Here is a 72,089-nt window from a genome sequence, read left to right as displayed (position 1 = left end):
GGTCGTCTTGAAAGTGCTAGCTGTCCATTTCCAGAACTGCAGTGTTTCTCAGCACCTCGGAGAGCTGAACAAGAGCAACGGTAGCCGGGGACCACTTTCACCCTTTGGCTTTGGTTAGTTGAAGGAGGCCATCGGCAGCAAACTCATCCCTGCTTTGATGAAACATCATCTGAATGATGTGGACATGGATTTGGTCTACTAATACTACACGGAGCTGCGGGACTCTGCGCTGGTCGTCTATCCGTGTGGAGGCAAAGCAAACGCGGGCAACATTCTGCTGAAGCGAGCGTGGATCTGAAGCTGGATTGGTGACTGACGTACCTGCTTACTCCACAACACCGGCGCATAATGATGTACAAGACTTTGTGAGTATTCAACTAAAATTCGTGTTCCGTCAGCGTCAGTATCAGCAAGTACATGTAGTACAATTTGTTCCCAAAATAACTTCGGGACAGTCTGTTCATGGTTTTCATTTGTATTGGACTCGTTCTCTACACTTGCGATAATTTAGCAGCAATTCTAACGTTGTAGCGTTGTTCTCTTGTAATTATTTAGTGGAACCTGTATTGAGTAACTGAGTTTTATGTTTCGTTACATTGTCGACAGATCTCCTGTGTACCGGTTTTGTGGCACAATGATTATAGCCATTATATTTTGTCGTCTCCATTCTTGTGCAATCATGCATATGTAGGTTGGTTCTCTTCATGTTATTGTGACCAATTTCATAGATGTTGGTTGCCTTGTTGCTTTCTCTCCCCTCTCCTCTCACCCAAGCCATTCTGCATAAGCGAAGCTGTGGACGCAGCATACTGCTGCTACACTTCAACGCGGGAATGCGTATAATAATAATAATAATACTATCTTCAGACACGGTTGGGACTAGTAAATTACATGTAGTAGTAATACTATGAGGTACATGTACATGTACTAGTACTACTTTTTTTTTACGGGGTAACGGCCTCTTTGACGGGCAAAATAAAGTCATGTAGTCGTGAAAAAATTTGAGATACCATGAAAGGTAAAATAGAATTTTATTCAAGTACAATACATTGGGAAACTCCAAGAAATTCCACGTAAAACAGACGGAATTCAGTTTTTAATGGCCGATGCCTACCCCGGCACCATCCTGCGTCGACAGGCCTGTCACCATGGTCACTGTCAGGCGCCTTCTAGACCCTCGTACTCGTAGCCGGAGGTCGACTGCATGGATTAATTGGCTGCGAACTCGCACCCAAGCCATGATGATTGAACATGGCTTGTCCCACCTGAGGGCTATCTAGCGCTAGGCGACCAGCAAGTACGGTAGTACACTAGTACTACTACTACTCATCATCATCATCATCATCATCTGCGTTGCCGAAAAAATAATAAAAGTAAAATTTTAAAAATAATAATAAACGGCATTATGCAGCTATGTAAGCAGTAGATGCACAGTGCGACTGCCAGGCATCTCTGTCAGATGCCAACTGGCAATTCTCATGCAGAGACATACCAGTCCACGAAACGATGTTGTCAGCAAAGGAAATCTTCGGACGACCACGCTTTCTCTTACCATCCACGACACCAAACATCACGTCACGTACAAGCTCGCAGCCAGATGGGCGGCATGTGTGCCCAAAATAGGTCAGTTTGCGTATCTTGACCCTGGCTAGCAGCTGTCTCTGTACTCCCAACTCCACCAGGATACTGTCATTTGTGCGCTTCTCCATCCAGGATACTCTGAGCAGACGTCGGTAGCACCACATTTCTGCTGCCTGTATTCGTCGTTCATCTGTCTTCCGCAGAGTCCAACTCTCAGCTCCATACAGCAGGACAGACCACACTAAGGCATGCATTATCCGGATTTTCAGCTGTCTGGAGATGTTGTGGTCTTTCCAGATGTCAATTAACTGCAGCATACGCTCTTTCGCCATGGCAATTCTTGACCGAATATCGAGGCTGCAATCACCGTTTGTTGTCTTCCAGGATCCCAGATACTTGAAACTGCTCACCTCTGCAATTCGTTCTCCGTCGACCACAAGGGGCGTTGGAGCAGTATCGTTTGCACCAGCAGTACAGGTTCCGATATGCATGATCTTGGTTTTGGACAGATTCAGTGACAGGCCCTTCTCTCTTCCAGCGTCATTAACAGCATTGGTGAGGGTAGACACTTCTGATGGATGTGCACACAATCCCGTGTCATCTGCATATCGTAGGTTCGACAGCCGGCGTCCTCCGATTCTCACACCGATACTGTCCACATCAGCAACACGCATAACACTCTCAGTGTACAGGCTAAATAGATGTGGGGACAAAATACAGCCCTGCCGAACACCCTTCTTGATGCTACTACTACTACTAAGTAGTAATACTAGGTACATGTACATGTACATGACCCTGATTGTACATTTACTTTGATGACCCCGACGCAAGCATGCGGGCTCACTGGAATGTACAGCCCACCTGACAGATCTAGAGCTAGAGCTAGAGCTCGTACCCAACACTCTGGACCCAAACAATTAAAATACCGTCGGTTTGGTGCCGTTTCAACGATAGAAAGCTCTGTTCACATGGCGGGAGAACGATTAGAAGGGCAAGATTCCAACTAGGGTTACGTCACAAGTTGATCGTTGTTTCAGAAACCGAAATGCTAACCATGTCTTGAAAACACCCGAAAAACGGTACACGTAGCGTGCACGTGAACGGTAAAATGCTAGCCGTTAGGCCTTGACGGATTATGCTAATATTTTCGTGAAATTATGCTTTTCGCATTGGTATGGTATGGTATGGTACTGATTTATTTGAATTCGGTATCTCAACAGTACATTGTACAACTTGGGAAGATCCGAATGACATAGATACATAAACATATAAGTGGAGTAGGTGCTACAGCCGATTATTTTATCGCAGGTTGTGGGACTAAACTAATACCAGTATGCAAGTACACAAGAAATAAAAGCTGAATAAATACGACTGCATGACATTGGAGAAAAGCACCAACTAGAGCAAAACAAAGCGACACATCACTCATTGAAAACATTTTCAAAAAGGAGCTGTTTTAACCGGGTACATTGTGGCCCGCAAGATGGGCGTTAAATGCAGAAGACGTATTGCAAGACTTCATTTCAAAGGGCAGAGCAGTCCAAAGTAAAGCAATCCTACTAGACAATGAGCGATACCCGCATGCAGTCTTATATCGGCACAGGCGCGTGCTCGGCGATGGGCACGGGGGCACGTGCACCCCCAAAAAATTTAAATCTGGGTAATTGCAATTGTAATGTATGCAAATATGCTCTAAAATTCAAGAAAGGTTGCAAACAAATTGCAGAAAATTGGGGGGGGGGGGGGCTCCCCTCGGCTCCCGTGCACCCCCCTAGTTGGGGGGCCGAGCACGCCCCTGGCATAACGAAAGACTATTTGCAGAAGAGCCGCGAGTGGTGTAAGCAGGTGTACTGTGCCTACAAAATAGAGAATCTAAACTGGCAACCGGGTGAGCTACTTTACCCTGAAAGATAAATTTAATGAACAACTGTAAGAAACGGTGGTCCAGAGGACAGAGCTTAAGAGAGTGGTAAAGGGGGTCCACGTCAGCACAGTAATGGGCACCACAGGCAGCTCGGATCGCACGACGGTAAACAGCAAATAGGCGCTCACGGTATTTTGCAGATAAGCAGGGTAAGAACGATTGAAATGCAAATTCTAGATCAGATCGAATTACGCATAGCACATACATGTAAAGGCGACAAGCGCAAGGGGACAGTTGACGAAAAGAACGCCGTAGAGCACCAATTTTGCGTGACACCTTGGCAACAAGCTTATCACAATGAGGTGTGAACGAGAGCTTGTTGTTAATTACAACCCCCAGACAGCGAGCACTGGACACTTCTGTCAGCACTTTACCATCGATACAAATAGTGGGCGTGGGACAGATCGGCGAGCGCTTGGGAGCGATGAACATTACAACAGTCTTATTCTCATTGATAGTCAGGCCAAGTTGCTGAAGATCAGTAGCGAGTGCTGATAACGTGTGGGAAACTAAATCTGCAGCCTCCTTTGCCGTCGGACAGGATGTGTACACCGTTTTGTCGTCCGCAAAAGCGAGCAATTTCGTCCCGGATGTGTCAGCAGTTGCAGGAAAGGGCGAACATAGATGTTAAACAGAGTTGGGCCCAAGACGCTGCCTTGCGGGACCCCACGAGTGACAGGTAGAAATGGAGAGACCTCACCGCACCTGAGGACCCGCTGGGCTCTGCCAGAAAGGTAGGATTTAAACCATGAGAGTGCATTGCTGAAAAAATTGCAGAATTATGCTATTTTTATGCTAACATTTTTGAAGAAGGGCTGAGGCTTCCTGCAGCTTCATCTGTGAAAAGAATTCGGGTGGACACACCCATTCCCATAGCGCTGCATATCACATCCGAACCAGTTCCGTTATTTTACAACGTTTCGGCACTTGGCCATCGTCAGGTAATAACACAATAACACAGGTAATAACATTGTTATTACCTGACGATGGCCAAGTGCCGAAACGTTGTAAAATAACGGAACTGGTTCGGATGTGATTGCAGCGCTATGGGAATGGGTGTGTCCACCCGAATTCTTTATGCTAAAAGTTACCATAATTATTATGCCGCATTATGCTCACATATGCTGCTAATGCATAATGGTTCTGTGCAAAATAACAGGGGAATTTTTTTGTAGAGGGCGTTGTACTGTAGTAGCAAAAGTTCAACGGGGTCAACGCACCGTCCGACCTAGCTACGACCATCACTGATTGTAGTGGACTGGACATGTTATCAAGGGAGTCGTAAAGCGGGATTCACAGAAGCTTTTTTGCGATGCGACACGCGATGCGACGCGATCTGCGACGGACGCGTGCGATGCGAACTCGCGAAATACCATTCACAGAAGAAGTCAGCGATGCGACAAATTTTTGCAAAGTCTTGCTGATTTGAGTACGTCACCATGATATTTGCGCGGTTTGGTACAACCTGTACAAATTTATAGGCAACTCTTGCACCTTTGTACAACTTTGCTGTAGAAAAGGTCAAAATCGTACGCCAAATCGCATCGCATCGCATCGCAAAAGTTGAGCCAAGCTCAACTTCTGCGATGGCCAGCGATGGCCCAGTTGCGGCAGTTGAGCGGGGTGCGACATGGCTGCGATTTGGGGTTTTCCCGGTTTCGCGCCTGTCGCATCGCGTGTCGCATCGCAAAAAAGCTGCTGTGAATCCCGCTTGAAGCGGGATTCACAGAAGCTTTTTTGCGATGCGACACGCGATGCGACGCGATCTGCGATGCATGCGTGCGATGCGAACTCGCGAAATGCCATTCATTCACAGAAGAAGTCAGCGATGCGACAAAGTTTTGCTGATTTGGGTACGTCACCATGATATTCGCGCGGTTTGACACAACTTGTAAAAATTTATAGGCAACTCTTGCACCTTTGTACAACTTTGCTGTAGAAAAGGTCAAAATCGTACACCAAATCGCTTGTCGCATCGCATCGCAAAAGTTGAGCCAAGCTCAACTTCTGCGATGGCCTGCGATGGCCCAGTTGCGGCAGTTGCGTGGGGTGCGACATGGCTGCGATTTGGGGTTTTCCCGGTTTCGCGTCTGTCGCATCGCGTGACGCATCGCAAAAAAGCTTCTGTGAATCCCGCTTAACTCGTAAACCTACAACTAATTACTTCCTAGTGCATCTACTTGTACTTGTAGAACATGTACAACTGTATGAAATTTGATGCGAACGGGCGGATTATTACAATTTTATGCGATTCGTATGCAATTTGCCTCGAATTATGCGATTATTCGATTTTGGTAGGAATTATGCGAAAAATTATGCTAGCATAATCCGTCAAGGCCTACTAGCCGTACCATATCTAATGCTAAACATAGTAATGGTAAATGCTAACCATAGATTGAGAGGTTGCGCACAACGAAACTTCGTAAGATTTTGACCGTCCGGGTTCGAGTAACGGTTAGTTGCTACGAAGATCTGTCCGCAAACGGCAAACGCGACCGAAACAGAGCAGATCTACGAAAATATTACAACTGGACTCTTCGCACCCGCACGGCCGCCGCGCGCGTCGACTAGGCCTTGACAGATTATGCTAGCATAATTTTTCGCATAGTTCCTACCAAAATCGAATAATTCGAGGCAAATTGCATACGAATCGCATAAAATTGGAATAATCCGCCTGTTCGCATCAAATTCCATACAGTTGTACATGTTCTACAAGTACAAGTACAAGTAGGCCTGGGCGGATAATGCTAGCATTATACCGTATTTCCTCGATTAAAGGGGAAGTTAAGGCAAAAATTAAAATTTCACCAGTTGTAGTCTTCGGGGTGCTGAGTCGAATGGTCTTGGTCCGAGAAAGCTGAGACGCTCCCTTCCTACTTGAATCCCAATCGAACTCGCGCACTTCCACCGAAACTGGGTGACTGCGCCCTACTAGATGGGGATTTGTATGCAAAATGTCACTAAAAGCGCCGTTTCGTTCTTATAAAAGCACGGATGACCGCGATTGGCCCATATGTTGTAGTCTTTTGGACGCTGAGTCGACTGGTGTTGGTCCGAAAAGGCTGCGATGCAGCGTTCCTCCTTTATTCCCAATCGAACATGGTTGAACAAGTGGTCACGTGCTCCTGGGTGCCCAAATCACCTGGTCACCACGCCAGCAGGCGACAACTTTCACACCAAGGTTCAACTCGAGTTCAACTCGAGTGACAGGACTGCACCCAAAAAAAGGTCAAACGGGCTAGTAAGTAATTAGTTGTACCCTGCAGGCACGGTGACCAGGTGACTGGTGTACGCAGGAGCACGTGACCGCTTCTTCAACCATGTGATGGCGATAGCGAGGAGAACCTGGACGACATCGATCCAGCCAATCGAAGTACGGAGATACTACGTGGCTGTTTCTGGGCCTCACACAAAGGGAACACGCGCAGCAGAGCTCATGCGTTTGCAGCAAGTTCACCAGGAAAAAGGCTTGAAGCGCAGTGTGAAAACTGTTTTGAATTGAAGTCCTTGGCGATGAAGTGCTACTGAATGCCAGGCGAATGAGCGAGCAGATAGAGGCCTCCACTTGAGACTTTCCTCGCTGGACAGCTAGCTGCTAGGGATTGTATGGAGCAATAGCAGCATGAAATTAGCATTATGATCATGATTTTCCAGCATTTTCCATGCCGTCTACGCAGAACTACGAGTTACGTGCATAATACTGACCAAACCAAGCCATTTTTCCATACATGTACGTACTACTGGTGAATTGCTGGCATTACAGAGAAACAGCAGCATTACAAGTAGCATTATGATTATGATACAGTTTTTCTGGCATTGCCATTAGCATTATCCCGCAAAATAACTAGCATTATCCGCCCAGGTCTAGAAAAGGGTCTATGAGTCTGAATCATTCTGCAAATGTACACCAAATGTTATCAACTATCGACGGCCATCCACCCTAGACAACCGTGCATCCCCTACTGGTGCAGCACGGCTTGCACCGGATAGGCGAACTCGGCAAGCGCAAGCTACTACTAGTGTTTGCCTGGAGGTGCCTTCACGGGAAAGCTAGTGCCATGTTGTCTGTACTGTTCGTCAGATCTACTGGCAGGAGAACCCGTCATCAGAGGTCCAGTGATCTGCTCAGTCAGCCATCCTCCACTCGCTCTGGCGCTTCTCGGCCGTCCGTCGCAGGATCTGCACACTGGAACCTGCTGCCGGATGACGTTCGGACCATAGCAAGACAGGAAAAGTTTAGCATAAGTTGCCTACCATATTGTTGCTCAGACTAGCCCTCCCCCTAGCTCTTCTCGACCACCCCGTCACCCCTGATACCCGCTTGACTCCTGTGTCAGATTCTTCTTCTTTCGTAATTTTCTAATTCCTGTCCTCTCTTTTCTAAATGCGTCTTATCCATTCACCTTTATATCATTGGGCCTAGTTCCCGTTTATTGTGCGAATTAAAATAAACCAACCAACCAACCAACCAAGGCAACTGCTCAGCGCAAGCCCGTAGCAAACACCCAGGGATGACATCACTGCATATGGCTTTGCAGGGATTTATCCGTTCTAGGAGCCTCCAAGGAACTTGACGTCATCTGAGGTGGTTGACTGCAAGGTCAGCATAGAGTCTTGCGGCTGTGCACCAACACGAATGTGAAGCTGTGCTGGACGGGTCACGTACAATGCTGTGGTAAGCGTTGGAGACTTCTGTGATGTCGCACGTAACGTCGGCTATTGCCAATCAACAAAGCTCGGTTGGACTTCAGTTCAGCGGGGGTACACACACGTCAAGTACACACGGATTACGTGCGACTTAACCTCCCTAGTGGTCCTTAGCCTTGACTGTAGGGAGCCATAGGGCCGGCAAGAAACACATCACGCTAGCTGTCTTTGAAGGTACGGCTCGGGACAAATAGAAAAGAAAATCCTGTCAGCTTTTCCATTCTTTTGGTTGGTATAGTCAAGTATCTTACTGGTCTCGTCATCGTCCAGAGCAATTAGCTGTTGCGCTGATTCGAATTGTACTTCAACTGCTTTGTCAAGACTTAGTACCATTCGAGAAAACCAACATGTCACCTGGTGTAGCTGAATTAAGCTCGGCAAAGCCACGCAAAGATGTAGCATAAATACTGAGGCGCGACAAAACTCTTTCACTTCGCTTTGCATTTGAGTTAGTGGTGAGAGAGAGAGAGTTTTTCTCTTCGCTTGTTCAGTATTCCATCACGCTGCAGCAGCTGGCAACGGAAGATCCGCGCAGTGGAGAAGTCCTTCTTCGAGGAATATTTCACAAAGTTGAGCAAGAACTTTGTAGACCCGGATAAGTTGGCACGAGCGAAGTCTATATGCCACTTCGGCACAACTATTACTATCGCAACTACTGATGATGTGGAGGAAATGGAGGTTCCAGGCTACTGCATTTATGCTACAGAAATAAGACGTGTCATCAAGGTGGAAACAGGAAGAGCTGGAACTACAAGCGTACTGAAACTACGCAAGATTTATCCTGGTATTGAAGAGAGGTACAAAAGGAAGTTCTTGCATAAAGAACTGTTAATAACCCAGTATGTACAGAGATGTGAGGAAGAAATTCGACAGAACAAACGAGATTGGTTCATTGCAACCTGCAAGCCTAATTGGTACATGTGACATCACGAGGTCCAAGGTGTTGCGACCACGAGTTGGCTCATGGACGAGCTGCTCAAAACCATACATGTGGCACATCATCATCATCATCATCACAAGCTCATAGCCCTAAGGCCGTTGGGGCGTCACAGAGCAAGCATGAACAAGCGAGCGCGTGCAGCAGCTAGCAAGGACTACACTAGGGATGTCAGCGAACGCACTGCGCAGTCCTCTGCGCATGCATTGCGTCATCGATTTTTTGAACGTGATCACGGCCGACAGAGAAAACATGGCCGGGGTCAGTTTGCACCACTGAGAGTCGTAAAATCACTGTTCTTCTGTCCCCGCGACCATTCAAATCATACGCGATACTCGAGGACCCACGAACTCACCACGTTCTCCCCGGTCGATTTCTCTGAAAGTTTGCACATCGTGAAACACCAGTATGAGAGGTGTTCAGGCCAACTTTCAAGGAATTTCCCTGGTTGGATCGTTCCAAAATCGGACTTCCATTTCTCGCTCGCGGCCATTTCTTGCGCGATGGAAGTGCCCTGCCCTGGTGAATAACCAGCATCGCGCTTGGTAGAGAGTTGCTGCAATCAGCTCCCTGATGTCTTCGCTGCCATTGCCAGAAGCGATGGACCATGAATTTGTTTGAGAGTCTCTGGATGCTACTATTCCTCAGCCTACTTTTCAGCCATTCCGTGCATCTTCTTCGCACGATTTATTTTGCAAAAAAATGAAAGTGTTCATGAGTTTTCTTGTCGGCCGCGCGTAGATGGGCCAGGCTGACCTGCGCAGATGGGCTGCGCAGTGCGTTCGCTGATATCCCTAACTACACGTCAGGTGCAGTCCATGAAATAATATGATTAACATCCTACTCCCCATGCTAGAGTATAGAGTAGACACACACGTGTGCAGGACGCGACACACCAAAAGACACGAGAGTGAGTTTGGAAGACTGGGAATGTCGGGCAGAGTAGCTGGCCTCAATTGAGTGCGCGTTAACGAATCGTGTGGTCGGCCTACCGAGGGCAGGAGCTATATGACCAAGTGGGTCGGCCTGCGCTGAGCAGAAGCGGTTTGTGACCCATGCGAGTTGGTGGGTCGGCCTGCGTTGAGCAGGAGCGGTTTATGACCCATGCGAGTTTAATAGTAGTGCGCGAGAGGCCAGTTGCGGAGGAGTGCCCATGCCGACATTCCCATTAGGGCCAGAGGAGATAGCGGGTGATAACAGCCAATATAGATGGTAAGTATGTATTGCACAAGAGCGTTGTTCTAGAGGCATAAAGTCAGACTGATATTGTGGATTAGGATCGACAGAGAACGCTATCTGCATCCTAAGTGAATGTCTTTGCACTTACTCAGTGATCGGCTGGACCATGGTGTCAGGCCGCTCCGCAGCTGTAGGAGGAATGGTCCTGAAAGCATCCATCTTGTTCCGGGACAGGGCATCAGCGATGGTATTGGAAATTCTTGGCAGGTGCGATGCTCGGATCAGGAAATTGTGCTTCACACAGATCGAGTACAGGGTGCGGATGAGTGCCATGACTGCAGGAGACCGGCTCGTGCCCGTCTTCAGGCACTCCACGACAGCTTGGTTGTCGCACTGAAAGTTGGCTTCTGTACAAGTTGGACGGAGCGGTTAGCCCCCACAGCTAGCTGGACCACATCGGGCTCCACATCCAGCTGGTCCAGGAGGAGGTCGTCGAAATCAATAAACTCGCCGCGCCAATTCGCCCGCGGAGTTTATCAGGTAGTACAGAGAGCGACGGACGAGCAGCCGGCGGATGGCCCACTGCATGAACGAAGCTGGAGTTGACAGGCGGCACGACGGCTGCAGAAAGATTCCAACTGCTCTACTCGCTCCATCAGGGGCTGGAGGACCTGGCCGACGGCCTGAGAAACAGCCGAAGCAAGTACATCAGGGGCCACACTCAAAGGTGGCGGCAGAAGAAACTGACGGCGCAACGTCGGAGACAACACAGGCCGCGGAGGAAGATAATGGAGTCCCGGTTGGTTGACGACGAACAGGAGTTGGCCTGGTTGGTTGGTTGTTTTTTTTTTATTTCACTTCGCACATTCAAACGGGATGACGACCCAATAAAATGACGGCGCAGGCTTAGCCTAGAAGTGGCTATGGAAGAACATAGTAAAAGCTATGGAAGCACATAGTAAGAGAATAGGATACTAATAACTGCGAGTAAACGGCCTCGCACGCGCATTACTGCCTGCAGCCGAAGTTTGAGTTGCCGCCCCGGGATCAGGGGCCTGGCACATTCAAGGCGGCGGCAGAAGAAACTGACGGCGCAACGTCGGAGACAACAGAATCCGAGTGGGGAGGTATTGGAGTTCTGGGCGGTTGAAGACGAACAGGATTTCGCCGCACACGCACATTACGTCCTGTATCCGAAGTTTGAGCTGCCACTCTGGCCGATGGCGTCTTTTGTCTGGTCGAGAAACGAGCCATCGTGAGAATATAATACTCAAATAATCTCTGGCCGCTGAAGACACGTAGTGTGACGGGACTGAGCTGAGAGAGAACAAGGAAAGCGAATACTGAAGACGGCAGCCAATCGGCAGAACTAGGACTGACACTCTGAAGCAGGACGGAGGCAAACTCAAATCAGAAATCAGAATTTTTGAGTTCAGAATTTGAAAGCTGACTGCACTCTGCAGGCAAGGAAACTGGAAAGACAGCAAGCTCTGTTGTGCGCACAGGAAATCTGCGCATGCGCAGAGCGTGGGCATGTAGTCTATGATACACAGCAGTATGTAGAGAGAGCAAGATTGTGCACACACGTAATCCACTAACATTCTGGGCCTGCCTAGGCCACGACCTCATGCCATGTGGCACATGTCCTCTGCATATTCGCCTGCACGTGTCGTTCGACTGCTGTGGAGCCAGTCATGGCTGTGCCATGGCCTCGCGTACAGGGGCCTTGGCCAGAAATAATAATTCTCAGTTGTGACTAGGGTGAGGTCCTTAGCGTCCACAGTTAGGTGGGCAGCCACTCCTCCTGCCTCCGTGCCGACCGTGGTGTGGAGGCTGCAAGTGCGCACCGTTGCCGTAAGTGTGCACCGTTGCTGCAACTGCACGCTGCCGGGTGGAGCATTTCAAAGATGTAGCATAAATACCGAGGCGCGACCAAACTCTTTCTCTTCGCTTTGCATTTGAGTTAGTGGTGAGAGACAGAGTTTTTCTCTTCGCTTGTTGAGTATTCCGTCACGCTGCAGCAGCCTTTGCGAACTCTCCCGAGCGTGATTTGAAGATAGGTTTTGAAACGTGACGTGCTGCTGTTCCCTTCTGCTCCCGTTGGAGGGAAAGTATTTCTGAGGAGTTAATAACGACCAGGCAATGTCAGCAGGAATACAAGCAGTAGAAGTAATGGCAACGGAAGATCCGCGCACAGTGGAGGAGTCCTTCTTCGAGGAATATTTCACAAAGTTTAGCAAGAACTTTGTAGACGCGGATAAGTTGGCACGAGCGAAGTCTATATGCCACTTCGGCACAACTATTACTATCGCAACTACTGATGATGTGGAGGAAATGGAGGTTCCAGGCTACTGCATTTATGCTACAGAAAGAAGACGTGTCATCAAGGTGGAAACAGGAAGAGCTGGAACTACAAGCGTTCTGAAACTACGCAAGATTTATCCTGGTGTTGGAGAGAGGTACAGAAGGAAATTGTTGTATAAAGAACTGCGGATTACCCAGTATGTACAGAGATGCGAGGAAGAAATTCGACAGAACAAACTAGATCGGTTCATTGCAACCTGCAAGCCTTATTGGTATATGTTCAATAGCTACCATGGTTTTGAACTTGAATATTTTCCAGAAGGCTCACTAGCGCAGATGCCCAGCACTCTGCTGCATGATAATGAGCGACTTGGTTTACTGCGGGATGCTGCTCAAGGTCTTCAATTCCTCAACTCTCTGGGTATTATGCATTCTGACGTAAAGCCTTCAAACTTCTGCGTTAGCATGCGAGCCGACGGCACGAGGATCGCGAAGTTGATCGACCTAGGCTCTGCTAAATTTGCAGGCGAGTTCATCAATAGGTGCCATATGGATGATACGCCTGCATATAGACCGCCTGAACTCTTCCCACGCCTGGACCTAGCCCACACAGGACATGATTGGGTGATGGTAAATCCATCAGCAGACTCCTGGAGGTTTGGACTGTGCATTCTAGAAGTAATGACTCGGCGAAGCTTCCACTCATTATGGAGTGAAGCTGTACCGCATGACGAATTGTACAAGGATTTCATATTGGTGAATGGCCTTATGAAGAGCCGTTCATATATTGAGCCTCTCAAATTCATAGGCTTGTCTACTTCTAGCCTGCCCCATTGTGCGAACAAGCTGATTTTTTATTTGATACGACACAAAGCAGCTGAACGTGTGAACATGGACCAAGTGGTCAATGAGATCAAAGAACACCTTGGCTTTGCTCAAAATGTGATTGCAAGCTCCATCGCTGAACATTAAAGTGATTTTATGGTAGAATCATTTTCTCAAACTTTTCTCTTCATCGTGGTCTTTCTCTTTTCGTTGTAGTTTCCCACCCGCCCTCCCCTTTATTCTCCTTTCTGGATAGGTCCTGCAGGCTACGTTTTGTTCATTTATCTTATGGGGTTATTCTAACCGGTTTTTCCTCAGGGTTGTGCCTCCGCCGGGGTCCTGAGGTTTTTTCCGCCAGCTTCGGGCTGGTTAATTATCCGGCGGCCCCATTCACCACAGCGGTTCACTTTTTGCATCATGTTGGTCTGGTACATACGTGTAAATGTATACTTGTATATGTGTGAGGTGGCATGCCCTTCTTCTTGCTCATGTATACACAACCCTAAGCTCTTCTTCCTAATTCCACCGTGAGTGAACAAAGACCACACTACTACAGTGGTCCCTCTATAATCCGGCACCATTTGTGCCACGAAAATCTGCTGGATTAGGGAGGGTGCTGGATTAACAAATCTGATCTATTGCTGCAATGTGCATGAAGAGGACATTTGGCTACTGAAAATTGTGCCGGTTTATCGAGGGTGCTGGATTATAAAGTGCCGGATTAGAGAGGGACGACTGTACTGTGATCTGTATCTTTCTGTGGTGTGTGGGTGTGTCTGCGGTGTACGCAGAGGCCAGCTAGCTGGCAAAAACATTGTGTGTTGTTGCTAATGCTGTCTATGTCTCAGTGTGTGCCAGGATATGTGTAGCGAGAAATGTCGTGACACTTCAGTACTACTACTAGGCAGTAGTGGAACGTGAGTGGTAGTCTTAGCCGAGTTTTGAGGGTATCCTGGATTTGGTTTGCAGCGCTGTGGAAATGGCTTGCTGTGGAGGTCCCACACCAGCACTGGATGTTGTATCAAAAGTACGATCTCGTAGCACGCCCTAAACCTTCAAAAATTCAAAAATTTACTTCGGTCTGTGGGAGTCTGTGAGAGAACGCCCACTTGTGCTGTAGTGACGGATTCCAGGGCCACGTTGAGGGGCCCTATCCCACCACCCATGGCTGCTTCTGGACCTTTTTTTAGGTTCTGGTCCCGCGCACGGACAGAATGGGCAAGAAAATGTGAAAAAACTTGTGAATGCATTTTGTTGGCTCCTGCAGTCCTGGGTGGCTCGCACACCGTGGTAGGCCTCGACCAAATATGCTTGCGCATATTTCAGCATATTTTGTGAGACAGTTCATATATGGCATATTGAGCGACAAAGGGAATATTGGAATGAAGCCAGCATATAATTCAAATATTCTGAAGAAAATGAGGACAAAACATTCATATTATGAGCTAAATGCGTTCAGAAATGCCTTTTATGGATGAATTTGGAATGGTTGAGGCGTTTGCTACATTTCCCCATGGATGAACACTATCGCTACTGTTGCTGGGGACACACCCCATCCATACAATTCCGCATGTGTTTTGATTTGCACCATAAGCATGATAGCCGTGAAGCCATTGACTATTCCAAGGTTGTAATTTTACTGAAATGATCTACACTTCCTGCTTATGTTGAGCATATTTTGGAATATTTTGGCATATCTTTTTGCATATCTTGCTTAATCTTTGGCATATTATGGACGTTTTCCCTGATATGCGACGAGCATCATATGCTCTTTTTTTAGCATATTTGGTCGAGGCCTACACCGTCGCACTATGCCGGAATTTTTTCCGGCCTCAAAAGCCTGTTAGTGAGGCGCAAGAACTTGTAAATCATGTCCAGAGGGCCAGCATAGTGGTAGGAGTGTGTGGTGAAAATTCACTCAAATCCATGGAGAGACACCAAAGTTACGGTCAATTGAATGCCATATGAAATTTTTGGGTAGGCTGCTACCAAGAATCGTGGATGCTGTCTACAAAATAATTATACACCATTCATGCCCTTAGTCAACAGCAGCTTTAAAACATTCTGACCTGTGATTGGTTTACACTGGCAGTTGCCATGACGACGCAGTAGGCGGGCACCACGCGAGACACCACAAGCCAAGGAAATCTTTCTTGTTTGCAGATCATGCATTCGCTAAATTCCGAGGTTATAATAATTATAGTGTCCATTCGTATTGTCCGTAACGCGTTTCCTGATCATACCCACTTGCAAAGGCGTAGGCAGTATATAAGCCACCCCCGATGATAATAATGTTGTATCACTTCGGTGTTACATATACTAAAATTGGAACGATACAGAGAAGATTAGCATGGCCCCTGCGCAAGGATGACACGCAAATTCGTGAAGCGTTCCATAATTTTTGCCAGTCCAGGCTACAGTGAAGTGCTTGGCACCATGCGGGCGCCGGGCATGGTACTTGAAAGATGCTTTTTCTTCACTATATTATCGGTTTTGTTCAAGTTTGATGAAACAATTTTCAGATTCGTATATCTGCGACAGTACAAGATGAGGAAGTGAATTTTGAGGTGCCTATGACGTCATCAAGTATAGGAGGCCAACAAAGTGGGGAGGCGTAAAACCCGAAAACGGATTTTTTAATGAGAAACTGAGAAAAGGGCCTATGAATCATTCTGCAAATGTACACCAAATGTTATCAACTATCGACTGCCATCCACCCTAGACAACTGTGCATCCCTTACTGGTGCAGCACGGCTTGTACCTGATAGGCGAACTCCTCAAGCGCAAGCTACTACTAGTGTTTGCCTGGAGGTGCCTTCACGGGAAAGCTAGTGCCACGTTGTCTGTACTGTTCGTCAGATCTGCTGGCAGGAGAACCCGTCATCAGAGGTCCAGTGATCTGCTCAGTCAGCCATCCTCCACTCGCTCTGGCGCTTCTCGGCCGTCCGTCGCAGGATCTGCACTCTGGAACCTGCTGCCGGATGACGTTCGGACCATAGCAAGACAGGAAAAGTTTAGCATAAGTTGCCTACCATATTGTTGCTCAGACTAGCCCTCCACCTAGCTCTTCTCGACCAACCTGTCACCCCTGATACCCGCTTGGCTCCTGTGTCAGATACTTCTTCTTTCGTAATTTTCTAATTCCTGTCCTCTCTTTTCTAAATGCGTCTTATCCATTCGCCTTTATATCATTGGGCCTAGTTCCCGTTTATTGTGGGAATTAAAATAAACCAACCAAAACACCAAGGCAACTGCTCAGCGCAAGCCCTTAGCAAACACCCAGGGATGACATCACTGCATATGGCTTTGCAGGGATTTATCCGTTCTAGGAGCCTCCAAGTAACTTGACGTCATCTGAGGTGGTTGACTGCAAGGTCAGCATAGAGTCTTGCGGCTGTGCACCAACACGAATGTGAAGCTGTGCTGGACGGGTCACTTACAATGCCGTGGTAGGCGTTGGAGACTTCTGTGATGTGGCACGTAACGTCGGCCGTCGGCTTTTGCCAATCAACAAAGCTCGGTTGGACTTCGGTTCAGCGGTGGTACACACACGTCAAGTACACACGGATTACGTGCGACTTAACCTCCCTAGTGGTCCTTAGTATTAGACCTTAGCCTTGACTGTAGCCAGTGTAGGGAGCCAAAGGGCCGGCAAGAAACACATCACGCTAGCTGTCTTTGAATGTACGGCTCGGGACAAGTAGAAAAGAAAATCCTGTCAGCTTTTCCATTCTTTTGGTTGGTATAGTCAAGTATCTAATTCTTACTGGTGTCGTCATCGTCCAGAGCAATTAGCTAGTGTTGCGCTGATTCGAATTGTACTTCAACTGCTTTGTCAAGACTTAGCACCATTCGAGTAAACCAACATGTCACCTGGTGTAGCTGAATTAAGCGCGGCAAAGCCACGCAAAGATGTAGCATAAAAACCGAGGCGCGACAAAACTCTTTCACTTCGCTTTGCATTTGAGTTAGTGGTGAGAGACAGAGTTTTTCTCTTCGCTTGTTCAGTATTCCATCACGCTGCAGCAGCCTTTGCGAACTCTCCCGGGCGTGATTTGAAGATAGATTTTGAAACGTGAGTGCTGCTGGTCCCTTCTGCTCCCGTTGGAGGGAAAGTATTTCTGATGAGTTAATAACGACCAGGCAATGTCGGCAGGTATACAAGCAGTAGAAGTAATGGCAACGGAAGATCCGCGCAAAGTGGAGGAGTCCTTCTTCGAGGAATATTTCACAAAGTTAAGCAAGAACTTTGTAGACCCGGATAAGTTGGCACGAGCGAAGTCTATATGCCACTTCGGCACAACTATTACTATCGCAACTACTGATGATGTGGAGGAAATGGAGGTTCCAGGCTACTGCATTTATGCTACAGAAAGAAGACGTGTCATCAAGGTGGAAACAGGAAGAGCTGGAACTACAAGCGTGCTGAAACTACGCAAGATTTATCCTGGTATTGAAGAAAGGTACAAAAGGAAGTTCTTGTATAAAGAACTGTTAATTACCCAGTATGTACAGAGATGTGAGGAAGAAATTCGACAGAACAAACGAGATCGGTTCATTGCAACCTGCAAGCCTTATTGGTATATGTTCAATAGCTACCATGGTTTTGAACTTGAATATTTTCCAGAAGGCTCACTAGCGCAGATGCCCAGCACTGTGCTGCATGATAATGAGCGACTCGGTTTACTGCGGGATGCTGCTCAAGGTCTTCAATTCCTCAACTCTCTAGGTATTATGCATTCTGACGTAAAGACTTCAAACTTCTGCGTAAGCATGGGAGCCAACGGTACAAGGATCGCGAAGTTGATCGACCTAGGTTCTGCTAAATTTGAGGGCGAGTTCATCAATAGGTGCCATATGGATGATACTTCTGCATATAGACCGCCCGAACTCTTCCCACGCCTGGACCTAGCCCACACAGGACACGATTGGGTGATGGTAAATCCATCAGCAGACTCCTGGAGGTTTGGACTGTGCATTCTAGAAGTAATGACTCGGCGAAGCTTCCACTCATTATGGAGTGAAGCTACACAGCAAGACGAATTGTACAAGGCGTTTATATTGGTGAATGGCCTTATGAAGAGCCGTTCATATATTGAGCCTCACAAATTCATAGGCTTGTCTACTTCTAGCCTGCCCCATTGTGCGAACAAGCTGATTTTTTATTTGATACGACACAAAGCAGCTGAACGTGTGAACATGGACCAAGTGGTCAAGGAGATTAATGAACACCTTGGCTTTGCTCAAAATGTGATTGCAAGCTCCATCGCTGAACATTAAAGTGATTTTAGTGTACAATCATGTAAACTCGTACCTAGACTTTTGTACTGTATTCTTCCTTAATTTTTTCCATCCCTGAACATTAAAGTGTTTTTCAATGTAGTGTTATTTTTCGTTGGCTGAGCGTAGGGAATGAAACGAAAAATGTATTTTTTGCCAGCATTTTCACCATAGTAACGGCACCAGGATTGCGTCAGCTGGTTTTCTGTCAGTGTTTTCAAACTTTTCTCTTCATTGTGGTCTTTCTCTTTTCGTTGTAGTTTCCCACCCTATTCTCACTTTCCGGATAGGTCCTGCAGGCTACGTTTTGTTCATTTATCTTATGGGGTTATTCTAACCGGTTTTTCCTCAGGGTTGTGCCTCCACCGGGGTACTGAGGCTTTTTCCACCAGCTTCGGGCTGGTTAATTATCCGGCGGCCCCATTCACCACAGTGATTCACATTTTGCATCATGTTGGTCTGGTACATTCGTGTACATATATATGTGTGAGCTGGCATGCCCTTCTTCTTGCTCATGTATACACTACGCTAAGCTCTTCCATCTTCCACCGTGAGTGAACAAAGACCACACTACTACTGTGATCTGTATCTTTCTGTTGTGTGTGGGTTTATCTGTGGTGTACGCAGAGGCCGGCTAGCTGGGAAAAACAGTGTGTGTTGTTGCTAATGCTGTCTATGTCTCAGTGTGTGCCAGGATATGTATAGCGAGAAATGTCGTGACACTTATCAGTTGAAAGTCGTCACTAAATTAGGAAACCAAAACAATCAATGTTATAGCCAAGATGTTAAGGGAGGTTTTACATTCACAGTGACGATAAATCCTAACCGTCCACCTCTCCACGCTGCGCTCTTGGCCCTCATTCACAACACACTCCATAGCGAGAAGTTCGTTCTTTCCGTAGATGTTCCATTTCCTCCAGACAGCTGTTTCGCTCATTAAGAGCTACTCGGTGGAGGTAGATAACGAATAAATAGAAGTTAAAGGAGTGAGTATATTTATAGGGTATAGTGGCGCAATTGCGCACTTTCTACATAGAAAGTGGCATACCCAAAGAAGTTGAGGGTGAGAAAGGTTCTAAAGGTGATAAAGGCAAAGGAGGAGACAAACCAGCAGGATATACATGAAACCTATAATTGAGCAGAGATTTTGGCAACAAAATTATCCATCGACGTGCTGGTCTTGGCCTGCGTTGGTAATGTTGCCCGAAACACCGCTTTTCAAGAGTTATGGCCGAAAATGTGCCCTTGCAAGGAAAGATTTTTTTGTTGCACGCTGTCATTTCTTGGCAGCACTGTATTTGAATCTGAGCAGACCGTGCGCAACTTGTCGGATCACGGAAACACGCGAAAGTGTGCAGAATGTTGCTCCAAGTCCAAATAGTCCTAAAAAATCACGTGTTTTAGCCACGTATTGGGCTGCACGGCGGCGGGCGAAGCCCACCGCTGTGCAGGGGCCACATTCAAGGCGGCGGCAGAAGAAACTGACGGCGCCACGTCGGAGACAACAGAATCCGAGTGGGGAGGTATTGGAGTTCTGGGCGGTTGAAGATGAACAGGATTTCGCCGCACACGCACATTACGTCCTGTATCCGAAGGTTGAGCTGCCACTTTGGCCGATGGCGTCTTTTGTCTGGTCGAGAAACGAGCCATCGTGAGAATATAATACTCAAATAATCTCTGGCCGCTGAAGACACGTAGCGTGACGGGACTGAGCTGAGAGAGAACAAGGAAAGCGAACACTAAAGACGGCAGCCAATCGGCAGAACTAGGACTGACACTCTGAAGCGGGACGGGGGCAAACTCAAATCAGAAATCAGAATTTTTGAGTTCAGAATTTGAAAGCTGACTGCACTCTGCAGGCAAAGAAACTGGAAAGACAGCAAGCTCTGTTGACTGTTGTGCGCACAGGAAATCTGCGCATGCGCAGAGCGTGGGCATGTAGTCAGTATGTAGAGAGAGCAAGATTGTGCACACACGTAATCCACTAAGGAGGGTTATGCAACACTGCAACAGCGAAGCAATGGTACGTGACTGTTAAAGGGGAAGTTAAGGCAAAAATTAAAATTTCACCAGTTGTAGTCTTCGGGGTGCTGAGTCGAATGGTCTTGGTCCGAGAAGGCTGAGACGCTCCCTTCCTACTTGAATCCCAATCTAACTCGCGCACTTCCACCGAAACTGGGTGACTGCGCCCTACTAGATGGGGATTTGTATGCAAAATGCCACTAAAAGCGCCGTTTCGTTCTTATCAAAGCACGGATGACCGCGATTGGCCCATATGTTGTAGTCTTTTGGACGCTGAGTCGACTGGTTTTGGTCCGAAAAGGCTACGATGCAGCGTTCCTCCTTTATTCCCAATCGAACATAGTTGAACAAGCGGTCACGTGCTCCTGGGTGCCCATTGCCCAAATCACCTGGTCACCACGCCAGCAGGCGACAACTTTCACACCAAGGTTCAACTCGAGTTCAACTCGAGTGACAGGACTGCACCCAAAAAAGGTCAAACAGGCTAGTAAGTTGTACCCTGCAGGCACGGTGAGCCTTTCCAATTATTTTCATCTCCCTCTACTTTATGAATACTCTACATTACTGGTTTCGTTTCTACCCTTTCCATTGCGGCCAGCTCCCAGTATTTTTCAATGCATAGCACCAACTTGAAATTTTTGTGATTTGATGTACACATACTTTGAAGTTGAAATTCGAATTACATGATCAGATTTTTGTTCCACATTTTCTATTTATTTTTACTTCAAGCACAATCCTACCGATGAAGGGAAAGAAGCAGCAGAGAGACACCTACTGAGTCTAATGTACAAATAAGTGTGGGAAGGATTACAATGCGTTGTAATTCATAATTGAAATAATTATTTATTAATTGTTCTTTGCCTTGTACTGTGCAGACCAGAATGCTTCGCTATCAACTCCTGACTTTCCATCGGCACGGTGTTCAGCTGCAGCGGCATCTGGTCCGGGGAGTTCAAGTTGCTGGATGGCTGCACTGACACAGGATGGGTTTGCGTTGGCAATGCGATACGGCAGTCATTCCACATCATGAGCTACATGTTTATGTAATTTATATTGTCGCTCGTCCAGCAACGTCAAGGCTCTGTATGTAAACACAGGAGAACACCATATTACTAATCAGGGGATAATACTTTTGGATTATCAATTTCGTGACATTTATGAGTTCCTGTCTAAACCATGCCGTGATATTGATTGCTATCTGCTCACAAAGTACCTTGTATTGTAACAATACTTTGCCTAATCACTGCCCTCCGCCAATTATTAGATTCACACAATATTCACAACGTATGCAACACGATGCTGTCTATTGACACTATTTCAAACTGAAATGCTCACTACTCTTCTCCAATTATTTTCATCTCCCTCTACTTTATGAATACTCTACATTACTGGTTTCGTTTCTACCCTTTCCATTGCGGCCAGCTCCCAGTATTTTTCAATGCATAGCACCAACTTGAAATTTTTGTGATTTGATGTACACATACTTTGAAGTTGAAATTCGAATTACATGATCAGATTTTTGTTCCACATTTTCTATTTATTTTTACTTCAAGCACAATCCTACCGATGAAGGGAAAGAAGCAGCAGAGAGACACCTACTGAGTCTAATGACTGCCACTGTCTGTTCTCAAACAAAAACATTTTTTGTCGAATTGAAAAATCTCACCTGTTAGTGTTGCTCACTAGCCACTAGTGACTAGAGTTGTTCGTCCACGAAATTTGCAATATGCCACTACGGTACCAGCAAGAGTAGGTAAGTTGGCATAGAACAACAGCTATGCAAAGCCATGTTCATCTCCTCTTCACTTTGGAAGGCAGTACAAGCACCCTTCATACCTCGACATTGCCTTGGAGTGGAAGCAAATTCACCATGAGTTTTGCAATTCACTACAATCGATCTCGGGGTGATGATCGTGTCTTCTTCATCACCCCTGCAGCCTGGACAGCCTTTGGGAAGACATGTGTCACTCTCCTGCTCAACAGATTCCTACATCTAGATTTGGTTACCGTCAGGGAACGAAACAGAGCTGCAAAACACCAAAGTAATTGGTTTCTTCCATTCAATTACACTGCTGAGCAAGTGAGCATGCACAGCATGGTGACAGCTAAGCAGTACGCACGTCATCAAGCCCAATTTCCAAATATGGAAGGTGTTATTTATGAAATTTGACACGGTTCCTCTTCTCTGATCGGCTCGAGACATAGCTCATCGGAATCAGTGCCCAATTCTCCTTCGGATAAGCCATACTTATTTTTAGCGTTCAGTTTCCCTTTAACAACGGTTAACTCCTACGTTAACCGAACATTCAAGCCATAACATTCTGGGCCTGCCTCGGCCACGACCTCATGCCATGTGGCACATGTCCTCTGCGTATTCGCCTGCACGTGTCGTTCGACTGCTGTGGAGCCAGTCTTGGCTGTGCCATGGCCTCGCGTACAGGGGCCTTGGCCAGAAATAATAATTCTCAGTTGTGACTAGGGTGAGGTCCTTAGCGTCCACAGTTAGGTGGGCAGTCACTCCTCCTGCCTCCGTGCCGACCGTGTTGTGGAGGCTGCAAGTGCGCACCGTTGCCGTAAGTGTGCACCGTTGCTGCAACTGAACGCTGCCGGGTGGAGCATTTCAAAGATGTAGCATAAATACCGAGGCGCGACCAAACTCTTTCACTTCGCTTTGCATTTGAGTTAGTGGTGAGAGACAGAGTTTTTCTCTTCGCTTGTTGAGTATTCCGTCACGCTGCAGCAGCCTTTGCGAACTCTCCCGAGCGTGATTTGAAGATAGGTTTTGAAACGAGACGTGCTGCTGTTCCCTTCTGCTCCCGTTGGAGGGGAAAGTATTTCTGAGGAGTTAATAACGACCAGGCAATGTCAGCAGGAATACAAGCAGTAGAAGTAATGGCAACGGAAGATCCGCGCACAGTGGAGGAGTCCTTCTTCGAGGAATATTTCACAAAGTTTAGCAAGAACTTTGTAGACGCGGATAAGTTGGCACGAGCGAAGTCTATATGCCACTTCGGCACAACTATTACTATCGCAACTACTGATGATGTGGAGGAAATGGAGGTTCCAGGCTACTGCATTTATGCTACAGAAAGAAGACGTGTCATCAAGGTGGAAACAGGAAGAGCTGGAACTACAAGCGTTCTGAAACTACGCAAGATTTATCCTGGTGTTGGAGAGAGGTACAGAAGGAAATTGTTGTATAAAGAACTGCGGATTACCCAGTATGTACAGAGATGCGAGGAAGAAATTCGACAGAACAAACGAGATCGGTTCATTGCAACCTGCAAGCCTTATTGGTATATGTTCAATAGCTACCATGGTTTTGAACTTGAATATTTTCCAGAAGGCTCACTAGCGCAGATGCCCAGCACTGTGCTGCATGATAATGAGCGACTCGGTTTACTGCGGGATGCTGCTCAAGGTCTTCAATTCCTCAACTCTCTGGGTATTATGCATTCTGACGTAAAGCCTTCAAACTTCTGCGTTAGCATGCGAGCCGACGGCACAAGGATCGCGAAGTTGATCGACCTAGGCTCTGCTAAATTTGCAGGCGAGTTCATCAATAGGTGCCATATGGATGATACTCCTGCATATAGACCGCCTGAACTCTTCCCACGTTTGGACCTAGCCCACACAGGACACGATTGGGTGATGGTAAATCCATCAGCAGACTCCTGGAGGTTTGGACTGTGCATTCTAGAAGTAATGACTCGGCGAAGCTTCCACTCATTATGGAGTGAAGCTGTACCGCATGACGAATTGTACATGGATTTCATATTGGTGAATGGCCTTATGAAGAGCCGTTCATATATTGAGCCTCTCAAATTCATAGGCTTGTCTACTTCTAGCCTGCCCCATTGTGCGAACAAGCTGATTTTTTATTTGATACGACACAAAGCAGCTGAACGTGTGAACATGGACCAAGTGGTCAATGAGATCAATGAACACCTTGGCTTTGCTCAAAATGTGATTGCAAGCTCCATCGCTGAACATTAAAGTGATTTTATGGTAGAATCATGTTCTCAAACTTTTCTCTTCATCGTGGTCTTTCTCTTTTCGTTGTAGTTTCCCACCCGCCCTCCCCTTTATTCTCCTTTCTGGATAGGTCCTGCAGGCTACGTTTTGTTCATTTATCTTATGGGGTTATTCTAACCGGTTTTTCCTCAGGGTTGTGCCTCCGCCGGGGTCCTGAGGTTTTTTCCGCCAGCTTCGGGCTGGTTAATTATCCGGCGGCCCCATTCACCACAGCGGTTCACTTTTTGCATCATGTTGGTCTGGTACATACGTGTACATGTATACATGTATATGTGTGAGGTGGCATGCCCTTCTTCTTGCTCATGTATACACAATGCTAAGCTCTTCTTCCATCTTCCACCGTGAGTGAAAAAGACCACACTACTACTGTGATCTGTATCTTTCTGTGGTGTGTGGGTGTGTCTGTGGTGTACGCAGAGGCCAGCTAGCTGGCAAAAACATTGTGTGTTGTTGCTAATGCTGTCTATGTCTCAGTGTGTGCCAGGATATGTGTAGCGAGAAATGTCGTGACACTTATCAGTTGAAAGTCGTCACTAAATTAGGAAACCAAAACAATCAATGTTATAACCAAAATGTTTAGGGAGTTTTTACATTCACAGTGACGATAAATCTTAACCGTCCACCTCTCCACGCTGCGCTCTTGGAAACACGCGAATGTGCGCAGAATTTTGCTCCAAGTCCAAAAAAAGTCCAAAAAAATCACGTGTTTTAAGCGGGATTCACAGAAGCTTTTTTGCGATGCGACAGACGCGAAACGGGGAAAACCCCAAATCGCAGCCATGTCGCACCCCACGCAACTGCCGCAACTGGGCCATCGCAGGCCATCGCAGAAGTTGAGCTTGGCTCAACTTTTGCGATGCGATGCGATGCTACAAGCGATTTGGTGTACGATTTTGACCTTTTCTACAGCAAAGTTGTACAAAGGTGCAAGAGTGGACCGTATGCGTGTTAAAACAAAATGGCGTCACGATTTATTGAAAGTGGTATAGTTGGTGGAACGAGTGTTCAAACCCATTTGAACTTCATACTGTTCGTCTTCTTTTTGACATGCTCTCTTTCCATCGTCCTTAGCTTTTGTTTGTTGAGAGCTGTTTTGGCTTTCTCCTATACCTCTGGGGGATGCCAAGTGATGGTTTTGAGAGGCTGGTGATGGCTGTGAGCGAGAGTTTGCCGATCGGCGTCGTCCTCGCTATAGCGATGAAAATACTAGTTACTGCGCACCTGGCAGATATCAGAACACGTCGGAGCGTCCAGGAGCAAAGGAATCTTGGGTTTTCACTGGAATCTAGTTCCTCCAGCATCGTGTAGCCCACCGTCGGTGAATGGCGGTCCAGAAAGGTCGAAACTGGTCTTCTGCAGCATCTCGCAGTCCTGCGAGGCACACTGAATACGCCTGTCATGTATTCTACAAATAAAAATCACGAAGTAGTGGACTTTACAGTGATGAGTCTATCCTGTATGCTGCAAAAGACGCAGGAAATGTGACTGGTGTCCGTACACTGGACGCCAATATCATCCCAGTCTTCTCCTGCAGGATCTGTTTGACATTGACATACCGGTATGCAGTGGGTCGACATTGGCCTGGTTTGGCAGCTATCTGCCTGGGTGGATGTAGCAGGTTTGCATTGGCGCGTCGTCCAGTCCGACATTTTCTTGTAACTGTGGAGTACCGGCAGGGTCTGAGAGGTTGCTCGTGCTGTGAACACATCTCTACTGCCTGTCTCGTCCTGGAAGTGCCGTCTCGCCGCTTCCTTGCTCTACAGTCATGCCGTTATTTCGCTTTGTTTCGTGGTGCAGCTCAAAACCTGCCCAAACAACTGTGAGCTCGCAACATGGTATGGACAAATTGCACCACTCATGCTGGTTAACTAAAACCGGGATAGTCGAGTAAGCGAGTTCACTCCCTGGGCCATGGCAAGATCTGTTCAGCGCGGGCTATTCCAACCTCCAAGTGCATAGTCACCGATCGATCCATGCGATGGTGGTTGACCTACAAAGAGCCAAGGTCTACGAGTACTACTATTGGATGCTGTCTACATGCAGTCAACAAAATCAAAGTACCTCAGTATGCCCCAGAACAGGGCATGTGCATCTATAGCATGACACAACAGGGGTTCTGGCGGCACCTGTCAAACAAGCAGTAGCGACTAGTGCCAGCTACCTATTGGAGGCTAGCCGCTACAGTCTGTCACTGGAGATAATTATTATGTTCACTGTTTAGACTGAGCACAATCAATGATGCCCAATCAATCTGCCCAATGTGTGTTCTGTTCCACCTAATTATAACGTCCCATCGCATCAACCCTACTACACGCACATGTCGTCACTCTAGCACGACTTGTGTTATTATTGTTTATTTTGATTCGCACGATAAATAGAGCACAATAAACGTTAACTTGACCGAAGGTTAAAGGCGACTGCAGATAGAGGAACACATCGAGGTACAGGTGCCGGCATCAATACAGTATCAGAGAGGTACGCAGAAAAAACTCTCGTAAGCCCAAGGGGAAGTGGTTGATGAGGGATGAATGCACTCTCCACGCTCGTCTACACTGTTCGTGGAAATGCACACATACATACAATAATATACAACATAGCAATAGCATGCACAGAACCGAACAATTTCATGTTCACACATGCAAGCACAGACCTGAACATTAGTACCAAAAGCCGATACAGACAATATCCCCATACACACAGACACACACAATGTCCCATGTATGCGCCCGTGGCGAGAAAAGCACGCAGATCTAAAAATGCACTGGATGTGAACCCACAGATTTTCTCTAATAGCAATGATAGCGGATCTGATTCTGAATGAAACACACACACAATACAATTATTGAATGCCCATCCGCAGATGATGGCAGGTCCTGAAAGAACAGGCAGTGTTCCAGTGATGGGGAACAGAACTTAGAGTGGCGAGTGAGGTATACACACACACGTGCGTGCGCGGGCACACACCAAAGTATGAAGAAATAGAATCGACATCGTAGTATTCATTGGTTGGGGAATGGAAAGGAAAATAAAACATTGCTGTAGGTTATTGTTGTAAGGACACTGGGAGCACAACAGAAAGGTAAGCAACTTGCTTTGAAGCAAAGAAAGTTATTATTCCACGGATCTCAGAAGGAAGGAACGTTCCAGAATGCTGCACTGGCAACAGGCGGCCTGCATGTGCGCGGCCCCTGCAGTCGGTCCAGCTGCCGGCCTTGCAGTGCTGAAAAGAATGTGCAGTACAGCATGTCACATAGTATCGCAGCCTGGACAAATAGACGCTGGGAAGTCCTAGTTATGTGCTCGCCTACACCACGATGCACCAATCTTCTGAGCTACTTTGGCAACAATTTTGTCCACTTGAGACTCCCATGGGCTGAGCCAGTTGTTGAGGGCTGCATCAAGGTGGACGGCAATGACCGCTGATGGCAAGGCAATCCATGACACACAGTCACTAGGGCATCGTCAACATGGCACTGAGGCTGGATGAATAAAATCAACCTTTAGGCTGCCGCGGGATTGACAACGAGGCCGCTGTCTCGAAGCTAGTCAGTCAGCCTGGTCACCGCCATTGACGAACCAGTCGCCACCGCCAGCAGTGGCGGTAGGTTGTGACAAGTATGGTGCAATATTGTCAGCAAATTCAGTACTCAGGATAAGATGAGTGACAAAGGGAACGTTGTGTTTGATAATATTGAAGTGAACAGGGATGATCACAAACCCTGCGCGTACTCCACCGTGAGTTACAAGAAAATTCCGGACTGGACGACGAGCAAACACCAACCTGCTACATCCAACCAGGTAGATACTATAACGATAGCTGCCAAACCAGGTCAATGCCGACCTACTGCATAATGTCAATGTCAAACAGATCCTGCAGGAGAAGACTGGGGTGTTGGCGTCCAGTCACTGAGTGTACAGACACCAGTCACATTTCCTGCGTCTTTTGCAGCATACAGGATAGACTCATCACTGTAAAGTCCACAACTTCGTGATTTTTATTTGTAGAATACATGACAGGCGTATTCAGTGTGCCTCGCAGGACTGCGAGATGCTGCAGAAGACCAGGTTCGACCTTTCTGGACCGCCATTCACCGACGGTGGGCTACACGATGCTGGAGGAACTAGATTCCAGTGAAAACCCAAGATTCCTTTGCTCCTGGACGCTCCGACGTGTTCTGATATCTGCCAGGTGCGCAGTAACTAGTATTTTCATCGCTATAGCGAGGACGACGCCGATCGGCAAACTCTCGCTCACAGCCATCACCAGCCTCTCAAAACCATCACTTGGCATCCCCCAGAGGTATAGGAGAAAGCCAAAACAGCTCTCAACAAATAAAAGCTAAGGACGATGGAAAGGGAGCATGTCAAAAAGAAGACGAACAGTATGAAGTTCAAATGGGTTTGAACACTCGTTCCACCAACTATACCACTTTCAATAAATCGTGACGCCATTTTGTTTTAACATGAATATCGCGGGTTAACCGGTTGCCTATAAATTTTTACAAGTTGTGTCAAACCGCGCGAATATCATGGTGACGTACCCAAATCAGCAAAACTTTGTCGCATCGCTGACTTCTTCTGTGAATGGTATTTCGCGAGTTCGCATCGCACGCATCCATCGCAGATCGCGTCGCATCGCGTGTCGCATCGCAAAAAAGCTTCTGTGAATCCCGCTTTAGCTAGCCACGTACTGGGCTGCACGGCGGCGGGCGAAGCCCACCGCCGTAGCAGGACTTTTGCCAGCACCCTCGTGACGTTGCAGATATGTGGCTTGATGATTGTAGTTGACGTTGATTTAGTGACTTTGGCAAGTTTGAGTCGTGTCAAGAAGTCAGGTAGGAGTCAGTACTAGGCAGTAGTGGAACGTGAGTGGTAGTCTTTGCCGAGTTTTGAGGGTATCCTGGATTTGGTTTGCAGCGCTGTGGAAATGGCTTGCTGTGGAGGTCCCATACCAGCACTGGATGTTGTATCAAAGGTACGATCTCGTAGCACGCCCTAAACCTTCAAAAATTCAAAAATTGACTTCGGTCTGTGGGAGTCTGTGAGAGAACGCCCACTTGTGCTGTAGTGACAGATTCCAGGGCCACGTTGAGGGGCCCTATCCCACCACCCATGGCTGCTTCTGGACCTTTTTTTTAGGTTTGGGTCCCGCGCACGGACAGAATGGGCAAGAAAATGTGAAAAAACTTGTGAATGCATTTTGTTGGCTCCTGGGTGGCTCACACACCGTGGTAGGCCTCGACCAAATATGCTTGCGCATATTTCAGTATATTTTGTGAGACAGTTCATATATGGCATATTGAGCGACAAAGGGAATATTCGAATGAAGCCAGCATATAATTCAAATATTCTGAAGAAAATGAGGACAAAACATTCATATTATGAACAAAATGCGTTCAGAAATGCCTTTTATGGATAAATTTGCCGGGAATGGTTGAGGCGTTTGCTACATTTCCCCATGGATGAACACTATCGCTACTGTTGCTGGGGACACACCCCATCCATACAATTCCGCATGTGTTTTGATTTGCACCATAAGCATGATAGCCGTGAAGCCATTGACTATTCCAAGGTTGTAATTTTACTGAAATGATCTACACTTCCTGCTTATGTCGAGCATATTTTGGAATATATTGGCATATCTTTTTGCATATCTTGCTAAATCTTTGGCATATTATGGACGTTTTCCCTGATATGCGACGAGCATAATATGCTCTTTTTTTAGCATATTTGGTCGAGGCCTACACCGTCGCACTATGCCGGAATTTTTTCCGGCCTCAAAAGCCTGTCAGTGAGGCGCAAGAACTTGTAAGTCATGTCCAGAGGGCCAGCATAGTGGCAGGAGTGTGTGGTGAAAAATTCACTCAAATTCATGGAGAGACACCAAAGTTACGGTCAATTGAATGACATATGAAATTTTTGGGTAGGCTGCTACCAAGAATCGTGGATGCTGTCTACAAAATATACACCATTCATGCCCTAAGTCAACAGCAACTTTTAAAACATTCTGACCTGTGATTGGTTTACACTGGCAGTTGCCATGACGACGCAGTAGGCGGGCATCGCGCGAGACACCACAAGCCAAGGAAATCTTTCTTGTTCGCAGATCATGCATTCGCTAAATTCCTAGGTTATAATAATTATAGTGTCCATTCGTATTGTCCGTAAGGCGTTTCATGATCATACCCACTTGCAAAGGCGTAGGCAGTATATAAGCCACTCCCGATGATAATAATATTGTATCACTTCGGTGTTACATATACTAAAATTGGAACGATACAGAGAAGATTAGCATGGCCCCTGCGCAAGGATGACACGCAAATTCGTGAAGCGTTCCATATTTTTGCCAGTCCAGGCTACAGTGAAGTGTTTGGCACCATGCGGGCGCCGGGCATGGTACTTGAAAGATGTTTTTTCTTCACTATTATAGGTTTTGTTGAAGTTTGATGAAACAATTTTGAGATTCGTATATCTGCGACAGTACAAAATGAGGAAGTGAATTTTGAGGTGCCTATGACATCAAGTATAGTAGGCCAACAAAGTGGGGAGGCGTAAAACCCGCAAACGGATTTTTTTTAATGAGAAACTGAGAAAAGGGTCTATGAGTATGAATCATTCTGCAAATGTACACCAAATATTATCAACTATCGACTGCCATCCAACCTAGACAACCGTGCATCTCCTACTGGTGCAGCACGGCTTGCACCGGATAGGCGAACTCGGCAAGCGCAAGCTACTACTAGTGTTTGCCTGGAGGTGCCTTCACGGGAAAGCTAGTGCCACGTTGTCTGTACTGTTCGTCAGATCTGCTGGCAGGAGAACCCGCCATCAGAGGTCCAGTGGTCTGCTCAGTCAGCCATCCTCCACTCGCTCTGGCGCTTCTCGGCCGTCCGTCGCAGGATCTGCACACTGGAACCTGCTGCCGGATGACGTTCGGACAATAGCAAGACAGGAAAAGTTTAGCAAAAGTTGCCTACCATAATTTTTGCTGAGACTAGCCCTCCCCCTAGCTCTCCTCGACCACCCTGTCACCCCTGATACCCGCTTGACTCCTGTGTCAGATACTTCTTCTTCCGTAGTTTTCTAATTCCAGTCCTCTCCTTTCTAAATGGGTTTTATCCATTCGCCTTTAGATTATTATTGGGCCTAGTTCCCGTTTATTGTGCGAATTAAAATAAACCAACCAACCAACCAAGGCAACTGCTCAGCGCAAGCACGTAGCAAACAACTAGGGATGACATCACTGCATATGGCTTCGCAGGAATTATTTATCAGTTCTAGGAGCCTCCAAGGAGCTTGACGTCATCTGAGGTGGTTGACTGCAAGGTCAGCATAGAGTCTTGCGGCTGTGCACCAACACGAATGTGAAGCTGTGGCTGACGGGTCACTTACAATGCTGTGGTAGGCGTTGGAGACTTCTGTGATGTCGCACGTAACGTCGGCTATTGCCAATCAACAAAGCTCGGTTGGACTTTGGTTCAGCGGTGGTACACATACGTCAGGTACACACGAATTACGTGCGACTTAACCTCCCTAGTGGTCCTTAGCCTTGACTGTAGGGAGTCATAGCCATAGGGCTGGCAAGAAACACATCACGCTAGCTGTCTTTGAAAGTACGGCTCGGGGCAAGTAGAAAAGAAAATCCTGTCAGCTTTTCCATTCTTTTTGTTGGTATAGTCAAGTATCTAATTCTTACTGGTCTCGTCATCGTCCAGAGCAATTAGCTGTTGCGCTGATTCGAATTGTACTTCAACTGCTTTGTCAAGACTTAGTACCATTCGAGAAAACCATGTCATGACCTGGTGTAGCTGAATTAAGCTCGGCAAAGCCACGCAAAGATGTAGCATAAATACCAAGGCGCGACAAAACTCTTTCACTTCGCTTTGCATTTGAGTTAGTGGTGTGAGAGAGAATTTTTCTCTTGGCTTGTTCAGTATTCCATCACGCTGCAGCAGCTGGCAGCGGAAGATCCGCGCAGTGGAGAAGTCCTTCTTCGAGGAATATTTCACAAAGTTGAGCAAGAACTTTGTAGACCCGGATAAGTTGGCACGAGCGAAGTCTATATGCCACTTCGGCACAACTATTACTATCGCAACTACTGATGATGTGGAGGAAATGGAGGCTCCAGGCTACTGCATTTATGCTACAGAAAGAAGACGTGTCATCAAGGTGGAAACAGGAAGAGCTGGAACTACAAGCGTGCTGAAACTACGCAAGATTTATCCTGGTATTGAAGAGAGGTACAAAAGGAAGTTCTTGCATAAAGAACTGTTAATAACCCAGTATGTACAGAGATGCGAGGAAGAAATTCGACAGAACAAACGAGATCGGTTCATTGCAACCTGCAAGCCTTATTGGTATATGTTCAATAGCTACCATGGTTTTGAACTTGAATATTTTCCAGAAGGCTCACTGGCGCAGATGCCCAGCAGGCGTGACGATTCTGCCTGGTAAATCTGACATCACGAGGTGCAAGGTGTTGCGACCACGAGTTGGCTCATGGACGAGCTGGTCAAACCCATACATGTGGCACATCATCATCATCATCATCATCATCATCATCATCATCATCACAAGCCCATAGCCCTAAGGCCGTCGGGGCGTCACAGAGCAAGCATGAACAAGCGAGCGCGTGCAGCAGCTAGCAAGGACTACACGTCAGGTGCAGTCCATGAAATAATATGATTAACATCCTACTCCCCATGCTAGAGTATAGAGTAGACACACACGTGTGCGGGATGCGACACACCAAAAGACACAAGAGTGAGTTTGGAAGACTGGGAATGTCGGGCAGAGTAGCTGGCCTCAATTGAGTGCGCGTTAACGAATCGTGTGGTCGGCCTACCGAGGGCAGGAGCTATATATGACCAAGTGGGTCGGCCTGCGCTGAGCAGAAGCGGTTTGTGATCCATGCGAGCTGGTGGGTCGGCCTGCGTTGAGCAGGAGCGGTTTATGGCCCATGCGAGTTTAATAGTAGTGCGCGAGAGGCCAGTTGCGGAGGAGTGCCCATGCCGACATTCCCATTAGGGCCAGAGGAGATAGCGGGTGATAACAGCCAATATAGATGGTAAGTATGTATTGCACAAGAGCGTTGTTCTAGAGGCATAAAGTCAGACTGATATTGTGGATTAGGATCGACAGAGAACGCTATCTGCATCCTAAGTGAATGTCTTTGCACTTACTCAGTGATCGGCTGGACCATGGTGTCAGGCCGCTCCGCAGCTGTAGGAGGAATGGTCCTGAAAGCATCCATCTTGTTCCGGGACAGGGCATCAGCGATGGTATTGGAAATTCTTGGCAGGTGCGATGCTCGGATCAGGAAATTGTGCTTCACACAGATTGAGTACAGGGTGCGGATGAGTGCCATGACTGCAGGAGACCGGCTCGTGCCCGTCTTCAGGCACTCCACGACAGCTTGGTTGTCGCACTGAAACTCCACGCGCAGCCACTCGATCCCTCATGTGGCGCAGGCCACGTCAATGGCGAAGAGCTCCTTGTAGGTAATGCTTAGTTCCAGTTGCTGCGGGGACAAGTCACCTCTGAACCAGTGACCATTGAATAAGGCTCCAAATCCAATGGTGCCACTTGCGTCGGTTTGCGACTGGAGGTCAGCGCTGGGCATCCACTTCTCTAGCAGGAAAAATGACTTTCCGTTCCATGTTGACAGTCTGGTGCCACCAGCTCAGGTCGCCCTTGGCTGAGGCTGACAGATGCAGCATTCGGTGAGATGACATCTCAGATGTGGCCTTGTCGAGGTCATACAGGGGGCGGAAGAATGTACGGGCGGCCGGAATTGCTCTGGAAGCGAACAAGAGGTGGCCCAGGAGTGAGGCGAGTTCGCGTTTGAGAACGCAACCAGATATAGCAGCAGAATGGCCTATCGTGAAACCGTCACACAACCCATGCAACACAAAGTGAGAGAAGGAGTGATCAGAATGACGGTTAAGGAGCCCGGCTAATCGGCTAACATTGATGGGGTATCCACAGAATGTTTACGGAGCAGACGCTGAGGTGGCGGACTGTCCCCTGCCACATTTGACTTCTGGGTGCTTCCCGCGGCATTGAAGGCACACGTGGGCACGATAACAGAATGAGTTGTTGCACTGGTCCCTGTTGAAGTTGCGGCAGATAAGCTTCCCAAGATGGGTTGGCGCGCTGGACTGCGGCGGACCTCCACTCCCAGCGCCGTCGGATGGAGGCCCTGGTCTAAAGGGACATCGGGCCTGGGCCACTGGGTGCACCAGAGAACAGCGCGAACATGGCGGGCGACCACGGCTGGTGAATGACGACTGCCACAAATTAGAGTCGATGATAGCCCAGTCGTACGACAGTGGTTGGGAGGCTATGGCGCGCCGGAAACGCCTGTCAGAACTTAGCCATGCGTCCACATGATACGAGTTATTTGCATCCAGAATAGTGGCCTGATATGCCAGCAAATCATTTGCCCTATCTGGAGCCGCCGCCACAATTACTCTCGTGTAGACAGTAAACGCCTCGAGCCATGACGCTACATCGTGGACATGGCGGCGCTGGGCCTGAGTTGGCTTCTGTACAAGTTGGACAGAGCGGTTAGCCCCCACAGCTAGCTGGACCACATCGGGCTCCACACCCAGCCGGTCGGGGAGGAGGTCATCGAAATCAATAAACTCGCGGCGTTCAATTCGCCCACGGAGTTTATCAGGTAGTACAGAGAGCGACGGACGAGCACGGCCCCAGAGACTGTTCCGGAGGATCAGCGCACCACACGGGGACAAGTGTCGAACTTGCTTCAAGTTCCCTTTCTTCGTGGGCCTGCGGGACGATCGACCATGATGTTTCGGGGAAGCATTCTCTGGAACGCTCTCCCCTCTGATTTTAGAGTGATACGTGTCCCTGGTCCCTTCCGAAAAGCTCTTTCTGCCATTGGTATACTTACTTTGTGAATATCCTCGTTAAACTTTTATTATCTGCCATAAATTCCAACCTTCTCATCTATCACATTTGTGCATGCATGTCTATAAAATCAACCACGTGTTCCTGACTCCATGAGATTGTCTTTCTATTCTTTGACTCCATGAAATTATTGTCTTTCTATTTCTGACTCCATGAAATTGTCTTCATATAAATTTTTCCTTTTCTTCTTTTGGTCCTTTCTGTCTTATAATTATTATAATATCATTTCTTGTTTTCCCTTGCATATCATCCCTTCATCATTCTGTGAGAACCTGTCCTATGGGCAGGTGAGAAGGCATCTCTGCCTGCTCATTTGGTGAAGTAAAATAAACAACAACAACAAGCCGTAAATCTCACACACCACGAGCAGTATTTCTGTACACGCAGCAACAATGTACATTGTAAACTTCAAATTTGCCGTTAGGTGAGCGAATCAACTGCAATTATTTATGCGAGTCCAACAATTTCTCACCGCTCTCAAAGAGTCAAAGCATCCTTTACATAGGCAGCGGTACTTGTCACTGTGCGCTGTTCTTCATGTTCTGGCTACTACCTGACAACAGATTCTTCCGCGTCTGGCGGAGTGTGACTGTCAGTCCGCTCCGAAAGTTCAACTGGAATAACAGCGACTTCATCACTCCCACTGTTTCCTGTTGGAGCGGCAGCAGGAGTTGCGCCGCCACAGGAACGCTTTACAAAAATTCCAGGCTCTGCTGGCTAGAGCTTGGCCTTTTGGGATGTCCCTGAGACATCGAAGAAAAGCCTTCGAGTCAACCAAAACACGATTCGAACGAGGATGATCGCCTGAGCCCTCGGCATTCGAATCGTGTTTTGGTTGACTCGATCGAAGACTTTTCTTCGATGTTTGTACCGTTGAAGACGCGTCGAGCGCTTCCCAGCAGGGATCACACTGTACAACAGTACACAGTCAGGTCACCGTGTTTCTGTAGCCGCGCCGTGCATGCTCACTGTACGTAGACTCGTACTCAAAAGACTGTACTGTACTAGTCTGTAGTGTGTACAATCAACACCAGCTCGACCGTGCAACCGCTTTAATTTTGGACAATCGTTTCAGGCCGCGCGCGCCCCGACGAGCCTAGTCTACAATGTACATGTAGCTCGATCGACCCGGCGCCCTAGCGCCCTGCCTAGTATTAGGCACTTCAGTCACGTGACAGGACCTGTCAAAATTTGCTAAGGTGAGAGTGCGTACTTGCGTGGCACCAGTCAAGTGCATGCCCAAAACTGTACAGGTACGCGCTATGCTTCGTTGTACGGGCTGATAGTTGGGCGCATCGTGTTGCTCTGACGTTCAGCTTTCAGTAGATCCCGCATACGTCATAGTACGTACATTTTTGCGAGTTGTAGATCACGTACACTACCAGCAAAGAGTTTTTTCACAAAGAACTGTTGTTTGCTCGCGTTTGAAACGCTGCTTATCGTCTTCAGCGTCGTCTTTCCATTCGGAAACAGTAGAGTTCTTGTTTACCAGGGCTTGCGCATCGCTGCGCAAGGAGACATTATGTACGTAGGCACTGAGAAGTATGCGCTTTAGGCGGAGGAGAACGACGATGCGTCGTCCTACCTGGGCGAATTCTCAAAGCGTACTGAAAGCCAAGTTTTGACACGGTTGCGCTGAAAGGCCTACTGATGTTTACGAACAATCAAAAGGCACAGTGGCTGCTGGAGAAACCCTCTGATGAGGGGATGCTTTGATATACGTAGCCAGGCACGCTTCACCAAAATTTCAAAGCTCACCAGCAGGCAATTCATGACTGCTGCATGGAGCAGTTGAAGGAGAGGGAGGCAGATATCACACCATGGAAAGAAGCTACCAACAGAGGTCCTGAGGAACTTCTTGCCAACTTGGAATCACTTGAGATGGCATGACTGTGGGCACGAATGTCCTGTGCAGTAATTCGCGCGCGCGCGCACGCGCGCGTACTTACCCTCCACGTTGCGGTGTACGGCGTACAATGAGGAAGTTCTCTGTTGTTTTTGTGCCAGAAGAATGTCTTTATAGCTATTACGCTTTAGTACCCGCAGGAGCCTGCCAGTATGTCGTTATCAGTTCATTTCACAGCAAACTGAAGCTGTTACTATGGGTTACTATGGCGTTGCTATGGGTTGCTATGGAGTTGCTATAGTGATTGCGGTCACAATTGCCGTATTCTTGCCTATTCTGAACTTTGATCTGTATTGTTTCGATCCATACAGGGTTGTTGGTGTAAATGAGTGATGTGTGCTTGAAAAAAACACTCTGATGTTTTGTGACTATATCCACTGATGATACTTCGGAGATGCTGTTGGTGCCACAAATTGTATTGATTTCGCCTTATGCAACTGCCTATCTTCAACCCTTCATATCTGAGTGGTATCACTGTGGATTTCAATAAAATTTTCTGTGTGACCTTGTGATACCCACCACCATCGATTACCGATGATAAACCTGGAAAAAACGCGATTTCAAAAAATGGGGTGAAGTGCCTACTACTAGTATTATTTTTCGAAACCTAGGTCGAAATTTTTGAGGGGGGGGGGGCGCGCGCCCCCCGCGCCCCCCCCCCCCTAAACCCGCCACTGCTGCTCGCTATACGTGATGCTTTCTGGACCAGGCTTCGCAAGCGTGGTTACCCTCCTAGGTTTCTCCACGATGCGTTCAGTGATACCCCAGCTAGCTGTCAACTCATACCTCCAGCTAGTTCTGTGCAAGCTTCTGCCTCTTGCCCCACAGTTTTTGTTACTGACTATCACCCTGGCCTCCTCAGCCTTCAACGCACCCTGCAAAATTCTTTTCGCGCTAACTTATGTTTTAGGAAACCACATTCACGATGGGTATAGGTATTTTTTACCTCCATGCCATGCCTTGCACTCAACCTCGTGTTTGTTTTTTCGCCTCGCAAGCAACCCCGTGTTTTGTTCACGCTTTCTTTCGCGCTAAATCGCTAAATTGTTTTTTTTCGCGCTAATTACTCGACAGTGCTCAACGCCTGTCTGTCCAGTTCGCTGGTTATATTGAGTTCCACATTGTCATTTATCCTCATTCCTCTGATGAAGTGACTCATGTCACAGAAACCGGTCAGGTTAAAGAACTTGGAACTCTCCTTGCTTGTGAGTGCGTGGTTGTTATGTTTTAGACTTCCCGTGTAGGACCTTCGCCGATGCTTCACTAGGTGTAGCAGGACTTTTGCCAGCACCCTCGTGACGTTCCAGATATGTGGCTTGATGATTGTAGTTGACGTTGATTTAGTGACTTTGGCAAGTTTGAGTCGTGTCAAGAAGTCAGGTAGGAGTCAGTACTAGGCAGTAGTGGAACGTGAGTGGTAGTCTTTGCCGAGTTTGGAGGGTATCCTGGATTTGGTTTGCAGCGCTGTGGAAATGGCTTGCTGTGGAGGTCCCATACCAGCACTGGATGTTGTGTCAAAGGTACGATCTCGTAGCACGCCCTAAACCTTCAAAAATTCAAAAATTGACTTCGGTCTGTGGGAGTCTGTGAGAGAACGCCCACTTGTGCTGTAGTGACAGATTCCAGGGCCACGTTGAGGGGCCCTATCCCACCACCCATGGCTGCTTCTGGACCTTTTTTTAGGTTTGGGTCCCGCGCACGGACAGAATGGGCAGGAAAATGTGAAAAAAACTTGTGAATGCATTTTGTTGGCTCCTGGGTGGCTCACACACCGTGGTAGGCCTCGACCAAATATGCTTGCGCATATTTCAGCATATATATATTTTTTGAGACAGTTCATATATGGCATATTGAGCGACAAAGGGAATATTGGAATGAAGCCAGCATATAATTCAAATATTCTGAAGAAAATGAGGACAAAACATTCATATTATGAACAAAATGCGTTCAGAAATGCCTTTTATGGATGAATTTGGAATGGTTGAGGCGTTTGCTACATTTCCGCATGGATGAACACTATCGCTACTGTTGCTGGGGACACATTCCAGCCATACAATTCCGCATGTGGTTTGATTTGCACCATAAGCATGATAGCCGTGAAGCCATTGACTATTCCAAGGTTGTAATTTTACTGAAATGATCTACACTTCCTGCTTATGTCGAGCATATTTTGGAATATTTTGGCATATCTTTTTGCATATCTTGCTAAATCTTTGGCATATTATGGACGTTTTCCCTGAAATGCGACGAGCATAATATGCTCTTTTTTTTAGCATATTTGGTCGAGGCCTACACCGTCGCACTATGCCGGAATTTTTTCCGGCCTCAAAAGCCTGTCAGCGAGGCGCAAGAACTTGTAAATCATGTCCAGAGGGCCAACATAGTGGCAGGAGTGTGTGGTGAAAATTCACTCAAATCCATGGAGAGACACCAAAGTTACGGTCAATTGAATGCCATATGAAATTTTTGGGTAGGCTGCTACCAAGAATCGTGGATGCTGTCTACAAAATAATTATACACCATTCATGCCCTAAGTCAACAGCAACTTTTAAAACATTCTGACCTGTGATTGGTTTACACTGGCAGTTGCCATGACGACGCAGTAGGCGGGCACCACGCGAGACACCACAAGCCAAGGAAATCATTCTTGTTTGCAGATCATGCATTCGCTAAATTCCTAGGTTATAATTATAGTGTCCATTCGTATTGTCCGTAACGCGTTTCCTGATCATACCCACTTGCAAAGGCGTAGACAGTATATAAGCCAACCCTGATGATAATAATGTTGTATCACTTCGGTGTTAGATATACTAAAATCGGAACGATACAGAGAAGATTAGCATGGCCCCTGCGCAAGGATGACACGCAAATTCGTGAAGCATTCCATATTTTTTGCCAGTCCAGGCTACAGTGAAATGTTTGGCACCATGCGGGCGCCGGGCATGGTACTTGAAAGATGTTTTTTCTTCACTATATCGGTTTTGTTCAAGTTTGATGAAACAATTTTGAGATTCGTATATCTGCGACAGTACAAGATGAGGAAGTGAATTTTGAGGTGCCTATGACATCAAGTATAGTAGGCCTACAAAGTGGGGAGGCGTAAAACCCGCAAACGGATTTTTTTAATGAGAAACTGAGAAAAGGGTCTATGAATCATTCTGCAAATGTACACCAAATGTTATCAACTATCGACGGCCATCCACCCTAGACAACCGTGCATCCCCTACTGGTGCAGCACGGCTTGCACCGGATAGGCGAACTCGGCAAGCGCAAGCTACTACTAGTGTTTGCCTGGAGGTGCCTTCATGGGAAAGCTAGTGCCACGTTGTCTGCACTGTTCGTCAGATCTGCTGGCAGAAGAACCCGTCATCAGAGGTCCAGTGGTCTGCTCAGTCAGCCATCCTCCACTCGCTCTGGCGCTTCTCGGCCGTCCGTCGCAGGATCTGCACACTGGAACCTGCTGCCGGATGACGTTCGGACCATAGCTAGACAGGAAAGGTTTAGCATAAGTTGCCTACCATATTGTTGCTCAGACTAGTCCTCCCTCTAGCTCTTCTCGACCACCCTGTCACCCCTGATACCCACTTGACTCCTGTGTCAGATACTTCTTCTTTCGTAATTTTCTAATTCCTGTCCTCTCTTTTCTAAATGCGTCTTATCCATTCGCCTTTATATCATTGGGCCTAGTTCCCGTTTATTGTGCGAATTAAAATAAACCAACCAACCAACCAAGGCAACTGCTCAGCGCAAGCCATTAGCAAACACCCAGGGATGACATCACTGCATATGGCTTTGCAGGGATTTATCCGTTCTAGGAGCCTCCAAGGAACTTGACGTCATCTGAGGTAGTTGACTGCAAGGTCAGCATAGGCTAGAGTCTTGGGGCTGTGCACCAACACGAATGTGAAGCTGTGCTGGACGGGTCACGTACAATGCTGTGGTAGGCGTTGGAGACTTCTGTGATCATCACAGAAGTCTCCAACGCCTACCACAGAAACACGGTGACCTGACTGTGTACTGTTGTACAGTGTGATCCCTGCTGGGACGCGCTCGACGCGTCTTCAACGGTACAAACATCTAAGAAAAGTCTTCGATCGAGTCAACCAAAACACGATTCGAATGCCGAGGGCTCAGGCGATCATCCTCGTTCGAATCGTGTTTTGGTTGACTCGAAGGCTTTTCTTCGATGTCTCAGGGACATCCCAAAAGGCCAAGCTCTAGCCAGCAGAGCCTGGAATTTTTGTAAAGCGTTCCTGTGGCGGCGCAACTCCTGCTGCCGCTCCAACAGGAAACAGTGGGAGTGATGAAGTCGCTGTTATTCCAGTTGAACTTTCGGAGCGGACTGACAGTCACACTCCGCCAGACGCGGAAGAATCTGTTGTCAGGTAGTAGCCAGAACATGAAGAACAGCGCACAGTGACAAGTACCGCTGCCTATGTAAAGGATGCTTTGACTCTTTGAGAGCGGTGAGAAATTGTTGGACTCGCATAAATAATTGCAGTTGATTCGCTCACCTAACGGCAAATTTGAAGTTTACAATGTACATTGTTGCTGCGTGTACAGAAATACTGCTCGTGGTGTGTGAGATTTACGGCTTGTTGTTGTTGTTTATTTTACTTCACCAAATGAGCAGGCAGAGATGCCTTCTCACCTGCCCATAGGACAGGTTCTCACAGAATGATGAAGGGATGATATGCAAGGGAAAACAAGAAATGATATTATAATAATTATAAGACAGAAAGGACCAAAAGAAGAAAAGGAAAAATTTATATGAAGACAATTTCATGGAGTCAGAAATAGAAAGACAATAATTTCATGGAGTCAAAGAATAGAAAGACAATCTCATGGAGTCAGGAACACGTGGTTGATTTTATAGACATGCATGCACAAATGTGATAGATGAGAAGGTTGGAATTTATGGCAGATAATAAAAGTTTAACGAGGATATTCACAAAGTAAGTATACCAATGGCAGAAAGAGCTTTTCGGAAGGGACCAGGGACACGTATCACTCTAAAATCAGAGGGGAGAGCGTTCCAGAGAATGCTTCCCCGAAACATCATGGTCGATCGTCCCGCAGGCCCACGAAGAAAGGGAACTTGAAGCAAGTTCGACACTTGTCCCCGTGTGGTGCGCTGATCCTCCGGAACAGTCTCTGGGGCCGTTCGGGTGAATAACTGTTGAAGAAGGGGGCTACAGGAGGAGCTTCTTGACATCGGTTTTCAAAATGACCTGGGACAGTAGCATGATGTCATCTACCCCCACCCCATCCCGCCTTGATCCCGGCCGCAACCCCCCCTCAGCCAAATCCTGGACACGCCACTGTGATGTCGCACGTAACGTCGGCTATTGCCAATCAACAAAGCTCGGTTGGACTTCAGTTCAGCGGTGGTACACTCACGTCAAGTACACACGGATTACGTGCGACTTAACATCCCTAGTGGTCCTTAGCCTTGCCTGTAGGGAGCCATAGGGCCGGCAAGAAACACATCACGCTAGCTGTCTTTGAAGGTACGGCTCGGGTCAAGTAGAAAAGAAAATCCTGTCAGCTTTTCCATTCTTTTGGTTGGTATAGTCAAGTATCTTACTGGTCTCGTCATCGTCCAGAGCAATTAGCTGTTGCGCTGATTCGAATTGTACTTCAACTGCTTTGTCAAGACTTAGTACCATTCGAGAAAACCAACATGTCATGACCTGGTGTAGCTGAATTAAGCGCGGCATAGCCACGCAAAGATGTAGCATAAATACCGAGGTGCGACAAAACTCTTTCACTTCGCTTTGCATTTGAGTTAGTGGTGAGAGACAGAGTTTTTCTCTTCGCTTGTTGAGTATTCCGTCACGCTGCAGCAGCCTTTGCGAACTCTCCCGAGCGTGATTTGAAGATAGGTTTAGAAACGTGACGTGCTGCTGTTCCCTTCTGCTCCCGTTGGAGAGAAAGTATTTCTGAGGAGTTAATAACGACCAGGCAATGTCGGCAGGAATACAAGCAGTAGAAGTAATGGCAACGGAAGATCCGCGCACAGTGGAGGAGTCCTTCTTCAAGGACTATTTCACAAAGTTTAGCAAGAACTTTGTAGACCCGGATAAGTTGGCACGAGCGAAGTCTATATGCCACTTCGGCACAACTATTACTATCGCAACTACTGATGATGTGGAGGAAATGGAGGTTCCAGGCTACTGCATTTATGCTACAGAAAGAAGACGTGTCATCAAGGTGGAAACAGGAAGCGCCGGAACTACAAGCGTACTGAAACTACGCAAGATTTATCCTGGTATTGAGGAAAGGTACAAAAGGAAGTTGTTGTATAAAGAACTGTTAATAACCCAGTATGTACAGAGATGCGAGGAAGAAATTCGACAGAACAAACGAGATCGGTTCATTGCAACCTGCAAGCCTTATTGGTATATGTTCAATAGCTACCATGGTTTTGAACTTGAATATTTTCCAGAAGGCTCACTAGCGCAGATGCCCAGCACTGTGCTGCATGATAATGAGCGACTCGGTTTACTGCGGGATGCTGCTCAAGGTCTTCAATTCCTCAACTCTCTAGGTATTATGCATTCTGACGTAAAGACTTCAAACTTCTGCGTAAGCATGCGAGCCAACGGTACAAGGATCGCGAAGTTGATCGACCTAGGTTCTGCTAAATTTGAGGGCGAGTTCATCAATAGGTGCCACATGGATGATACTTCTGCATATAGACCGCCTGAACTCTTCCCACGCCTGGACCTAGCCCACACAGGACACGATTGGGTGATGGTAAATCCATCAGCAGACTCCTGGAGGTTTGGACTGTGCATTCTAGAAGTAATGACTCGGCGAAGCTTCCACTCATTATGGAGTGAAGCTACACAGCAAGACGAATTGTACAAGGAGTTTATATTGGTGAATGGCCTTATGAAGAGCCGTTCATATATTGAGCCTCACAAATTCATAGGCTTGTCTACTTCTAGCCTGCCCCATTGTGCGAACAAGCTGATTTTTTATTTGATACGACACAAAGCAGCTGAACGTGTGAACATGGACCAAGTGGTCAAGGAGATTAATGAACACCTTGGCTTTGCTCAAAATGTGATTGCAAGCTCCATCGCTGAACATTAAAGTGATTTTAGTGTACAATCATGTAAACTCCTACCTAGACTTTTGTACTGTATTCTTCCTTAATTTTTTCCATCCCTGAACATTCAAGTGTTTTTCAATGTAGTGTTTTTTTTCGTTGGCTGAGCGTAGGGAATGAAACGAAAAATGTATTTTTTGCCAGCATTTTCACCATAGTAACGGCACCAGGATTGCGTCAGCTGGTTTTCTGTCAGTGTTTTCAAACTTTTCTCTTCATCGTGGTCTTTCTCTTTTCGTTGTAGTTTCCCACCTTATTCTCACTTTCCGGATAGGTCCTGCAGGCTACGTTTTGTTCATTTATCTTATGGGGTTATTCTAACCGGTTTTTCCTCAGGGTTGTGCCTCCGCCGGGGTACTGAGGTTTTTTCCGCCAGCTTCGGGCTGGTTAATTATCCGGCGGCCCCATTCACCACAGTGATTCACATTTTGCATCATGTTGGTCTGGTACATTCCTGTACATATATGTGTGAGCTGGCATGCCCTTCTTCTTGCTCATGTATACACTACGCTAAGCTCTTCCATCTTCCACCGTGAGTGAACAAAGACCACACTACTACTGTGATCTGTATCTTTCTGTTGTGTGTGGGTTTATCTGTGGTGTACGCAGAGGCCGGCTAGCTGGCAAAAACAGTGTGTGTTGTTGCTAATGCTGTCTAAGCAAAGCAGCTGAACGTGTGAACATGGACCAAGTGGTCAAGGAGATCAATGAACACCTTGGCTTTGCTCAAAATGTGATTGCAAGCTCCATCGCTGAACATTAAAGTGATTTTATGGTACAATCATGTAAACTCCTACCTTGACTTTTGTACTGTATTCTTCCTTAATTTTTTCCATCCCTGAACATTAAAGTGTTTTTCAATGTAGTGTTATTTTTCGTTGGCTGAGCGTAGGGAATGAAACGAAAAATGTATTTTTTGCCAGCATTTTCACCATAGTTACGGCACCAGGATTGCGTCAGCTGGTTTTCTGTCAGTGTTTTCAAACTTTTCTCTTCATCGTGGTCTTTCTCTTTTCGTTGTAGTTTCCCACCCTATTCTCACTTTCCGGATAGGTCCTGCAGGCTACGTTTTGTTCATTTATCTTATGGGGTTATTCTAACCGGTTTTTCCTCAGGGTTGTGCCTCCGCCGGGGTACTGAGGTTTTTTCCGCCAGCTTCGGGCTGGTTAATTATCCGGCGGCCCCATTCACCACAGTGATTCACATTTTGCATCATGTTGGTCTGGTACATTCCTGTACATATATGTGTGAGGTGGCATGCCCTTCTTCTTGCTCATGTATACACTACGCTAAGCTCTTCCATCTTCCACCGTGAGTGAACAAAGACCACACTACTACTGTGATCTGTATCTTTCTGTTGTGTGTGGGTTTATCTGTGGTGTACGCAGAGGCCGGCTAGCTGGCAAAAACAGTGTGTGTTGTTGCTAATGCTGTCTATGTCTCAGTGTGTGCCAGGATATGTATAGCGAGAAATGTCGTGACACTTATCAGTTGAAAGTCGTCACTAAATTAGGAAACCAAAACAATCAATGTTATAGCCAAGATGTTAAGGGAGGTTTTACATTCACAGTGACGATAAATCCTAACCGTCCACCTCTCCACGCTGCGCTCTTGGCCCTCATTCACAACACACTCCATAGCGAGGAAGTTCGTTCTTTCCGTAGATGTTCCATTTCCTCCAGACAGCTATTTCGCTCATTAAGAGCTACTCGGTGGAGGTAGATAACGAATAAATAGAAGTTAAAGGAGTGAGTATATTTATAGGGTATAGTGGCGCAATTGCGCACTTTCTACATAGAAAGTGGCATACCCAAAGAAGTTGAGGGTGAGAAAGGTTCTAAAGGTGATAAAGGCAAAGGAGGAGACAAACCAGCAGGATATACATGAAACCTATAATTGAGCAGAGATTTTGGCAACAAAATTATCCATCGACGTGCTGGTCTTGGCCTGCGTTGGTAATGTTGCCCGAAACACCGCTTTTCAAGAGTTATGGCCGAAAATGTGCCCTTGCAAGGAAAGATTTTTTTGTTGCACGCTGTCATTTCTTGGCAGCACTGTATTTGAATCTGAGCAGACCGTGCGCAACTTGTCGGATCACGGAAACACGCGAAAGTGTGCAGAATTTTGCTCCAAGTCCAAATAGTCCTAAAAAATCACGTGTTTTAGCCACGTATTGGGCTGCACGGCGGCGGGCGAAGCCCACCGCTGTGCAGGGGCCACATTCAAGGCGGCGGCAGAAGAAACTGACAGCGCCACGTCGGAGACAACAGAATCCGAGTGGGGAGGTATTGGAGTTCTGGGCGGTTGAAGATGAACAGGATTTCGCCGCACACGCACATTACGTGCTGTATCCGAAGGTTGAGCTGCCACTTTGGCCGATGGCGTCTTTTGTCTGGTCGAGAAACGAGCCATCGTGAGAATATAATACTCAAATAATCTCTGGCCGCTGAAGACACGTAGCGTGACGGGACTGAGCTGAGAGAGAACAAGGAAAGCGAACACTAAAGACGGCAGCCAATCGGCAGAACTAGGACTGACACTCTGAAGCGGGACGGGGGCAAACTCAAATCAGAAATCAGAATTTTTGAGTTCAGAATTTGAAAGCTGACTGCACTCTGCAGGCAAAGAAACTGGAAAGACAGCAAGCTCTGTTGACTGTTGTGCGCACAGGAAATCTGCGCATGCGCAGAGCGTGGGCATGTAGTCAGTATGTAGAGAGAGCAAGATTGTGCACACACGTAATCCACTAAGGAGGGTTATGCAACACTGCAACAGCGAAGCAATGGTACGTGACTGTTAAAGGGGAATAATAATAATAATAATAATGACAGTTCGCATTTCACTCATTGCATGAGGTCAACGCATCTGTTAACAATTTCGAGCCAAGCAGCTCTATCAGAAGCAGATTGCACAGCATCCAGAAGCGACAGATTAATGCATTGTAAGTCTTTCTTGACAACGTCGATCCATCTCAGACGGGGTCGTCCTCGGGGTCGTCGTATGTCTGTTGTGTTGATTGACATTAGGAGGGCTTGGAAAGAGGACGATTCTTCGCCTTCCCTCACTACATGGCCGAACCACAGCAGTCTCCGTTGCCTGCAGACTTGGGATAGTGGGGTCTGCTCGGTTCTGGCATACAGCGCTGTGTTCGAGATTCGTTGTGGGTACGTGATACCAATGATGGTACGTAGTTTCTTCCGGTGCCATACATTGACGACGTCGGTTAATGTTTGCGATAAGGTCCAAAGCGCACAGTTATACAGTAAGACAGGCAATATCAGGCAGGAAAACATACACAGCCTGGAATTCAGGTTGTGGCGTTTCCATGGAATGCTTGCAAATGCCCGATTTGCAGCAGACACTCTGGCTGCTATGTCTTCTGCTGTGCCTAGCATACTCCCCAGCAGCTTCACCGATTTCCAGGAATCATCTTCCTTGGTCACAGTAAAATATTGAGTTTTTGCCACGTTCAGCTTCAGATTGTCATCCGAGAAAACGGGTTCACACACACGGACGGTTTCTTCCACAGATGATCGCTCGTTCTGATGGGCAGTGGTGTCGTCTGCGTATTGTGTGAAAGTTGCTGGTAGGTCTGACGCGGGTAGAGCTTGCTCTCGGATCTTACGCATGGAACCTTCGGCGTAAGTTATAAACATTATTGGTGACATTGGGTCACCCTGGACGACGCCGATGTTCGTTGGAAATGGTTTGCTTAGTTGTTTACCAAGCTTCGTGCGGGCTGTTGTGTTTGATACTAGGACTGCAGTGGTGGACGTTGGTGCGCCAGCAGTGGCTAACCTCTCCAGAGCAACCTGACGAATGACAGTGTCAAACGCACCACTGAAGTCCAATAGTGCCGATGAATATGACCAGTCGCCAAGTAGTGCGCGCTCACACATCGTCCTGGCGTAAAAGACACCATCCGTGGTCGATCTGCCAGGGCGGAAACCAGCTTGGCTCTCTGCCACATATGACTGCACATGGAGTGTGTGTCGTCGGGTGAGTATTGACGTCAAGATCTTACGGACGACAGAAAGGAGCATAACGGGGCGGTAGCTTTTTGGATGTCCTAGAGGCTTGCCGGCTTTGTAGATGGGAACGATGAGGCCGCAGCGCATGTCGTCAGGACAGTACTCTGTAGCTTGAACAGCGTTGAAGAAATTCGTCAGCCAGGGTGCGAGAAGGTTTTTAGCTGACTTCAAAGCATCAGCACTGATACCATCAGGACCGACAGCACCACCAGACTTCTGCTTGATAATTGCAGACCGTACTTCTTCGATTGTGAATGGATCTTCCTCATTTGATTGCTGCCTGAGGTCGAGTGGCTGGCCATCAGTGTAAAATACCGATTCATAATATTCATTAAAGGCATTAAGATTCCATGAGATGTCTGCCATGATTCTGCCGTCTGCGTCAGCAAGACGCACAGGCGCAGCCTTCTTCCCAGAGCGTAGTTGGCGTAAGTTGCTGATGGCGTTGAAGTAGGACCGTGGGTCAGGACGTAAAGCATCTACTTCAACAGCCTTACGTTGCCAATATTGCTCGCCCTCCTTCTGTAGTATCCTTCGAATCTCGTGGAGTTTTGCAGATCTTTCAATCTTTAAAGCTTTACGATGCTCTGGATCAGGTTCAGCGTTTATGCGGCAGTGCAGATTCTTCTGTTCAGTGGATAAGGATGCAACGCGAGGGTTCGTGCTTGCTTTCGGAGCAGAACCAGTGGGCACTTTCCCGAATGCATCCTGCGCTGCATCATGCGTAGCCCAGACGAATCCACGCCACGTTTAAAAAGGGGAAGTTAAGGCAAAAATTAAAATTTCACCAGTTGTAGTCTTCGGGGTGCTGAGTCGAATGGTCTTGGTCCGAGAAGGCTGAGACGCTCCCTTCCTACTTGAATCCCAATCTAACTCGCGCACTTCCACCGAAACTGGGTGACTGCGCCCTACTAGATGGGGATTTGTATACAAAATGCCACTAAAAGCGCCGTTTCGTTCTTATCAAAGCACGGATGACCGCGATTGGCCCATATGTTGTAGTCTTTTGGACGCTGAGTCGACTGGTTTTGGTCCGAAAAGGCTACGATGCAGCGTTCCTCCTTTATTCCCAATCGAACATAGTTGAACAAGCGGTCACGTGCTCCTGGGTGCCCAAATCACCTGGTCACCACGCCAGCAGGCGACAACTTTCACACCAAGGTTCAACTCGAGTTCAACTCGAGTGACAGGACTGCACCCAAAAAAGGTCAAACAGGCTAGTAAGTTGTAAGTTGTAAGGGCCTTGCCCTTGGCCAGAAATAATAATTCTCAGTTATGACTAGGGTGAGGTCCTTAGCGTCCACAGTTAGGTGGGCAGTCACTCCTCCTGCCTCCGTGCCGACCGTGGTGTGGAGGCTGCAAGTGTGCACCGTTGCCTTTAGTCTGCACCGTTGCTGCAACTGCACGCTGAAGGGTGGAGCATTTCAAAGATGTAGCATAAATACCGAGCGAGACAAAACTCTTTCACTTCGCTTTGCATTTGAGTTAGTGGTGAGAGACAGAGTTTTTCTCTTCGCTTGTTGAGTATTCCGTCACGCCGCAGCAGCCTTTGCGAACTCTCCCGAGCGTGATTTGAAGATAGGGTTTGAAACGTGACGTGCTGCTGTTCCCTTCTGCTCCTGTTGGAGGGAAAGTATTTCTGAGGAGTTAATAACGACCAGGCAATGTCAGCAGGAATACAAGCAGTAGAAGTAATGGCAACGGAAGATCCGCGCACAGTGGAGGAGTCCTTCTTCGAGGAATATTTCACAAAGTTTAGCAAGAACTTTGTAGACGCGGATGAGTTGGCACGAGCGAAGTCTATATGCCACTTCGGCACAACTATTACTATCGCAACTACTGATGATGTGGAGGAAATGGAGGTTCCAGGCTACTGCATTTATGCTACAGAAAGAAGACGTGTCATCAAGGTGGAAACAGGAAGCGCCGGAACTACAACGGTACTGAAACTACGCAAGATTTATCCTGGTGTTGGAGAGAGGTACAGAAGGAAATTGTTGTATAAAGAACTGCGGATTACCCAGTATGTACAGAGATGCGAGGAAGAAATTCGACAGAACAAACGAGATCGGTTCATTGCAACCTGCAAGCCTTATTGGTATATGTTCAATAGCTACCATGGTTTTGAACTTGAATATTTTCCAGAAGGCTCACTAGCGCAGATGCCCAGCACTCTGCTGCATGATAATGAGCGACTCGGTTTACTGCGGGATGCTGCTCAAGGTCTTCAATTCCTCAACTCTCTAGGTATTATGCATTCTGACGTAAAGCCTTCAAACTTCTGCGTTAGCATGCGAGCCGACGGCACAAGGATCGCGAAGTTGATCGACCTAGGCTCTGCTAAATTTGCAGGCGAGTTCATCAATAGGTGCCATATGGATGATACTCCTGCATATAGTCCGCCTGAACTCTTCCCACGCCTGGACCTAGCCCACACAGGACACGATTGGGTGATGGTAAATCCATCAGCAGACTCCTGGAGGTTTGGACTGTGCATTCTAGAAGTAATGACTCGGCGAAGCTTCCACTCATTATGGAGTGAAGCTGTACCGCATGACGAATTGTACATGGATTTCATATTGGTGAATGGCCTTATGAAGAGCCGTTCATATATTGAGCCTCTCAAATTCATAGGCTTGTCTACTTCTAGCCTGCCCCACTTTGCGAACAAGCTGATTTTTTATTTGATACGACACAAAGCAGCTGAACGTGTGAACATGGACCAAGTGGTCAATGAGATCAATGAACACCTTGGCTTTGCTCAAAATGTGATTGCAAGCTCCATCGCTGAACATTAAAGTGATATTATGGTAGAATCATGTTCTCAAACTTTTCTCTTCATCGTGGTCTTTCTCTTTTCGTTGTAGTTTCCCACCCGCCCTCCCCTTTATTCTCCTTTCTGGATAGGTCCTGCAGGCTACGTTTTGTTCATTTATCTTATGGGGTTATTCTAACTTGCTTGGTTTGCAAGCTACCTGACCAGACGCGTCCAGCGAGTAAGAGTAGGACAACAGCTAAGTGGGGCCCGCCCTTGCACAAGAGGCGTCCCACAAGGCTCCGTGCTCGGCCCATTGCTATTTTGCATTTACACCCGTGATGCACCACAGTGCTTCCAACATGCATTAAATCAACTTTATGCCGATGATATCACACTCTATATCAGGCACAAGTCCATCCAGATCATCACAACCCAGCTGAGTGCTGACCTTGCCGCTCTGGATCGCTACCTAGATCAGAAGGGACTGGTGTTAAACCCGTCCAAGACTCAGTTTGTCCTGCTCAGGCGACCGGGCACGGAGCTGCCACCTGGCACCGCAGTCAACTGCCGGGGCACTTCCATAGTCCCATCTGCTTACGCTCGGTACTTAGGAATACTGGTTGACGAACATCTGTCTTTCTCAACCCAAGTGGATGCAGTATGTGCAAATGTCAATAGGAAGGTCGGAGCATTTGTCCATGCAAAGCAGAATATCAGCATTTTTGGCAAACGACTTTTCTATTTATCGATCATTCAGTCCACATTTGAGTTTGGCAGCACTGCATATATTCATTGCTTATCACAAGCCCTATATGACAAGCTTCTTACCAGGCGATGCGCCGTTTTGCGAAAAGTCGACGTTTAGAGGTAGTTTTATTATCCCAAATGCCAAAGCGCGGGAAAATTCAAATGCAAACAGCTGCATTTTGGAGACGTATTTTTTATCGATAGTCGGGCAGTCAATGCCAATTTTCTCAAGAAGAAGAGTATTCAGAGGCATTGTTGTGCATTTTCCGTTGATACTATACGTGTGCCCTAGTGTTTACATGAGCGAGGGTGGTGGTTTTGCTAAACCGTTCGCATGGCGGGCGGGTTTGTAAGAAGAAAGGCTTCAGCCATTGACGAGCGACGAGAAACCTGTCATTTCGTGCCATTTGAGTTAGCAGTAGCACCGGACAATACTGACACATGTCTGCGGCAGCAAACATAGTGTACTAATGGATCAAAAACAGCCACAATGTGTGTCACTGCGGAAACAGGCTGTAGAGGTGCATTTGCAAAGCTGCTGATTTTCGTCGTCTTTCCATGCACAGGGTACGTATCATGCCCTTGGCATAGGCCAAAGCACGAAAGCTTTAGTTGGACACCACCCACAATCTCCACGTGGGTCCCAGTGTACCTGCTGCTGCCGATGAGAACCGCCCTGTAAGCGGTTTACCCACCCATGTGTCCTCAATATGACTGAGAATACATCAGTAATATGCCATACACATTGGAAACCTGTACAGTTCAATCCAATTTAGACGAGAATGACTGCATTGGTTGGAAATGCATTGCACCATTCCACTGAAACGTTAACACACAAGAACAGGAAAAGGATGTAACAGAAAACGAAAGAACGTAACACAAAAGATAATCCCAAACCGTCCAGCGGAAAAAAGAACGTGGGAAGAAAAGCACTGTGGCTGGTGTAGGAAGCAAATACTAGGCTGTACGGGAAGTACCAAATTATGTGGTTGTCGAGCATCTCCTCAGAGTCGACAAAGGGATAACGGAATGAGAGAGACCGACTAATTTTCGTCAAAACTGTCACAAGCCAGCAGCTGGTGATTGTTGAGGAAGGTAGTTACACCACTGACCGACACCACTGCTGTGGGTAATGATTACGTGCAGCACCTGACAGCAATAAACCAGACAAAGCAGTACAATACCGTGCAGAAGATGAAATGCTTGACGGAGTATAATAAGTAGCAGACAAACTGTTACACAATGGAGCAACATTATTTGCTAAAATGGCATAAATATAGTATTACTTTGACGAATACCCGACACATAACATTCCCGCTACAAGCATTACCAACTCTACTGTCCCTGATGCAGGCGGGACTAGTGGCACACATTCCTACTGCATACCCCAAAGCTAAGAAAGGTGGCATCATGCTCATGTGAGCCAGTTGGGTACCACCCAAGCTCTGCACCGGGCTCTGTCCAGGTGCCTACACACAACCCTGGAGGACGAATGCAACCCCAAAACACGATGTAGTAAAGGGCAAGTCCTTGGACACAGCTGTCAAAGTTATCCACCAAATTGACCTACAGCTGAGCAGGCCAATGTACAGTGGAGGAGAGTATTGAGAAACTAAGAATAAAGGACTTATCGTCTGTTTGTCAGACTACTGAGTATCTGTTCCCGGGGAAAATCGCGATTCCGCGGCCGCGTTTTTTGCGATTTTTTAAAAGACCGCGTTTTCCGCGATTTTCCCGCGTTTTTTGAACTTTTTTGTTGCGCTACATGTACACACAGTGCACTGTTCGGCTGACCGTTGTGAGCCGTTGACGTCAAGTAGAGAGTCTACGTGTAGGGCGCGCGCTCCCTAGCATACACATGGCACATGACCGGCTCCCCGGTAAAATTGCCGCATATCAACAAGAGTACATAACCCCAAGAGTGTGCAACTCCAGCTAGCTATGGGGTCTGCGACGGCAGAACTTCACATCACATGATGAACCCGTGCACTCTAGTGCATGATAGATACTGGGTTGTACGCAGCCCAGCTTTGGGTACAACTCTCTTGTGGTCACTTTGCACTGTTTGCCAGCATAACCTTTTGAACCATGTCACGTGATGTGAAGTTCTGCCGTCGCAGCACAGCATAGAGGTTGTGCAGGCAGTTGCACACTCTTGGGGTTATGTACTCTTGATATCAATAATATTCACCGCATACTTACCCAAATTCACCGCAAATTATGCCATATTTACCTGCAAGTTACACCGCAAACTCTGGGATTTTTCCGCGATTTTCCCTGGGGACAGGACTATCCAACCCAAACTATGGTCATGAGGGTGGACAATACTGGATGGTCACAATTCCACCTCGCTCTCGTTTTCTCCCCTGGAGTGAAGCTTCACACACATACCTGTAGTACCTGTGGTGTCTACAAGAAGTAGGAACAGTCCTTCACTAACTCCACTGCTTTCTATAAAAGCCTGTCTTATGCAGAAGCCTGTTCTGAACACAAGCCTGAGTTTCAAGATATGCAACTAGCACAATAATGTGGATTTTGCATCGGCAACCATAAAAAGTTTGGTTTGACTACAAACATAATGCAACATAATGTAAATAGAGGCCTAGCCACCACACCGGCTTCTACAGAAATACGCCAGGCCAGGCTTTCATACACGACATTACAGTAAGTCATCCAGTTCGCACTCACCCACTTCAGTTGGTGCTTGCAGACGTATTAGACGCATACAGCCAGTCAAGTACGCTTGCAGGGATCTTTTCTCAACGGGGAGTAACGGCTGGCCATAATACCTACAATACATACAGAATGACAATGGTGAACATAGCAAAAGGGAAGGGCATTCAAGACCTGCAGCTCCATGTATACATGCCGAGTGTGAGCGTGGTGTCTGTGGACAAAATCGACAAAGAGGTACCCTGGCAACAAATGTAGTGCCAGGATGCCAGCAGAAGGCTACGTGGCACACCAGTCCAACATGTAAATAAACTACCATCCACTGGTCACACTAGCCCAATTGATGCAAGTACCACAGTTGAAGTTCCATGGCCATTTGCCCGCCACATGCCAATCACAACAAGCACTGAGGAAGAAACTGAGACGAAGCGACGTCAAAGCAAAACACTAACACAGACAGGCGGGTTCCACACACAGTGAAACTTCAGTATGGAGTAGTACCAAGAGTCCATGGATGGCGGTGCCGTAAAACTTACAAGTGGAATTGAGCTACACTGGAATAATTGTTGTCTCTGATTATCGCTTAATTTAAGCAACAAAATCTACTATCAACTACCCACCTCTTCAAGGTAGGGATTGTGAAGAACCAATGACCTAGTCATGGTGTGGGGCTCTGACAAACATCTTGCAGCAGTCAGACAGCCTGTCACAGGCCTCACAAAAGGCTGTGGATGCAAGTCCACTGCAGGATCATACAATGCGAGTGCAAAAGGCAAATCTGTTATGCAGGCCAGGGCTAAAATGCCACACTTTCTGTTCAACAACACCTCCGCGAGGGAAGAATGCGACAGTTCCAGTAAGCAAAAGGTTGTTTCATTTGAGGAGACTGAAAAGCAAGAAACCAGCAACGAATTGGACCAAGATTGAGTCAATGTGCACACAGGTGATGCGTGCGTGTTATCGTTTACTGGAATTATGGCATATATGCTAGAAACATGGAATGCACTACGAATTCTGACCTGAAATACACAAATATACACATCTGCCTGAGTTTCAATGAGCATGGATAGACGTGGAACACACTACTTCCACTGGAAATGGTGATATACCGGGAACACAATCCATCTGCTGCTATATGGGCGAGAAACTATTGTAACCTGGGATAGTTTGAAACTTAGGTGTGATGAAATGTCACTTTCGTGGATTTTACACGTATCACAAAAAAATTCTTTCATTTCGTGCCATTTGAGTTAGCAGTAGGTCTGGACATAGACATGACCAGATCTTTACACAGGTTGGTTGGGACTATCTTTCTGCTATCTCGGATATTGTGTAAGATTTGATGGAGTCCATTACTGGCTGAATACCAAAGAAGGGAGGAAATTTCTACGACTGTACTGTAAGAAAACGACGACACGAAACTTCCCAATGGCTCAATAGCTGGCCCCAAAAATAGTACGGATTACTTTAGTACTTACTCAAGTCACATCGAATTCCTTATCGGCGGGCTCCAGGCTGTGAAACGCCTCCAGTGGGTCTGAATGTTCGACAACGTCAGCCATTACTTCTTCACGGAATCGTCATCTTCACCTCTGTACAAAATGAGCTGACCGGGATAATAAAAAAGGGCTTTTTTTCGCTCTGGCGCATCGACTGTTACTGCCAGCCGCGTAGCATTAAAGAGAATATTTTCGTTGGATAGAATGACTCCCACCACTCTTCTATACAGTCATACTAACTTGTACGCCCTTGAGAAACGCCTCAACTTCAAAACCTATGTGTTTGTTTACCGCTGCCTGAATGGACTTGCTAGTCCTCTTCTGCGAGACCGCTTTACCTTGCGCGCCCATGGTGCTCGCACTGCAGCCACCACCCGTGGCCAAGTCTCTGCTGCTCTTGTTCTGCCCCCCGCTAACACCCGATATGGCTTTAGTGCAATTTCTTATTTGGGCGCTGCCAGGTGGAATACACTTCCACCGGCTTGCCGCATGTCTAGTTCACCAGCTGAATTTCGCTCATCCATCAAATTATACCTAGGGTTCCCTGTAAAAAGGCGCTGACGCCTGTTGGGAATTCCCTAGTAAAAGAAGAATAAATAATAATAATAATAAATAACCGGTTTTTCCTCAGGGTTGTGCCTCCGCCGGGGTCCTGAGGTTTTTTCCGCCAGCTTCGGGCTGGTTAATTATCCGGCGGCCCCATTCACCACAGCGGTTCACTTTTTGCATCATGTTGGTCTGGTACATACGTGTACATGTATACATGTATATGTGTGAGGTGGCATGCCCTTCTTCTTGCTCATGTATACACAATGCTAAGCTCTTCTTCCATCTTCCACCGTGAGTGAACAAAGACCACACTACTACTGTGATCTGTATCTTTCTGTGGTGTGTGGGTGTGTCTGTGGTGTACGCAGAGGCCAGCTAGCTGGCAAAAACATCGTGTGTTGTTGCTAATGCTGTCTATGTCTCAGTGTGTGCCAGGATATGTGTAGCGAGAAATGTCGTGACACTTATCAGTTGAAAGTCGTCACTAAATTAGGAAACCAAAACAATCAATGTTATAGCCAAAAATTTTAGGGAGTTTTTACATTCACAGTGACGATAAATCTTAACCGTCCACCTCTCCACGCTGCGCTCTTGGAAACACACGAATGTGTGCAGAATTTTGCTCCAAGTCCAAAAAAAGTCCAAAAAAATCAAGTGTTTTAAGCGGGATTCACATAAGCTTTTTTGCGATGCGACAGACGCGAAACGGGGAAAACCCCAAATCGCAGCCATGTCGCACCCCACGCAACTGCCGCAACTGGGCCATCGCAGGCCATCGCAGAAGTTGAGCTTGGCTCAACTTTTGCGATGCGATGCGATGCTACAAGCGATTTGGTGTACGATTTTGACCTTTTCTACAGCAAAGTTGTACAAAGGTGCAAGAGTTGCCTATAAATTTTTACAAGCTGTGTCAAACCGCGCGAATATCATGGTGACGTACCCAAATCAGCAAAACTTTGTCGCATCGCTGACTTCTTCTGTGAATGGTATTTCGCGAGTTCGCATCGCACGCATCCATCGCAGATCGCGTCGCATCGCGTGTCGCATCGCAAAAAAGCTTCTGTGAATCCCGCTTTAGCCACGTACTGGGCTGCACGGCGGCGGGCGAAGCCCACCGCCGTAGCAGGACTTTTGCCAGCACCCTCGTGACGTTGCAGATATGTGGCTTGATGATTGTAGTTGACGTTGATTTAGTGACTTTGGTAAGTTTGAGTCGTGTCAAGAAGTCAGGTAGGAGTCAGTACTAGGCAGTAGTGGAACGTGAGTGGTAGTCTTTGCCGAGTTTTGAGGGTATCCTGGATTTGGTTTGCAGCGCTGTGGAAATGGCTTGCTGTGGAGGTCCCATACCAGCACTGGATGTTGTATCAAAGGTACGATCTCGTAGCACGCCCTAAACCTTCAAAAATTCAAAAATTGACTTCGGTCTGTGGGAGTCTGTGAGAGAACGCCCACTTGTGCTGTAATGACAGATTCCAGGGCCACGTTGAGGGGCCCTATCCCACCACCCATGGCTGCTTCTGGACCTTTTTTTTAGGTTTGGGTCCCGCGCACGGACAGAATGGGCAAGAAAATGTGAAAAAACTTGTGAATGCATTTTGTTGGCTCCTGGGTGTCTCGCACACCGTGGTAGGCCTCGACCAAATATGCTTGCGCATATTTCAGTATATTTTGTGAGACAGTTCATATATATTATGGCATATTGAGCGACAAAGGGAATATTGGCATGAAGCCAGCATATAATTCAAATATTCTGAAGAAAATGAGGACAAAACATTCATATTATGAACAAAATGCGTTCAGAAATGCCTTTTATGGATAAATTTGCCGGGAATGGTTGAGGCGTTTGCTACATTTCCCCATGGATGAACACTATCGCTACTGTTGCTGGGGACACACCCCATCCATACAATTCCGCATGTGTTTTGATTTGCACCACAAGCATGATAGCCGTGAAGCCATTGACTATTCCAAGGTTGTAATTTTACTGAAATGATCTACACTTCCTGCTTATGTCGAGCATATTTTGGAATATATTGGCATATCTTTTTGCATATCTTGCTAAATCTTTGGCATATTATGGACGTTTTCCCTGATATGCGACGAGCATAATATGCTCTTTTTTTAGCATATTTGGTCGAGGCCTACACCGTCGCACTATGCCGGAATTTTTTCCGGCCTCAAAAGCCTGTCAGTGAGGTGCAAGAACTTGTAAGTCATGTCCAGAGGGCCAGCATAGTGGCAGGAGTGTGTGGTGAAAAATTCACTCAAATTCATGGAGAGACACCAAAGTTACGGTCAATTGAATGACATATGAAATTTTTGGGTAGGCTGCTACCAAGAATCGTGGATGCTGTCTACAAAATATACACCATTCATGCCCTAAGTCAACAGCAACTTTTAAAACATTCTGACCTGTGATTGGTTTACACTGGCAGTTGCCATGACGACGCAGTAGGCGGGCACCACGCGAGACACCACAAGCCAAGGAAATCTTTCTTGTTCGCAGATCATGCATTCGCTAAATTCCTAGGTTATAATAATTATAGTGTCCATTCGTATTGTCCGTAACGCGTTTCATGATCATACCCACTTGCAAAGGCGTAGGCAGTATATAAGCCACTCCCGATGATAATAATATTGTATCACTTCGGTGTTACATATACTAAAATTGGAACGATACAGAGAAGATTAGCATGGCCCCTGCGCAAGGATGACACGCAAATTCGTGAAGCGTTCCATATTTTTGCCAGTCCAGGCTACAGTGAAGTGTTTGGCACCATGCGGGCGCCGGGCATGGTACTTGAAAGATGTTTTTTCTTCACTATTATAGGTTTTGTTGAAGTTTGATGAAACAATTTTGAGATTCGTATATCTGCGACAGTACAAGATGAGGAAGTGAATTTTGAGGTGCCTATGACGTCATCAAGTATAGGAGGCCAACAAAGTGGGGAGGCGTAAAACCCGAAAACGGATTTTTTAATGAGAAACTGAGAAAAGGGTCTATGAGTATGAATCATTCTGCAAATGTACACCAAATATTATCAACTATCGACTGCCATCCAACCTAGACAACCGTGCATCTCCTACTGGTGCAGCACGGCTTGCACCGGATAGGCGAACTCGGCAAGCGCAAGCTACTACTAGTGTTTGCCTGGAGGTGCCTTCACGGGAAAGCTAGTGCCACGTTGTCTGTACTGTTCGTCAGATCTGCTGGCAGGAGAACCCGCCATCAGAGGTCCAGTGGTCTGCTCAGTCAGCCATCCTCCACTCGCTCTGGCGCTTCTCGGCCGTCCGTCGCAGGATCTGCACACTGGAACCTGCTGCCGGATGACGTTCGGACAATAGCAAGACAGGAAAAGTTTAGCAAAAGTTGCCTACCATAATTTTTGCTGAGACTAGCCCTCCCCCTAGCTCTCCTCGACCACCCTGTCACCCCTGATACCCGCTTGACTCCTGTGTCAGATACTTCTTCTTCCGTAGTTTTCTAATTCCAGTCCTCTCTTTTCTAAATGGGTTTTATCCATTCGCCTTTAGATTATCATTGGGCCTAGTTCCCGTTTATTGTGCGAATTAAAATAAACCAACCAACCAACCAAGGCAACTGCTCAGCGCAAGCACGTAGCAAACAACTAGGGATGACATCACTGCATATGGCTTCGCAGGAATTATTTATCAGTTCTACAGTCCATTCATAAAAAGATGGGTCCTGGCTCTGGCGAGCTCCCGTATTTGGCGATTTTTCGTGATTTCATCGTACACAGTGCAGTGCTGCGAACTTTGAAATTTGAAAAAGGGTGCCTGAACTGGGGTTCGAACCGCAGAATGCACTGTTGCAGGCGGGGTCAAACGGCCTGGATTTTGATGGTTTTTCCCAATTCAGTGCTTTTGGGGCAAAACCTGGCCGAAATCCTATTCTTGCTATGGCTTGCTTTTTGGACAAAAAAACTTCAGAAACATAATTGGAAGAGGATTCCATATGGGATTGCAGAAAAAAATTCTAAAAAAACTCAACGTTTGACCCATTTATGGCCAAAAGCTAGAAGTTCATTTATTTCTGAATGGACTGTAGGAGCCTCCAAGGAGCTTGACGTCATCTGAGGTGGTTGACTGCAAGGTCAGCATAGAGTCTTTCGGCTGTGCACCAACACGAATGTGAAGCTGTGGCTGACGGGTCACTTACAATGCTGTGGTAGGCGTTGGAGACTTCTGTGATGTCGCACGTAACGTCGGCTATTGCCAATCAACAAAGCTCGGTTGGACTTTGGTTCAGCGGTGGTACACATACGTCAGGTACACACGAATTACGTGCGACTTAACCTCCCTAGTGGTCCTTAGCCTTGACTGTAGGGAGCCATAGGGCCGGCAAGAAACACATCACGCTAGCTGTCTTTGAAGGTACGGCTCTGGACAAGTAGAAAAGAAAATCCTGTCAGCTTTTCCATTCTTTTTGTTGGTATAGTCAAGTATCTAATTCTTACTGGTCTCGTCATCGTCCAGAGCAATTAGCTGTTGCGCTGATTCGAATTGTACTTCAACTGCTTTGTCAAGACTTAGTACCATTCGAGAAAACCATGTCATGACCTGGTGTAGCTGAATTAAGCTCGGCAAAGCCACGCAAAGATGTAGCATAAATACCAAGGCGCGACAAAACTCTTTCACTTCGCTTTGCATTTGAGTTAGTGGTGTGAGAGAGAATTTTTCTCTTGGCTTGTTCAGTATTCCATCACGCTGCAGCAGCTGGCAGCGGAAGATCCGCGCAGTGGAGAAGTCTTGAATGGTCTTGGTCCGAGAAGGCTGAGACGCTCCCTTCCTACTTGAATCCCAATCGAACTCGCGCACTTCCACCGAAACTGGGTGACTGCGCCCTACTAGATGGGGATTTGTATGCAAAATGCCACTAAAAGCGCCGTTTCGTTCTTATCAAAGCACGGATGACCGCGATTGGCCCATATGTTGTAGTCTTTTGGACGCTGAGTCGACTGGTTTTGGTCCGAAAAGGCTACGATGCAGCGTTCCTCCTTTATTCCCAATCGAACATAGTTGAACAAGCGGTCACGTGCTCCTGGGTGCCCAAATCACCTGGTCACCACGCCAGCAGGCGACAACTTTCACACCAAGGTTCAACTCGAGTTCAACTCGAGTGACAGGACTGCACCCAAAAAAGGTCAAACAGGCTAGTAAGTTGTACCCTGCAGGCACGGTGACCAGCTGACTGGTGTACGCAGGAGCACGTGACCACTCGTTACACCATGTTCGATTGGGAATAAAGGAGGAACGCTGCATCGCAGCCCTTTCGGACCAAAACCAGTCGACTCAGCGTCCAAAAGACTACAACATATGGGCCAATCGCGGATGAAGGGAAAGAAGCAGCAGAGAGACACCTACTGAGTCTAATGACTGCCACTGTCTGTTCTCAAACAAAAACATTTTTTGTCGAATTGAAAAATCTCACCTGTTAGTGTTGCTCACTAGCCACTAGTGACTAGAGTTGTTCGTCCACGAAATTTGCAATATGCCACTACGGTACCAGCAAGAGTAGGTAAGTTGGCATAGAACAACAGCTATGCAAAGCCATGTTCATCTCCTCTTCACTTTGGAAGGCAGTACAAGCACCCTTCATACCTCGACATTGCCTTGGAGTGGAAGCAAATTCACCATGAGTTTTCCAATTCACTACAATCGATCTCGGGGTGATGATCGTGTCTTCTTCATCACCCCTGCAGCCTGGACAGCCTTTGGGAAGACATGTGTCACTCTCCTGCTCAACAGATTCCTACATCTAGATTTGGTTACCGTCAGGGAACGAAACAGAGCTGCAAAACACCAAAGTAATTGGTTTCTTCCATTCAATTACACTGCTGAGCAAGTGAGCATGCACAGCATGGTGACAGCTAAGCAGTACGCACGTCATCAAGCCCAATTTCCAAATATGGAAGGTGTTATTTATGAAATTTGACACGGTTCCTCTTCTCTGATCGGCTCGAGACATAGCTCATCGGAATCAGTGCCCAATTCTCCTTCGGATAAGCCATACTTATTTTTAGCGTTCAGTTTCCCTTTAACAACGGTTAACGCCTACGTTAACCGAACATTCAAGCCATAACATTCTGGGCCTGCCTCGGCCACGACCTCATGCCATGTGGCACATGTCCTCTGCATATTCGCCTGCACGTGTCGTTCGACTGCTGTGGAGCCAGTCTTGGCTGTGCCATGGCCTCGCGTACAGGGGCCTTGCCCTTGGCCAGAAATAATAATTCTCAGTTATGACTAGGGTGAGGTCCTTAGCGTCCACAGTTAGGTGGGCAGTCACTCCTCCTGCCTCCGTGCCGACCGTGGTGTGGAGGCTGCAAGTGTGCACCGTTGCCTTTAGTCTGCACCGTTGCTGCAACTGCACGCTGAAGGGTGGAGCATTTCAAAGATGTAGCATAAATACCGAGCGAGACAAAACTCTTTCACTTCGCTTTGCATTTGAGTTAGTGGTGAGAGACAGAGTTTTTCTCTTCGCTTGTTGAGTATTCCGTCACGCCGCAGCAGCCTTTGCGAACTCTCCCGAGCGTGATTTGAAGATAGGGTTTGAAACGTGACGTGCTGCTGTTCCCTTCTGCTCCTGTTGGAGGGAAAGTATTTCTGAGGAGTTAATAACGACCAGGCAATGTCAGCAGGAATACAAGCAGTAGAAGTAATGGCAACGGAAGATCCGCGCACAGTGGAGGAGTCCTTCTTCGAGGAATATTTCACAAAGTTTAGCAAGAACTTTGTAGACGCGGATGAGTTGGCACGAGCGAAGTCTATATGCCACTTCGGCACAACTATTACTATCGCAACTACTGATGATGTGGAGGAAATGGAGGTTCCAGGCTACTGCATTTATGCTACAGAAAGAAGACGTGTCATCAAGGTGGAAACAGGAAGCGCCGGAACTACAACGGTACTGAAACTACGCAAGATTTATCCTGGTGTTGGAGAGAGGTACAGAAGGAAATTGTTGTATAAAGAACTGCGGATTACCCAGTATGTACAAAGATGCGAGGAAGAAATTCGACAGAACAAACGAGATCGGTTCATTGCAACCTGCAAGCCTTATTGGTATATGTTCAATAGCTACCATGGTTTTGAACTTGAATATTTTCCAGAAGGCTCACTAGCGCAGATGCCCAGCACTCTGCTGCATGATAATGAGCGACTCGGTTTACTGCGGGATGCTGCTCAAGGTCTTCAATTCCTCAACTCTCTAGGTATTATGCATTCTGACGTAAAGCCTTCAAACTTCTGCGTTAGCATGCGAGCCGACGGCACAAGGATCGCGAAGTTGATCGACCTAGGCTCTGCTAAATTTGCAGGCGAGTTCATCAATAGGTGCCATATGGATGATACTCCTGCATATAGTCCGCCTGAACTCTTCCCACGCCTGGACCTAGCCCACACAGGACACGATTGGGTGATGGTAAATCCATCAGCAGACTCCTGGAGGTTTGGACTGTGCATTCTAGAAGTAATGACTCGGCGAAGCTTCCACTCATTATGGAGTGAAGCTGTACCGCATGACGAATTGTACATGGATTTCATATTGGTGAATGGCCTTATGAAGAGCCGTTCATATATTGAGCCTCTCAAATTCATAGGCTTGTCTACTTCTAGCCTGCCCCACTTTGCGAACAAGCTGATTTTTTATTTGATACGACACAAAGCAGCTGAACGTGTGAACATGGACCAAGTGGTCAATGAGATCAATGAACACCTTGGCTTTGCTCAAAATGTGATTGCAAGCTCCATCGCTGAACATTAAAGTGATATTATGGTAGAATCATGTTCTCAAACGTTTCTCTTCATCGTGGTCTTTCTCTTTTCGTTGTAGTTTCCCACCCGCCCTCCCCTTTATTCTCCTTTCTGGATAGGTCCTGCAGGCTACGTTTTGTTCATTTATCTTATGGGGTTATTCTAACTTGCTTGGTTTGCAAGCTACCTGACCAGACGCGTCCAGCGAGTAAGAGTAGGACAACAGCTAAGTGGGGCCCGCCCTTGCACAAGAGGCGTCCCACAAGGCTCCGTGCTCGGCCCATTGCTATTTTGCATTTACACCCGTGATGCACCACAGTGCTTCCAACATGCATTAAATCAACTTTATGCCGATGATATCACACTCTATATCAGGCACAAGTCCATCCAGATCATCACAACCCAGCTGAGTGCTGACCTTGCCGCTCTGGATCGCTACCTAGATCAGAAGGGACTGGTGTTAAACCCGTCCAAGACTCAGTTTGTCCTGCTCAGGCGACCGGGCACGGAGCTGCCACCTGGCACCGCAGTCAACTGCCGGGGCACTTCCATAGTCCCATCTGCTTACGCTCGGTACTTAGGAATACTGGTTGACGAACATCTGTCTTTCTCAACCCAAGTGGATGCAGTATGTGCAAATGTCAATAGGAAGGTCGGAGCATTTGTCCATGCAAAGCAGAATATCAGCATTTTTGGCAAACGACTTTTCTATTTATCGATCATTCAGTCCACATTTGAGTTTGGCAGCACTGCATATATTCATTGCTTATCACACGCCCTATATGACAAGCTTCTTACCAGGCGATGCGCCGTTTTGCGAAAAGTCGACGTTTAGAGGTAGTTTTATTATCCCAAATGCCAAAAAAAAAAAAAAAAAAAATTCACGGTTCGCGTGAGACTCGGCTGGAAGCCGGGTTTTCCGCATCCGTAGGAACGCCACCACCCTTCAAGGATCAAGGCGCAGATGCAGCTCCTAAAGCGGTGGGAGGTGAGTAGATCAGCTCACCAGCAAGTGGTCAAAGACCGAAAATCCCATTCACTGCATCCATGTTTTCCTCGTGCCAGGCCACGAGTTCCCAATTAACTATGGGTCGCAGCACGGCTAGAAAAAATCCTTCCGCTTCCAAGCAGGACTTGAACCTGGCACCCTCTGTTTCTCAATCATGGTCTTAGACCATCCCACTATGCCTGCCTGCATCCAAACCAAATGCCAAAGCGCGGGAAAATTCAAATGCAAACAGCTGCATTTTGGAGACGTATTTTTTATCGATAGTCGGGCAGTCAATGCCAATTTTCTCAAGAAGAAGAGTTTTCAGAGGCATTGTTGTGCATTTTCCGTTGATACTATACGTGTGCCCTAGTGTTTACATGAGCGAGGGTGGTGGTTTTGCTAAACCGTTCGCATGGCGGGCGGGTTTGTAAGAAGAAAGGCTTCAGCCATTGACGAGCGACGAGAAACCTGTCATTTCGTGCCATTTGAGTTAGCAGTAGCACCGGACAATACTGACACATGTCTGCGGCAGCAAACATAGTGTACTAATGGATCAAAAACAGCCACAATGTGTGTCACTGCGGAAACAGGCTGTAGAGGTGCATTTGCAAAGCTGCTGATTTTCGTCGTCTTTCCATGCACAGGGTACGTATCATGCCCTTGGCATAGGCCAAAGCACGAAAGCTTTAGTTGGACACCACCCACAATCTCCACGTGGGTCCCAGTGTACCTGCTGCTGCCGATGAGAACCGCCCTGTAAGCGGTTTACCCACCCATGTGTCCTCAATATGACTGAGAATACATCAGTAATATGCCATACACATTGGAAACCTGTACAGTTCAATCCAATTTAGACGAGAATGACTGCATTGGTTGGAAATGCATTGCACCATTCCACTGAAACGTTAACACACAAGAACAGGAAAAGGATGTAACAGAAAACGAAAGAACGTAACACAAAAGATAATCCCAAACCGTCCAGCGGAAAAAAGAATGTGGGAAGAAAAGCACTGTGGCTGGTGTAGGAAGCAAATACTAGGCTGTACGGGAAGTACCAAATTATGTGGTTGTCGAGCATCTCCTCAGAGTCGACAAAGGGATAACGGAATGAGAGAGACCGACTAATTTTCGTCAAAACTGTCACAAGCCAGCAGCTGGTGATTGTTGAGGAAGGTAGTTACACCACTGACCGACACCACTGCTGTGGGTAATGATTACGTGCAGCACCTGACAGCAATAAACCAGACAAAGCAGTACAATACCGTGCAGAAGATGAAATGCTTGACGGAGTATAATAAGTAGCAGACAAACTGTTACACAATGGAGCAACATTATTTGCTAAAATGGCATAAATATAGTATTACTTTGACGAATACCCGACACATAACATTCCCGCTACAAGCATTACCAACTCTACTGTCCCTGATGCAGGCGGGACTAGTGGCACACATTCCTACTGCATACCCCAAAGCTAAGAAAGGTGGCATCATGCTCATGTGAGCCAGTTGGGTACCACCCAAGCTCTGCACCGGGCTCTGTCCAGGTGCCTACACACAACCCTGGAGGACGAATGCAACCCCAAAACACGATGTAGTAAAGGGCAAGTCCTTGGACACAGCTGTCAAAGTTATCCACCAAATTGACCTACAGCTGAGCAGGCCAATGTACAGTGGAGGAGAGTACCGAGAAACTAAGAATAAAGGACTTATCGTCTGTTTGTCAGACTACTGAGTATCTGTTCCCGGGGAAAATCGCGATTCCGCGGCCGCGTTTTTTGCGATTTTTTAAAAGACCGCGTTTTCCGCGATTTTCCCGCGTTTTTTGAACTTTTTTGTTGCGCTACATGTACACACAGTGCACTGTTCGGCTGACCGTTGTGAGCCGTTGACGTCAAGTAGAGAGTCTACGTGTAGGGCGCGCGCTCCCTAGCATACACATGGCACATGACCGGCTCCCCGGTAAAATTGCCGCATATCAACAAGAGTACATAACCCCAAGAGTGTGCAACTCCAGCTAGCTATGGGGTCTGCGACGGCAGAACTTCACATCACGTGATGAACCCGTGCACTCTAGTGCATGATAGATACTGGGTTGTACGCAGCCCAGCTTTGGGTACAACTCTCTTGTGGTCACTTTGCACTGTTTGCCAGCATAACCTTTTGAACCATGTCACGTGATGTGAAGTTCTGCCGTCGCAGCACAGCATAGAGGTTGTGCAGGCAGTTGCACACTCTTGGGGTTATGTACTCTTGATATCAATAATCTTCACCGCATACTTACCGCAAATTCACCGCAAATTATGCCATATTTACCTGCAAGTTACACCGCAAACTCTGGGATTTTTCCGCGATTTTCCCTGGGGACAGGACTATCCAACCCAAACTATGGTCATGAGGGTGGACAATACTGGATGGTCACAATTCCACCTCGCTCTCGTTTTCTCCCCTGGAGTGAAGCTTCACACACATACCTGTAGTACCTGTGGTGTCTACAAGAAGTAGGAACAGTCCTTCACTAACTCCACTGCTTTCTATAAAAGCCTGTCTTATGCAGAAGCCTGTTCTGAACACAAGCCTGAGTTTCAAGATATGCAACTAGCACAATAATGTGGATTTTGCATCGGCAACCATAAAAAGTTTGGTTTGACTACAAACATAATGCAACATAATGTAAATAGAGGCCTAGCCACCACACCGGCTTCTACAGAAATACGCCAGGCCAGGCTTTCATACACGACATTACAGTAAGTCATCCAGTTCGCACTCACCCACTTCAGTTGGTGCTTGCAGACGTATTAGACGCATACAGCCAGTCAAGTACGCTTGCAGGGATCTTTTCTCGACGGGGAGTAACGGCTGGCCATAATACCTACAATACATACAGAATGACAATGGTGAACATAGCAAAAGGGAAGGGCATTCAAGACCTGCAGCTCCATGTATACATGCCGAGTGTGAGCGTGGTGTCTGTGGACAAAATCGACAAAGAGGTACCCTGGCAACAAATGTAGTGCCAGGATGCCAGCAGAAGGCTACGTGGCACACCAGTCCAACATGTAAATAAACTACCATCCACTGGTCACACTAGCCCAATTGATGCAAGTACCACAGTTGAAGTTCCATGGCCATTTGCCCGCCACATGCCAATCACAACAAGCACTGAGGAAGAAACTGAGACGAAGCGACGTCAAAGCAAAACACTAACACAGACAGGCGGGTTCCACACACAGTGAAACTTCAGTATGGAGTAGTACCAAGAGTCCATGGATGGCGGTGCCGTAAAACTTACAAGTGGAATTGAGCTACACTGGAATAATTGTTGTCTCTGATTATCGCTTAATTTAAGCAACAAAATCTACTATCAACTACCCACCTCTTCAAGGTAGGGATTGTGAAGAACCAATGACCTAGTCATGGTGTGGGGCTCTGACAAACATCTTGCAGCAGTCAGACAGCCTGTCACAGGCCTCACAAAAGGCTGTGGATGCAAGTCCACTGCAGGATCATACAATGCGAGTGCAAAAGGCAAATCTGTTATGCAGGCCAGGGCTAAAATGCCACACTTTCTGTTCAACAACACCTCCGCGAGGGAAGAATGCGACAGTTCCAGTAAGCAAAAGGTTGTTTCATTTGAGGAGACTGAAAAGCAAGAAACCAGCAACGAATTGGACCAAGATTGAGTCAATGTGCACACAGGTGATGCGTGCGTGTTATCGTTTACTGGAATTATGGCATATATGCTAGAAACATGGAATGCACTACGAATTTTGACCTGAAATACACAAATATACACATCTGCCTGAGTTTCAATGAGCATGGATAGACGTGGAACACACTACTTCCACTGGAAATGGTGATATACCGGGAACACAATCCATCTGCTGCTATATGGGCGAGAAACTATTGTAACCTGGGATAGTTTGAAACTTAGGTGTGATGAAATGTCACTTTCGTGGATTTTACACGTATCACAAAAAAATTCTTTCATTTCGTGCCATTTGAGTTAGCAGTAGGTCTGGACATAGACATGACCAGATCTTTACACAGGTTGGTTGGGACTATCTTTCTGCTATCTCGGATATTGTGTAAGATTTGATGGAGTCCATTACTGGCTGAATACCAAAGAAGGGAGGAAATTTCTACGACTGTACTGTAAGAAAACGACGACACGAAACTTCCCAATGGCTCAATAGCTGGCCCCAAAAATAGTACGGATTACTTTAGTACTTACTCAAGTCACATCGAATTCCTTATCGGCGGGCTCCAGGCTGTGAAACGCCTCCAGTGGGTCTGAATGTTCGACAACGTCAGCCATTACTTCTTCACGGAATCGTCATCTTCACCTCTGTACAAAATGAGCTGACCGGGATAATAAAAAAGGGCTTTTTTTCGCTCTGGCGCATCGACTGTTACTGCCAGCCGCGTAGCATTAAAGAGAATATTTTCGTTGGATAGAATGACTCCCACCACTCTTCTATACAGTCATACTAACTTGTACGCCCTTGAGAAACGCCTCAACTTCAAAACCTATGTGTTTGTTTACCGCTGCCTGAATGGACTTGCTAGTCCTCTTCTGCGAGACCGCTTTACCTTGCGCGCCCATGGTGCTCGCACTGCAGCCACCACCCGTGGCCAAGTCTCTGCTGCTCTTGTTCTGCCCCCCGCTAACACCCGATATGGCTTTAGTGCAATTTCTTATTTGGGCGCTGCCAGGTGGAATACACTTCCACCGGCTTGCCGCATGTCTAGTTCACCAGCTGAATTTCGCTCATCCATCAAATTATACCTAGCGTTCCCTGTAAAAAGGCGCTGACGCCTGTTGGGAATTCCCTAGTAAAAGAAGAATAAATAATAATAATAATAAATAACCGGTTTTTCCTCAGGGTTGTGCCTCCGCCGGGGTCCTGAGGTTTTTTCCGCCAGCTTCGGGCTGGTTAATTATCCGGCGGCCCCATTCACCACAGCGGTTCACTTTTTGCATCATGTTGGTCTGGTACATACGTGTACATGTATACAATCATGTATATGTGTGAGGTGGCATGCCCTTCTTCTTGCTCATGTATACACAATGCTAAGCTCTTCTTCCATCTTCCACCGTGAGTGAACAAAGACCACACTACTACTGTGATCTGTATCTTTCTGTGGTGTGTGGGTGTGTCTGTGGTGTACGCAGAGGCCAGCTAGCTGGCAAAAACATTGTGTGTTGTTGCTAATGCTGTCTATGTCTCAGTGTGTGCCAGGATATGTGTAGCGAGAAATGTCGTGACACTTATCAGTTGAAAGTCGTCACTAAATTAGGAAACCAAAACAATCAATGTTATAGCCAAAAATTTTAGGGAGTTTTTACATTCACAGTGACGATAAATCTTAACCGTCCACCTCTCCACGCTGCGCTCTTGGAAACACGCGAATGTGCGCAGAATTTTGCTCCAAGTCCAAAAAAAGTCCAAAAAAATCAAGTGTTTTAAGCGGGATTCACATAAGCTTTTTTGCGATGCGACAGACGCGAAACGGGGAAAACCCCAAATCGCAGCCATGTCGCACCCCACGCAACTGCCGCAACTGGGCCATCGCAGGCCATCGCAGAAGTTGAGCTTGGCTCAACTTTTGCGATGCGATGCGATGCTACAAGCGATTTGGTGTACGATTTTGACCTTTTCTACAGCAAAGTTGTACAAAGGTGCAAGAGTTGCCTATAAATTTTTACAAGTTGTGTCAAACCGCGCGAATATCATGGTGACGTACCCAAATCAGCAAAACTTTGTCGCATCGCTGACTTCTTCTGTGAATGGTATTTCGTGAGTTCGCATCGCACGCATCCATCGCAGATCGCGTCGCATCGCGTGTCGCATCGCAAAAAAGCTTCTGTGAATCCCGCTTTAGCCACGTACTGGGCTGCACGGCGGCGGGCGAAGCCCACCGCCGTAGCAGGACTTTTGCCAGCACCCTCGTGACGTTGCAGATATGTGGCTTGATGATTGTAGTTGACGTTGATTTAGTGACTTTGGCAAGTTTGAGTCGTGTCAAGAAGTCAGGTAGGAGTCAGTACTAGGCAGTAGTGGAACGTGAGTGGTAGTCTTTGCCGAGTTTTGAGGGTATCCTGGATTTGGTTTGCAGCGCTGTGGAAATGGCTTGCTGTGGAGGTCCCATACCAGCACTGGATGTTGTATCAAAGGTACGATCTCGTAGCACGCCCTAAACCTTCAAAAAATCAAAAATTGACTTCGGTCTGTGGGAGTCTGTGAGAGAACGCCCACTTGTGCTGTAGTGACAGATTCCAGGGCCACGTTGAGGGGCCCTATCCCACCACCCATGGC

General features: G+C 47.1%; 2 long non-coding RNA genes and 4 other non-coding genes across 6 annotated transcripts; 4 read left to right on the top strand and 2 right to left on the bottom strand.

Moving 5' to 3' along the window:
• Positions 1-15,753: 15,753 nt before the first annotated feature.
• Positions 15,754-15,859, top strand: LOC135811030 (U6 spliceosomal RNA). The gene has a single exon (XR_010552503.1). It is a non-coding gene; the product is annotated as a U6 spliceosomal RNA (small nuclear RNA).
• A 15,174-nt stretch (positions 15,860-31,033) lies between these two features.
• LOC135811019 (U6 spliceosomal RNA) lies at positions 31,034-31,139 on the top strand. Its single transcript, XR_010552493.1, has one exon. It is a non-coding gene; the product is annotated as a U6 spliceosomal RNA (small nuclear RNA).
• Positions 31,140-40,420: 9,281 nt separating this feature from the next.
• Positions 40,421-40,525, top strand: LOC135811033 (U6 spliceosomal RNA). The gene has a single exon (XR_010552506.1). It is a non-coding gene; the product is annotated as a U6 spliceosomal RNA (small nuclear RNA).
• A 12,534-nt stretch (positions 40,526-53,059) lies between these two features.
• On the bottom strand, positions 53,060-56,609 carry LOC135809755 (uncharacterized). Its single transcript, XR_010552237.1, has 4 exons — positions 56,437-56,609; positions 55,579-55,700; positions 54,974-55,074; positions 53,060-53,434 (listed from the first exon to the last, which is right to left on the bottom strand). It is a non-coding gene; the product is annotated as an uncharacterized LOC135809755 (long non-coding RNA).
• Positions 56,610-59,645: 3,036 nt separating this feature from the next.
• LOC135811018 (U6 spliceosomal RNA) lies at positions 59,646-59,751 on the top strand. Its single transcript, XR_010552492.1, has one exon. It is a non-coding gene; the product is annotated as a U6 spliceosomal RNA (small nuclear RNA).
• Positions 59,752-66,784: 7,033 nt separating this feature from the next.
• LOC135810844 (uncharacterized) lies at positions 66,785-70,176 on the bottom strand. The gene is made up of 4 exons (XR_010552420.1): positions 70,004-70,176; positions 69,146-69,267; positions 68,541-68,641; positions 66,785-67,000 (listed from the first exon to the last, which is right to left on the bottom strand). It is a non-coding gene; the product is annotated as an uncharacterized LOC135810844 (long non-coding RNA).
• Between the last annotated feature and the right edge of the window lie 1,913 nt (positions 70,177-72,089).

Source organism: Sycon ciliatum, chromosome 2 (assembly GCF_964019385.1).
Source record: "Sycon ciliatum chromosome 2, ocSycCili1.1, whole genome shotgun sequence".
Classification (NCBI taxonomy): Eukaryota; Metazoa; Porifera; class Calcarea; order Leucosolenida; family Sycettidae; genus Sycon; species Sycon ciliatum.
The sequence above is the reverse complement of the archived record's forward strand: the minus strand, read 5'-3'. Positions and strand labels throughout refer to the sequence as shown.